The sequence below is a fragment of the Gracilinanus agilis genome, chromosome 1, assembly GCF_016433145.1.
Source record: "Gracilinanus agilis isolate LMUSP501 chromosome 1, AgileGrace, whole genome shotgun sequence".
Classification (NCBI taxonomy): Eukaryota; Metazoa; Chordata; class Mammalia; order Didelphimorphia; family Didelphidae; genus Gracilinanus; species Gracilinanus agilis.
This window is the reverse complement of record NC_058130.1, coordinates 709,789,408-709,844,631: the sequence shown is the minus strand read 5'-3', so window position 1 is coordinate 709,844,631 and position 55,224 is coordinate 709,789,408. Positions and strand designations below refer to the sequence as shown.

At 45.7% G+C, this 55,224-nt stretch overlaps 3 protein-coding genes and 1 long non-coding RNA gene across 7 annotated transcripts in view; 3 read left to right on the top strand and 1 right to left on the bottom strand.

Moving 5' to 3' along the window:
- Window positions 1-11,350, top strand: part of RGL3 (ral guanine nucleotide dissociation stimulator like 3) — a 16,634-nt gene extending 5,284 nt beyond the window's left edge. The window contains exons 3-19 of one of the 2 annotated variants that reach the window (XM_044670240.1): window positions 105-331; window positions 695-754; window positions 967-1,220; window positions 2,361-2,476; window positions 4,865-5,080; window positions 5,206-5,309; window positions 5,865-5,949; window positions 6,599-6,655; window positions 6,818-6,910; window positions 7,249-7,281; window positions 7,456-7,577; window positions 9,294-9,389; window positions 9,507-9,575; window positions 9,671-9,767; window positions 10,110-10,280; window positions 10,457-10,571; window positions 11,126-11,350. In XM_044670240.1, coding sequence (XP_044526175.1) covers window positions 105-331; window positions 695-754; window positions 967-1,220; window positions 2,361-2,476; window positions 4,865-5,080; window positions 5,206-5,309; window positions 5,865-5,949; window positions 6,599-6,655; window positions 6,818-6,910; window positions 7,249-7,281; window positions 7,456-7,577; window positions 9,294-9,389; window positions 9,507-9,575; window positions 9,671-9,767; window positions 10,110-10,280; window positions 10,457-10,571; window positions 11,126-11,229 — 2,019 coding nt within the window. In that variant the 3' untranslated portion in view covers window positions 11,230-11,350. Of the gene's footprint in view, window positions 1-104; window positions 336-694; window positions 755-966; window positions 1,221-2,360; window positions 2,477-4,864; window positions 5,081-5,205; window positions 5,310-5,864; window positions 5,950-6,598; window positions 6,656-6,817; window positions 6,911-7,248; window positions 7,282-7,455; window positions 7,578-9,293; window positions 9,390-9,506; window positions 9,576-9,670; window positions 9,768-10,109; window positions 10,281-10,456; window positions 10,572-11,125 lie in introns of those variants that run through there. The other variant, XM_044670247.1, reaches the window with a different exon arrangement.
- Window positions 11,351-12,538: 1,188 nt separating this feature from the next.
- LOC123232067 lies at window positions 12,539-17,492 on the top strand. 3 transcript variants are annotated; one of them, XR_006505137.1, is made up of 5 exons: window positions 12,539-13,119; window positions 13,485-13,572; window positions 13,810-13,880; window positions 16,163-16,317; window positions 17,404-17,492. It is a non-coding gene; the product is annotated as an uncharacterized LOC123232067 (long non-coding RNA). The 3 variants fall into 3 exon arrangements; XR_006505136.1 differs by having other exon boundaries at window positions 12,539-13,572; XR_006505138.1 differs by lacking the exon at window positions 13,810-13,880 and having other exon boundaries at window positions 12,539-13,572.
- A 6,132-nt stretch (window positions 17,493-23,624) lies between these two features.
- EPOR (erythropoietin receptor) lies at window positions 23,625-29,037 on the top strand. The gene is made up of 8 exons (XM_044658410.1): window positions 23,625-23,769; window positions 26,640-26,769; window positions 26,894-27,069; window positions 27,245-27,399; window positions 27,494-27,647; window positions 27,758-27,845; window positions 28,078-28,165; window positions 28,327-29,037. The coding sequence occupies exons 1-8, from the start codon at window positions 23,625-23,627 to the stop codon at window positions 28,987-28,989; spliced, it is 1,599 nt and encodes a 532-aa protein (XP_044514345.1). The 3' UTR covers window positions 28,990-29,037.
- A 623-nt stretch (window positions 29,038-29,660) lies between these two features.
- SWSAP1 (SWIM-type zinc finger 7 associated protein 1) lies at window positions 29,661-38,570 on the bottom strand. Its single transcript, XM_044658409.1, has 2 exons — window positions 38,322-38,570; window positions 29,661-30,485 (listed from the first exon to the last, which is right to left on the bottom strand). The coding sequence occupies exons 1-2, from the start codon at window positions 38,568-38,570 to the stop codon at window positions 29,967-29,969; spliced, it is 768 nt and encodes a 255-aa protein (XP_044514344.1). The 3' UTR covers window positions 29,661-29,966.
- Between the last annotated feature and the right edge of the window lie 16,654 nt (window positions 38,571-55,224).

Here is a 55,224-nt window from a genome sequence, read left to right as displayed (position 1 = left end):
CCTGGAGTGGGGCGAGGAAGGGCGGGGTCAGGTGAGGCCGGGGGCTGGGGGGGGTTCGGGGAAACTCGTTGCCAAAGGCTGACGGAGCCCCACCCCCTCTTTAGGCTCCGGATCCCGGACGATCGGAAGACTTCGTGCACTATCGCACCTGCAAAGTTCGGGCGCTTCGAGCAGCGCCCCTAGAGCGGCTCGTGCTGGAGTTGGTGCGAGGAGATCATGAACAGGACCCAGCCTTCGTGCCCGCCTTCCTGGCCACACACCGTGCCTTCGTACCCACCGACCGTGTACTGGGGCTCCTGTTGCAGCTTCGGCAGGCCCCGAGACCCCGAGGGTTGGTGCGGTCCCCTCTCAGCCCTCTTCTTCCCTGTATCTCCCTGCTCATCCGCCAGGTTCCCTCCCGTCCCCTTTCCCAGTCTCCCGCCGGGCCTTCTTCCCACTTCTCCATATCACAGCCCGTCTCTCATCAACTCCTCTCTCTCAACTCCAACGATCACTCAGGCACCCCACGGTCCTGCCCCATGTCTTTCAGGTTAGCTTCCCATCCCTATCCTCATGTTAAGGAAACCTCCCTCCTTCCTACTATCCCTTCTCTAGTTCCTCCTTCCAGGCAAGACAGTGGCCTCTCTCCCCGTTTAGGAATGCTTCCCTGGTTTGTTTTGTTGTTTTGTCCCCCCACCCCACCCCCACCCCCCAGGGAGAGACAGGAAGAGGAAGGCCAAGGCCACTTGGATGGGAGCCAGGAGCAGGAGTTGAGGTTGGTACCCATTTTTCCACCATTACTCTGAGCCCCAGGGGTCCAGGGACTATGGCTGGGTCAGGGGTTGGGATTTGAAAGATTGGAGGCCAGTGACTGGGTTGGAAGTTAGATTTGAGAAGTCAAGGATTGGTTCTGAGAAATGAGTGGTTTGATTTGAAGAATTCATCGCTAAAAGATAGGCAAGGCCTGATGTTAGACTCTGGCTCCAGGGCATTGATATCTGTGCTGGGCTCCTGGCTGCTGGATCACCCCCAGGACTTCAAAGACCCTCCTACCCACTCCAACCTGGTCCAGGTTTGTACCTTTCTGAGGTGGGCAGCACCAGGGGGACCAGAGAGCCAGGAAGCTGAGAGGCTGCTGAGGCACTTCCAAGAGGAGGAAGAGGAAGAAGTGGCCAGGACATTGCAGGAGGAGGAAAAGGGGACCAAGGAGGCCCTAGAAGTATCAGAGCCTTCTCATGACGGTACTTTCCCTCCTGCCACCACATCCAACCCCTTTGCTAGTGGGGTTGCCATTCTAGGAGACTGGATTGGGGGCACTGGCAGCTAACTAAAAAACCAGGATCCATCCTTCTTCATTCTCAAATCTGTATAGGGCAAGGGGAGACCTTTCTTTTTTCAGGAGTGCCTCTGGGTGAAGTCAGAGTAGTGGAAAGAAGACATTATCTTATAGGACAGATAAGCTGGGTTTTCAGTTCCAATTCTGATACCTATTAGTTGTGTGACATTGGATAAGTCACTTTACCTTTGATGTGCCTCATCTTTCGCATCTGTAAAATGGAGACAATACCTTGCCCCCTTTATTCTTCAAGGCTGTGGAAAGGAAAATGCTTTACTAATTGTAAAGTACTTCAGGAATATTACATTACCATTACTAATGCTGTTGTTCAAAAAGTTAACAGTCCCTCTTCCCACCAGGATGAAATCATAGGATCCCAGGATTAGAGGTAGAAGGGACCTTTGCCAAGATCATATAGGTCAATGCCCTCATCTTACATTCAATTAAACATGTCTTAAATGCCTCCTTCCTATGCCTAAGGCAGATGAAGAAAATGCAGTTTCAGTTTAATGACTTGCCCAAGTTCTCCCTGCTAATAGCAGAGCTAAGATGTGAACTCAGCTCCTCTGATTCCAAATCTAGAGGTTGCTGTCTCTATAGCACTAAGCTTCTTCTCTACAGAAGACCCTGTAAAGAAACCCTTACTGGTTATAAAGTATTGCCTTTGAGTTGTTCACACATAAAGCATATATACCTAATATCCTTTTTCTATGATCAGGTTGCATTCTGGGACACAATCCCTTCTAATTCCCCAACAATTCTCTCCTCTTCCTTATGTCTTCTTTTCTCTCACCTCTACCTGGCTCATATTCTGGGCTCACATCCGTGTCAGAGACTGACTTTCCTTGGAGACCAATTACAGCTAAAGGAAGGTGGCCTGAATTTCCTCCTCCTACCCTGTCCTCACCCCAATCCCTCTGGATCTTTCCCAGCTGTAGAAGAACCTTGATGCCAAGGGTGAACAGCTGTCCACTTCAGACAACTGTGGCCCCTCCACAGGGATGAAGGGGGCATTCTCTCCTCATTTTTAACTCCCTTTGCCCAGAGTCTCCAGGCTCAGAGGACCCCCTGGAGGAGGAAGAAAAACAAAGAAAGAAGGGCCCAGAGCTTCTGGATTTTGGTGTGGATGAGATAGCTGAGCAGCTGACCTTGATGGATATGGTGAGGGTAGCCTTCAGCCCTTCCTCTTGGTTCTGTTGACTGGAATAAGGATAGGGTCTGTTACCTTAGCTTTGGGGAGAGCAAATTTCAAAAGGTTTGGGGGGTAAGAAGGGAAATTGGCTTCCATGGACTAAAAAACTGTCAGAGAAGATCGGCCTAGTAGTAATGAGAAAACAACATTCCCAATGAAAAAGAAGAGAGGATGTCTGTAGAGATTGCTATGGATGGATACACAGGAATTATTTGACCATTTGAGTTATTTAAGAAGATTTTATAGAAGATAGAAATATGGCTAGGTAATAAGAAGTGGATTTTAAAGTTACTTAAGAATCATGTTGGAGGGACAGCTAGGTAGTTAGAGAGCCAGGCCTAGAGATGGGAGGTTCTGGGTTCAAATCTGGTCTCAGACACTTCCTAGCTATGTGACCCTGGGGAAGTCACAACCCCAATTGCCTAGGCTTATGCTTTTCTGCCTCGGAACCAATACTCAGTATTGATTCTAGACAGAAGATAAGGTTTGTTGTTGTTTACAGACTGTTGAAGCACAAGAGTTCAGAATAAACAGAGGCTGGGGAGGAAAGTTAAGGTCATTTAGACAGGCTTAAGGATTGGTTTTTTTTTTCTATATCAGGAAAAAGATAAGGATCAGGAAAGGGATAGAACTGATGCCTGAGAGGATTCACTCATAGAGGGCAAAACTACTCAACTGGTTTCTTTTTATATATATAAAAGAATGTTTAGACTAAGAGATCTAGAATTGGCTTGTTAGGGGGCTTAAGTCCAGAAAAAGGCTGAAGAAAGTAACAGAACATCAGTTTTTATTGAAGAATTCTAGACACACTATCAGAAGATAATAGCTAGCATTTATATAGTACTTTAAGATTGATTAAGTGCTTAACAGATAGTATTTTATCCTTTCAACAGTTCTGGGAGGCTGGTACCATTATTCCCATTTTATAACTGAGGAAGCTAAGGCAGAACGCTTATTTGAATTCAGATCTTCCCAACTCCAGCCCAGTATTCTATTCAGTATACCACTTAGCTTCCACCAGGATTACAGATCATAGAATTATAGCTGAGGGATATCAGAAGTCCAACACCTTCATTTTATGGATGAAAAGAAAGGCCAAGACAGGTGAACTGATTTGCCCGAAGTCGACCAACGAATAAGAAGCAGAGGCATGTGGAGTAGCTGGGTGGCTCAGTGGATTGAAAGGCAGGCCTGGAGAAAGATGATCCTGTGTTCACATTTAGCCTTTGATACTTCCTAATTGTGTGACCCTGGGCAAGTCACTTAACTTCATTGCCTAGCCCTTATTGCAATTTTGCCTTGGAACCAATACAAAGTATTGATTCTGAGACAGAAGGTAAGTTTAAAAAAAAAAAAAAGCAGAGACAATATGAACTCGGCTCATCTCATATCTGGATTCATTTCCAGGAATCATTGCTTAAGCTGTAGACAGTGATAAGTTAAAAAGGGCAACCAAGATGGTGGTGAAGGACCCGAAACTGTCTTATGAGATCAGTTGAAGGAATTAGAGGGATTTAGCCTGAAAAATAGGAGACTTAGGGACAGACATGGTCACTGTCTTCAAGCATATAGTGGAAAGAATGCTAGATTTGGTGTCCTGGGTTCAAATTCCAGCTCAGTCACCTCTGTGATCTTGGGCAAGCTACCACCTCTCTGGGCTTCAGTTTCCTCATCTAGAAAGTGAGGGGGTGGATTCTCTGCCCCTCGAGTTCCCTTCCAGTTGGAAATCTCTGATCCTTTACAGTATTTGGCTCTATGATCACTGAAGTGCTTGTCGCTAGGGAAAGGGACTGGCTATGTTCTACTTGATTCCAGAGCGTGATACTAGGAGCAATGGGTGAATGTGCAGAGGCAGGTTTGACTTAATGTCCTAACAATTGGAGCTGTCTCCAGGTTAATGAGCTGCCTCAGGAGGTAGTGAGTTCCCTCTCACTGGAGGGCTTCAAGCAAAGGCTAGAGGACTACTTGACTAGAGGGGATTCGGGTATGAGCTGAACTGGGTGGCCCCTGAGGAATTTTCTAAATTAAGATCTGGTTCGGTAACTGCTCCCTTAACCCCTTCCTCCAACCCTGTGGGACAGAATGATGGCATACTCCAGACCCTTGTCCTTTACCCTGATGGCCAGGGAACACCTGTCCCCAACCTCGGACCTTGATGGAGTAAGGGCACTTCCCTGGCCCTTTTGCCCCCAACCCTAATGTAGAGGGCAAGGATGCTTGCCTTCTTCATCTCTTGTTTGCACCTCAGAACCACCCTCCACTTCACACATCCTCAGGGTCCCTGGGGAGGTGGGAGATTCTGCAGGGAAGTCCTTATGTTCAGTTGTATCTCTCTCTACCTATACCCCAACCCCCAGGAACTTTTTTCTCAAGTATGCCTTTGGGAGTGCCTGGGTTCTGTGTGGTCTCATCGGGATAGAGCAGGGGGCCTTGGGAGTGCCCCCTCTGTCCGTGCCACTGTGGCCCAGTTCAACGCAGTAACTGGCTGTGTCCTGAGTTCAGTGCTGGCAGGACCAAGCCTACCCCCACCCCATCGAGCCCAACGCCTGGAGAAGTGGATCTTCATTGCTCAGGTGTGATGCTCTACATAGCTGGAAAGCCCCCAGGGGCTGGTGGGGGTGTTCCAGGGTCTTCAATATAGACTAGCAGGAGATATATATATATATATATATAACATGGCCTAGCTTTTCTCACCCAGCGCTGTAGGGAGTTGAGGAACTTTTCGTCACTCCGGGCTATTCTATCGGCGCTGCAGTCCAACCCCATATACAGACTCAAGAGGAGCTGGGGAGCTGTGAGCAGGTGAGGACCTTCGGGAGTGAGAGGGGAGGAGTGGGTGTGAGCGAGTGAGCCACTGAGAGGCCAAGGGAGGGGGCAACCTCAGGGAAGACCAGCTGGGGACCAGGTTAGTTCTCTTCCTCCTGACTTGATCCAAGATTATAGACGGAGCAACAAAGGGACCAGATTAATTCTACACAAGGGTGGGGATAGATGGGGCTAGGCAGAAACGCTACAGAACTGTTACTAGGAACAGGACCAGAGTGGTTCTGCTTGACCTCAGAGGATAGAACTAAGAACAACTGGTAGGAAATTGCCAAGAAGCAGACTTGGGGTTTGAGAAGTTTCCCCACAAACTTAGCCATGCAAAAAGTTCAATGAGCTGCTTAAGGAGAAAGGGACCTCCCAGTATTGGAGCTCTTCCCATGGAGGATACATCTCTCCTCACTGGAGATGCTGTGGAGAGGATTCCTTTACAGGTAGTAGTTGTTCAAGATGACCTTTGACATCCCTGCTGACCAGAGGAGCACTATGTCACCCCTGACCTTGCTCCCTTCCTCCTCACTCTCTCTATCCTAGGGAGCCGTTGTCCATGTACCGGAAACTCTCAAATATTTTCTCTGATGAGAATAATCACCTTAACAGCCGGGAGATCCTCTCCCAGGTACAGAAGGGCCTTGGACATTAGAGTCCCTGAGGTGGGCGTACCCATGCTGGCTGGGGATGGAAAACACCTAGAAGACAATGAGTACCAGGGTCCTGGAGGGTTATCACTTTGTAGCAGGCTTAACTTTTATCAGCCCGGCACATAGTAGGTGCTTAATAAATATGAGTTGACTTGAGTCTGGTGGTATATAATGCTCAGGGTAGTAGACACACGATTAGCAGTACACTTAACCAGTGTGAGTATGAATAGCAGTAGCCTCTCTAGAAGCCGTGATGAAGGTCTGGAACCTCCTCTAGAAGAGATACAAAGGCAGGCAAAAACCACTTGATAATTCCCCAGTAGCCAGCGTCAAGGCTCAGCCTTAGCAGCCCCTGGTGGGCAAGCCCTTATTCTTCATGTTTCTCATTCTTGTCTCATTTGACCTTTCCACAGAGGAGGAGATCCTTGAAATCTCCATCTGTCCCCAGACTATTGTTTTTTTCCCCATTAAGGGACCCTCTTCCTTCAGCCTTTGTGGCTAGACCTTTAATACCCAAAACACAGGTTTCCTCCCTTTGGGGGCCCTGGTCTGGCTGTTGGGAAAAGGGACTAATCCTACCCAGGGTTCTATCCTTTGAATTCTCTCTTTACCTCGTTTCTACCCCAGGAAGAAGCAACCTTGATCTCCCCTGAAGAGGAGACAGCTCCAGGAGTTCCTCCCTTGGTAGGAGACTATATTGGACTTGAGGAGGGGGCAGGCCGGGGAAGAGGGCTACAAAGAGACAGTCCTGAGAGGAGAGGGCCTGAGATGGAGTAATGCAACGCAACGGGTAGGGCTAGGGTTGGGGCAGTAATACTGGAGGGAATTGATCGAGTTTCTGATCAGTTCCAGAAAGTTCCCCCCGGGCCTATCCCCTACCTGGGTACCTTCCTCACTGACCTTGTCATGCTGGACACAGCACTGCCCGACCTACTGGAGGTGAAAGTCTGGCCCCTAACCCACTTCGAAATCCCATCCCCTTGTCCGTTCACTGGCATCCTTGCTCATGAAACTTTTCCAGAAGCCTATGGCATCCCCTCCCCTCCCCCAACTGCCCTGGATTTGGAGTAAGACCACTGGGTTTGGATCCAAATATCACTTTGTTATTGATGTGTCCTTAGGCAATTCTGTTTCCCTCACTGGGCCTCAGTTTCCCCCTCTATAAATTGAAGGGGGGTGGTACTAAAGTTCCTTCCAACTATAAATTCTATGATCCCACCATCTTTGTTGTCTTGGGGACTCTGAGCTCAGGCTTGCTTCTCCTCCACTACCCCCAGGGAGATCTTATCAACTTTGAGAAGAGGCGAAAGGTAAAGGGGCCTGGGCAGGGGGAGAGGGGGAGGGGTGTGTGCAGGGTGATGAAGGGAACTAGAGACTCTGGGACTGGGTTATGGGAATGTCTGGGAGGGGGGTAACGGGGTGGGGTGGGGAAGGAGAGGGGGAGGGAAGGTCTAGCAGAAAGAACCTCACTTCCCTTTTCCAAGGAGTGGGAGATTCTGTCCCGGATCCAACACCTTCAGCGTCGATGTGTGGCCTATAACCTACTATCCCGGCCACCTGTTCTTGCTGCCTTCCGGGCCCAGCGACCCCTCAGTGAGGAGCAGAGGTGATTCTTCTGACCCCCTGCCTCTCCAGCTTCTTCTCCACCTCCCAAGTTTCTGATCTGCCCCCAGACTAAGCCTCTTAGGCAATCTCCTTTTTGGATTAAGTCCAAACTCTTTTATTTATTTGAACCCTTACCTTCCATCTTAGAATCAATACTAAGTATTGGTTACAAGTCAGAAGATCAGTAAGGACTAGGCAACCAGGGGTTAAGTGACTTTCCCAAGGTCACACAGCTAGAAAGTGTCTGAGACCAGTTTTGAACCAGCATGTCCAGTCTCTAGACCTGGCTCTCAACCACTGAGCCCCCTAGCTGCCCCTAAATCCAAACTTTTGATCCTGGCATTCAAGGCCATCCATGGTTCCTACTCCAATCTACCTGGTTAACTATTCAAACCAGGCTTCTCCATTCCTTATTCTTACTTTGTTCCTTCCTGTCTCCATGCCTTTGTTCAAGCCTGCCACATGCTTGGAATAGATCCATTCTCTTCCTCTCCTCCCCTTACTTGGATATGGAAATCCCTTGATTCCCTCAATGGTTGACACAGGGGCTGCTGCCTCCAGGAAATTTTATTGGCTCTCTCCTGCTGAAAATGCTTTTTTGCCATCTCGCCTTTCAAAAAGCATTTTGCCTGGCCTGGATCCCATGCATTTCTCTCTCACTCTTCTATATATGCATCTCTTCTAAATGAGCTTTAGGTGAGGCTCTGTCTCTTGTCTCTGTCCCAGGGTGCCCTGCATACAAATAGGCACTCCCTAAATGGTCTTTGTTGACCATTGATTCTGTTGCTATAAAGAACTTCCAGTGAGGAAACTTCCTCCATCAACGCTGATCGACATATGCTCGATAACTTACAAATTTTAAGAGGAAGGACCTAGAAACAGGAGATCCTGGGATCAAATCTGGCCTCAGACACATCCTAGCTGTGTGACACCCTGGGCAAGTCATTTAATCCCCAATGCCTAGCCCTTACTACTCTTCTGCTTTGGAACCAATCCTTAGTATTAATTCCAAGATGGAAGGTAAGGGTTTTTTTAAAGTAGATAAATAAAAGACAGGAGGTAAAGGTTTGAAAAAAAAAATTGTCTGGGAGCAATGAGATATGTAAAACAAATTGTCCAGAGGCATTTAGCTAGTGTGTTTTTGAGACTGGGCTTCTTCCCTGCAGTACCCCACACCCTAAACACAATTTCAACAATGTCTAGTGTGTACAGTGCCTCATACTAGGCTCTGTTCTCCCTTCCCTCCCTAGGGCTCACCCAGTCTAGTTTAGGGAGAGGCTCCAAATGCACATAACAAAGATGGTTTATGTTAGGTATAAGCACTGTACTATTTGAAGTGTGAGGGAGAAGGTCCTTACTGATTGAGGAGTGACTTCCTGGAAGCGGTGGTATTTGAGTTTAGATTTAAAGTATGGAAAGAAACTCAATGGAAGAAGGTAAAGGATGAAAATGTAGAAAAAGATAAAGGAGGGAAGTTTAGGCCCATGCGTGGTGCCAGGGGTTAGCGATTCCTTGCTTAAATTGGAGCACGGAGTGGCCCTTAATGTGCTATAGAAATGGAATTATTGTGGGAGATGGCAGGGAGCCAGTGAGGTTTGGGGGCAAAGGCAGGGCACGATGATTAGATGTTTGTTAAATGAGTTAATTGACTTGTTTTCTTCTGATTCCAAGCCAGTCTCTGATCGGATCCCCATTTCCTCATTCCCATCTCTCCCAGTTATCGCCTGTCCCGGGTCATTGAGCCTCCAGCTGCCTCCTGTCCCAGCTCCCCCAGGATCCGGCGACGGATAAGTCTTACTAAGAGACTTAGCGCGTGAGTCAGTTTGAATCTTAGGGTGGAAGAATGATGAAATAATGGGGAGAGGGTCGGGGGCACAGGGACTTTCCCTGAAGCCACATCTGACCCTTCTCTCCCCATGTCTCCTCTTAGGAAGCTTTCTCGGGAAAGAGGCTCATCTCCGAGCCACCAGCCTGGGGATCCCCCCTCTCCCAGCCCCAGGTAAAACAGGTTTGGGGAGGGTAAGGGTTGGAGGTCAAGATGAGGACCTGGAGTTAAGGGAATAATGCCATCTCTGGTTTTTGTGTCTCCTGTAGTCCCTCTTCAGGTTCCTACCCACCCAGCCCAGGAGATGGGGACCCTCCAACCACCAGCCCTCCTCCATCCCCAGGTGCAACTGGTCTGGGCCACAAGGTACATGATCTCACCTATGTACCAAATTGTGTCTCTCTTCAAGGAGGCAGCCTGAGTACAGTGGAAACTACTTAGACTGGGAGTCAAGAGAGCTGGGTTCTAGTCTTGACCCTACCACTGACTGTATGATCTTGAGCAAATCATTTCTCTGGTCTGGGTCTCAACTTCCTCACGTGTAAAATTGGGGACACCAGTCTGGCAGGGATGTCGTAAGAGGCTCATGTAAAGAATGGAAAGGGGGTGGAAAGGAGAGGGGTTGCATATGTTTTAAATGTGATGGATACCACACCTAGGAGGTGTACTGGACACCCCCGAGACCTATAACTTCCTCTCCTGGCCCAGGGCTCCCTGGAGCTGTCTCTGGGAGCCGAAGCTCCTGAGCTCCAGCAGGCCCCAGCCTCTCCTGGAAGCAGCGCCCGAACTCCCCACCACCCAAGGCAGCAGAGCCCGGATGCCTGTGTCATCAGAGTCAGCATTGACCATGACCCCGGGAACCTGTATCGGAGCATTTGGGTAAATAAGAGGGGCCCAGTCTATATTAGAGCAGCAAAGGGAGAACAGAAGGGAGGCTGTCTCCATGGCTAGGATCCTCCCACCCCTGCCACTGACCCGTGGCACCCTTCCCTCCCTGTGCCTGGCACCTCCCCCTCACTCCTTCACTTTCTCGCCCATTCTTTCCCCACCCCCAGCTCACTAGTCAGGACAAAGTCCCAGGTGTGATTCTCCGAGCCCTGCAGAAGCTGCACCTGGGGCAGCCACAGCCCCGTGACTATCAGCTGTTCCAGGTCTTGCCTGGGGACCGGGGTGAGTGGGTGTGAGAGCCCCCGGGGACTGTGGTGAACCCAGGGCATGGGGTGGTGGCTGGAAGCTACAGCGAGGCAGGGCTCTAGCCCTCCAAGAGGGCTTCTGGCAGAACCCCAAATCGCTTGCCCTCTGAGGGAGCCGCCCCAGGCATGCCCTTCTCTGCTCCAGAGCTGCAGAGATCCAGAAAATTCAAGGGCAAACAATTCTGGCAGAAAGCCACTTCAGAGTGGGTGGCGCTAATGAGGGGGAGGGAGTTAGTTGCCAGCCCATGTCATCCCGAATGCTGTACCAGACCTGGCATCAGAGGACCTATCTGGGTTCGAGAGCTGGTGCTGTCCCTTTTATGAGCTTGCTTCAGAGACTCCCCCTCTCTGGCCTCAGTTTCCTCCTCTGTCAAATGAGAGCCCAAAGGTCCCTTCAACTGCAAAATCTGTGATTTTCTGACCCCATTACGTAAAGGGAAAAATAGTAACTCCACAGAGGAGGGAAAAGGCCACAGGGTAGGTGTTCACAATTTGATGCAATTTGATACCATGTGGGCCTTCCACCCGCAGAGCTCCTGATCCCAGACAACGCCAATGTGTTCTATGCCATGAGCCCGGCTAGCCCCAGGGACTTCGTGCTTCGGAAGAAGGAGGGGGCTCAGTCACCACCCTGATGACTGCTCTCCTTCCTGGCTGGGGAGCCGTAGGCTTGGACCTAGCCGAGGCTGAGGGAGGATCTCCCATCCAGAGGCATGCTGAGGCACTGACCCCAACACGATCCCTGGTGCTCCCATACCTTATTGTCTGTGTCCTCTTTGGGAAGCTGGAAGGGGAAGGAGACTGGTCAGGCCACTAGATGGCAGCTTGCCTAGGGTTGGATCAATGGACATGGAGACGGGGACCCTGACATGGCTTTTGGGTGGGAAGGGAAGGGTTATATCTGGGAGGGCCCAAGACCCCTTTTTCTGCCTTCATCCTCTTCAGATGTCTTCTAATATTAACCCCTGCAGGAAAAAAAAAAAAAAACAAGATTGGAATTTTAGAAACCTGGCTGGTGGGGTGGGTTAACAAGAAGTCAGACTCTGCTGCCTTTCTCTGCCCTCCCTGCCAGCTAGCCACCCTAACCTACGGGCCAGGCTCCAGAGTTCTGTTCTCAGAGACAATTGGCTCAAGGGTTACCATGGGAAAGAACTTCAGTGAACGTCTTGTCTAGAGTGTTCCTGAGCAAAGAAGTTTGCTGTGGTATTCCTCCCTAAAATGTGATCTAGCCTTGTCTGGGAGCTCTTCCAGTGAGGAAAAACCTTCTGCTTTACATCCCCCTCCCCAAATCCCTTTTTATTCTTAATCCAATTTGGTGGCATTTTTCTTTGTATTAAGCTTAAATCTGCCTTCCTGTGGTTTCCATAACTCCTAATTTTGCCTGATGGGGCCAAGCCGATCAAGTCCAATCCTTCCTCCATCTGCTAGCACTTTAGTTAAGATGAAACATATAGTGCCCATTCCCCCTAAGTTTTCTCTTCTCCAGGAAAACCTCCATAGTTTCTTCAATCAGTTGTAGAATGACAGCCTCTTGTCCCCATCCCCTGCCTTATCTCCCTGGTTACCCTCTAGGACCCTGGTGTTGGACCTGTGGCATGCATGCCAGAGGGGGCACTCGGATTCCTCTCTGTGGGCACGCCTGCTGTCACCCCAGCACAGCGTTTAACAGAGTTCATTACTAGAAAGCCAGAGGGATGCAGGGTTGGGCTGCTCCCCTTCTCCACCGGCCCCTCTAAAAGGTTCACCATCACCACTCTAGGATGTCCTTGGCCTTGTCAGTGTCTAGGTGGTGGCACAGTAGATAGAATGTTAGGCCTGAAATAAGGAAGTGTCATCTTTTTGAGTTCAAATCTGACCTCAGATACTAGCTGGGTAACCCTGAGCAAGTCACTTAACCCTGTTTGCCTCCATTACCTCATTTGTAAATGAGCTGGAGAAGGAAATGGCAACCCACTCCAGTGTCTTTGCCAAAAAAAAAACCCAAACCTCCAAAAGGGCCACAAGGAGTGAGACAGGATGAAAAACGAGTGAACGACAAAGAACTGAGCCAAATGATTTAGTAGCAAGTGCCCTTAGATTTCATATCCTGCCTCTTCTATTCTCTACCTTGGGCAAATTAATCTCCCTGGACTTCAGTTCCCTCATTTATGAAATGGAGTTGGATTAGATTATTTCTCAGGTGTGTTCTAGGTCAAAATCCAGAATCTTACAGGCTACCTAGAACTGAAAGTGCTCCATGTGGGGGATTGCTTAGGACCTTTGCCCAAAGTGTAACAACCTGGCTTCACACAAGGTCTCAGTCTCACACAATAGGGTCAGGACCCGTTCCAGCTCACCACATCATTTCCCTCCGTTCACTAAATCTAATAATTTAGAACCAACTTAATCCATCTTTTCCACATTTTTTTTTCTGGTGATGATCTCTTTATCTTGGCCAGGCTATCCATATAAGCAGGCGCTACACACAGATGGGTATGGAATGCTGATTGGCACAGAAGCTTCAACCTGACTTATTTCTGACCTGGGTTAGACCTCAAGCACCTTGGTGCCTCCACACCACTCCCCACTCCCAGGACTCACGATAATGGTGACAAACAAGGGACACACCAGATTTATTTTGGCCCCCTGGAGCTTAGAACTCCCTAGCTCTAGCAATCCACCAGCCTTATATGCACATGTTTGTGGTTCATGGGCATAAAGTCAGAGTGATCTCTCTACCATCTCACCAAGGCTATGCCATGCAGCAGAGTAGGGATATCCTTTCAGAATGGCAGGCATTGGGAATGTCCAGCCCACTCTGATGATCCAGGGCTCTGGATCCACTTTGCCTTTGTTCCTGGGGCTCTCTGGGATTCCTATTCAAACATTAAGGCTCTGTTCTGGATGCTAGGATACAAAGAGAGACACAGCATAGACCCTACTCTCAAGAAACTCTCAGCCTAATGGAGGGAAGGACAAGAACGTACCATAGGAGGGAGGTAAGATGACAGAGACCATTGGCACGACAGTGGGAAAAGCTCAGAAGTCAGTGCAGGTCTAGTTCAGATCTTAACCATGACATTGAGTAAAGAGCTTAAGCTCTCTAGGCCTCAGTTCCCTGACTTGTAAATGAAAATAATATCTGCACTGCTAGAAGCTGAGTGGTTCAGCAGACAGTGCTCCAGTCTTGAAGCCAGGAAGATCTAACGTCAAGTTCTGCCTCTTGACACTTGCAGGCAGAGTGATCCTGGGCAAGTTCCTTAATCCCTCAGTGCCCCTTGTAGAGAAGAGTGCTAACATGCATCAGGTGAGGGCTTTTCCTCTTCTAAGAATTCCTTATTTCAAAACGCCACAGAGACTAGTTCCTCTCCTACTTACCTCAAGAGGGGGTTGGGAGGAAAATGTTTTGTGTGTTCTTTAAAGAGCCCCAAAATTTCATTAGAAGATAATTGAAGGAGAGATTATTGGGAGGAGGAAAGGGAGAAACTGTGATCAGGGAGTCCTAGAGGAAGTGGCATTTGAATTTTGCTTTGAAGGAAGGAAAGGACATCAGTAGACGTGAGGAGCTCATTAGAGGTAAAGGGCACAGAGACTGGAGGACAGAGAGCAAAGCACCACAAGATGGCACAGTGGATAGATGGAGCACTGGGCCTGGAGTTGGGGAGACCGGAGTTGAAATCTAGCCTCTGACTTTTTACTAGTTGTATGTCTCTGGGCGAGTCACTTAACTGTGATCTGCTTCAGTTTCCTTATCTGTAAAATTGGCATAATAATGTCACCTCCCAAAATGATTGTAAGGATCATTGTAAAGTGTTTATCTCAATGTCTGGCACATGGTAAGTCCTATAGAAATGTTAGCTCATAATTCATTTTGACTAGAACTAGGAGTAAAAAGGAAGGACAATTAGGTGGCACAGTGGGTAGAAAGCCAGATCTGGAGACAGGAGCTCCTGAGTTCAAATGTGACCTAAGACATTACCTAGCTGTGTGACCCTGGGCAAGTCACTTAACATCAGTTGCATAGCCCTTGCCCTTCTGTCTTAGAATTGTTACTAAGAAAGAGTAAGTATTTAAAATTAAAAAAGTGAAAGGGAGAAGTGTGCAGTAGGGCTGGAAAGGGAGATTGAAGCAAGGTTGCTGAAGAACTTGAACGCCAGGACTGAGGACTCACACTTTCTTGGAAGAGAGAAAGGGCAGAGTCAGAGAAGCTGGGTTATGTGGTAGTTAGTTCTATTCCTGCCCCAGAAACCAGATATACAACCCTGGGCAAGTCAATAATCTCTGTCTCTGTTCCTCCTATGAAATGGGAGAAGATAATAGCACCTATTTCCTAGGGTGGTTGTGAAGATAAAATGAGATATTTGGGAAGTGCTATGTGCTGGCTATCATCACCATCATCCTGAGAACAGAAGTCACTTGGGCAGTGAATGATGGGAGAGGGAAGAAAGTAGAGGCCAGTGCAATTAGGAGGCCACTTCGGCAATACAGGCCAGAGGCCAGGAGGGCCCAAACTAGGGCAGAGGCAGCAGGAGCTGAGAGAAGAGATTATCAGAACCATAGCAGTGGCAGCAGGACTTGGTGAATGATTGGAAGGGGGAGATAAGGGGAGAGAACAACAGTTCCCATGTCTACAGGATTTTACAGTTTGAATATTACTTTCCTCGCCCATAGATAGACAGTGCAGGCGTTATTATTGTTGCTGTCATTCAGTGGTTTCAGTCGTGTCCCCCTCTTTGTAAACCCATTTTGGATTTCCTTGGCAAAGACACTGGAGTGGTTTACTATTTCCTTTTTCCAGCTCATTTTACAGATGAGGAAAGTGAGTCAAACAGTATTAAGTGACCTGCCCAGGGTCACCCAGCTAATAAGTGTCTGAGGTCAGTTTGGACTCGGATCTTCCCAACTTTAGGCCCAAAGCTCTGTGCGATGCACCACCTACCTGGCCCCTTCTCTGCCTTTTTATAGAGGAGGAAACCTGGGTCTCCAGAGCTTAAAACCACTTGCCCAAGGTCTCACACACAGTGGTACTAAGTGGCTGAGTGGGATTTAAACCCCATCCTCTCCAAATTCACCCTAGCATTCAGGATTCTTTCCACCATGGCCTGACCTCTTTCTGGAGTGCTGGTTCTGATTCTCTGGCCAAGGAAAGGTTTCACAAGAGTTTGTTCCTTAAACCCAGCCCTCCAGGCTCCCTTATTACTGTGGTGTCCAAGAGGTCCCCGCTCTGCCTCTCCTCTGAGCAGAAGGGAGTCTGCCTGCCTTGACACAGGCTTTGAAGCAGCTGGGCAAAGTGAGGGAGTCGGACAGAAAATGGAGTGTGATCCGGGGGCTGTGATAAGAGGTAGTACCCAGGACCTGAGAGGTGACGAGACTCCTCCAGGACTCTGCCCTGGACGGACCTCACCAACAGTTCTGGTTGCCCAATCTGGAGTTGGAACATTTAAGATCATGAAGGATAAGAATCTGATGAAAGAACTGGAGATGAGTGGTCTGTGGAAAAGAAGGCTCAGGAAGGAGATGATAATGCCCGTAAGCTTCTAAAGAGCTCCCATCTAGAAAAAAGATTACACTTGTTTTATGTGGCTCCAGGGGGAAGAATTGGGAGCCCTGGGAGGAAATTGCTGAGCCACAGATTTCAACTTCATGTAAAGAAAAGCTTCCTAACAGTTGGAACTCTCCTCGGGACACTGTGGCTGGCCTCTCATTAGTGGTCTTCCAACAAAGGACGGATGACCTCTCATGAGGTATGTATGTCCCGGGAGATTTCGATTACATGGCTTTGGATGTCCTAACTCGGGTTCCGAGATTCTAGCCAGGCTGGGATAATTGTTTCAGCTACTCTTGCTGTTCCAACCTGCTTGGCTATGAATGCAGAAGGAGGGAGGCCTCAAGGAGGCTATATAGATCATGGCATCCCTGACTTTGAGATGGATGGGATCCATACACCTCTGGATTAGGCTAGTGGGAGGAAAGCATGGCATCTTCTATTTCAGGGAGGCCCATGATTTCTACACTCCCACAGGAGGCTCATGTTCTTCTCCCACCAGAGGGTAGAATTTGAATAAAGTCAATATGGCTAGTAGAGTTGGATGAATTCAGAACTATGGTCTAGTCAGACCCACAGAGTAATCATTAATGGTACCATCTCGCCAAGTCTCTTTGAAGTACCCCCTGGAAGCTATGTTTGGGCCTGTGCTGTCTCAAATTTTAAATCACTGGTTTAGATAAAGGCATGGGTGGCATATTTATCAAATTTGTGGAAACTACAAATCCGGGAAGAACAGCTAACATATCGGATAATAGAATCACGATCCAAAAGGTCTCTCTTTTTTATAAACCCTTACTTTTGTCTTAGAATCAATACCATGTATTGTTGGTTCCAAGGTAGAAGAGTGGTAAAGGCTAGGCAAAAGGGGTAAAGTGACTTCCCAGGGTCACAAAGCTAGGAAGTGTCTGAGGCCAGATTTGAACCCAGGACCTTCTGGCCTGTTCTCAATCCACTGAGTCACCCAGCTGCCCGCCAAAAGGTCTTGACAGGCTAGAATATTGGGCTAAATAAGGTGAAATTTAATGGACATAAATGTAGTCTTAAAGTTAGATTCAAACAATCAACCAGCAAGCCCAAGGCAGATGATTTGTGGTTAGAGACCATTAGTCTGAAAAAGATCTGGGGGTTTGGGTGCCCTGCAACCTCAATAAAAAATCAGCAAGGTGATGAGACACCCCAAAAGGGCATTTAAGTTTTGGGCTGCACTAAGAGAAGGTTTTCATTAATGAGTCCATGAGGGTGGTCCTGTTCTGGCCTGATTATATCTCATAATCGCTTCTAGGCACCACATTTTAGAAAAGTCATTGATAAGCTGCAGAGCATCCACCAGAAGGGAACCAGAGTGGTATGTGGCCTCAGTTGACTGATCAATAAACACCCATTTATGTTTTACAGTTTTTATTTTTATATTCTTAAAAAATTTTTTAGTTCCAAATTCTCTTCCTCCCAATCTCACCCTCCCTCCCTTCCATCCTTTCCCCTTCCCCGAAGACAGAAAGCAATCTGATACAGTCAACCACTAAGCACCCATTTATGAAGGATTTGATTGCTGGAAGACCGGTGGTGGTTCACTCTTCTCACCTTTGAATGCTCACAAATATATAGCTATCTCTAGTACTCTCTCACCTGCTTTTATATAGAAGAATAGACCCACCATGGAGAGAAAAATAGCTCTGCTCTGCTCATAACCATGCGTTGACTTGCATGTAGGGAGCAGGCTGCTGCTGCCTTCTCTCTCTCCCATCCTAGAGGCTTACTGAAGCCCTTGCCTCAACCACTACCAGAAAGAGATCATTTTGGCTTGTGTCTTTTGGGCTAACTCTCATTTCCTACCCAGGAGCCAATCAAAGAAACAAATTTTTCATCATCTAATTAAGAAGACAAGAAACAACAGTCCTAGAACACCCAGGAGTACTCTGGAGCAGAGAGTTGGGCCCTTCTTTACACTTTATCACCAGCTTACAGAAGCCGACTCACCAACAACCACACGGGTGATTGCATCAGGCAGAGCACATTGCTCATGGTCCAAAGGACTGGGCTAGGGCTGGTTACAGATGTCAGAAAAAAAAACTCTTAACAATTAGAGTTATTCTAAAGTAAATGGGTGGGGGTAGCTCAGTGGATTGAGAGTCGGGCCTAGAGACGGGAGGTCCTAGGTTCAAATCTGGCCTCAGACACTTCCCAACTGTGTGACCCTGGGCAAGTCACTTGACCCCCATTGCCCACCCTTACCACTCTTCCACCAAGGAGCCAATACACAGAAGTTAAAGGTTAAAAAAGAAATAAAGTAAATGGGTGGCAGGGTAGCTAGGTGGCTCAGTGGCTAGAAAACTAGTCCTGGAAACAGACCTTGGGTTCAAATCTGACCTACTCCTAGCTATGTGCCCCTGGCCAACACAATTAATCCCCATTACCAGCCTTTACTACTCTTCTCCCTTGAAACTGATTCTTGGTTTCAACTCTTAAGAAGGTGAAGATTTAAAAAAAAAAAAAAAGCCCAAAGCCATTCCCAAATAGATAAATATTCAAAGGAAATGAATAACTTTCAAAATAATTGCCAACTATTAACAAATCCTATAAAAAGTATTGGTGAAATCACTAATAATATGAGAAATGCAAATCCAAACAGTCCAGAGGTTTCACCTCACATGCAGCAAATCCCTAGGGGTAACAAGAGGGAATCAGTTAATACTGGAAGAATTGGGAAATGCTACAATAGTTCTGGGAAGCAAGCAGGAATTATGCAAATACAGTCATTAAAATATCTATGCCTTTGACTCGGGTTCCACTGCCAGGTATATGTAACAAATATGGCACTGATGAAAAGCAAGTCCCCATATATACACCCAAGTATTTCTAGCAGCACTTTTTGTGGTGGCAAAAAGAACTGAAAGCAAAGTAGATGTCCATCAATTGGGGAATGAGGAAACCAATTGTGGTACATGAGCATAATGGAGTATCACTGTGCTACAAGAAACAAGATGAATACAGAGAAGCATGGAAAGATTTATATGAACTGATACAAAGGCAGGTAAGCAGAACCAGGAAAATAATATACACAATGTATTATGAAGGGAAAGAACAACCAGCACAAAGCAATTGAAGTTGAATATTGCAAAATTATAAAGAGAAAACTTGGCCCCAAAGGAGAAAGATAAGAAGACATTCCTCCTCTCTTGGGGTCCATAAGTGTGCAACACTGCAGATGAGGTCAGATTTTTTTTAACTCAGCAAGGCCTGAATTAAAATCCTGCAGCAGATACTGTGTGACCCTGTGCAAGTCATTTAACTTCTGTTTATCTCAGGAAAATGAAAATAATAGCGCCTACTTCCTAGGGTTGTTGTGAAGATCAAATGAGATGACTATAAGAAATTTAGCATGATGCCGGGCCATAGTAAGTGCTATATAAATGTTGTTACTCATTTTTTTAGTGTGTTGTTGATTGCTGAATTTTATTCTCTTTTTAAAAATCTGTTTCATTGTTGAATTTTGTTCTCTTTTTTAAAAAATCTTTGTTTCAAGTGTCGATTCTATTTTAGTGAGGGAAAGAGACAGGGGAACTATAGGAGATACAAAACCAAAAAAAAAGTGCACATGTATGTGTATATATAATGTGCTTATATATACACATACATTCATATAGATATATATTTGTCGTTTAGTCATAATCAACTCTTCACGACCCTGTTTGAGGTGGTTTTGACAAAGATATCAGAATGGTTTGCCATTTCCTTCTCTAGCTTATTTTATAGACAAGAAAACTAAGGCAAATAGGGTTAAGTTACTTGCCCTGACAGCTAGGAAGGGTCTGAGGCCAGATTTGAACTCAGGTCTTCCTGGCAGTGAAAATAGAGGAGAGCATACTATTTTACTGAGGTAGAATCAATCCATTAATCAACAGCTAGGTGGTTCAGTGGATAGAAGCCAGCCTGGAGTCAGGGAGACATGAGTTCACATCAGGTTTCAGATATTGGCTGTGTGACACTGGGCAAGTTACTTAACCCTATTTGCCTGTTTCCTCATCTGGAAAATGGGTGCTTTTTATTATTCTAACTAGTACTTGCTCTTAAAATGTATTGTTGCTGTTCAGTTGTGTCCAACTCTTCATGATCCCAGTTGAGGTTTTTTTGGCAAAGATACTGGATTGGTTTGCCATTAACTTCTCCAGCTCATTTTTTTTTTTTTTTACAGATGAGGAAAGTGAGGCAAGGAAAGTGGGCTAAGTGGCTTGCCTTAGCTACCTTGTCCTAACAATCAGAGCAGTCTAAAACCAGAATGGATGGTGGCCTCCCTCTCATGGGAGGTGTTAAGTAGAAGGCAGGTGACCACTGGTTAGGTATGTTCTAGTGGGGATTCCTTTCTGCTGTGGGTTAAATTAGATGGCCCTTCCTGAGGCTCCAGGTCTGGGACTGTGAACAAGAAGAGAGCAGAAGGGCCATTAAGTAGCAGCCAGGATCTATGGGAGGTCACAGTCATGGATTTATAATGAGAAATCAACTCTTTTATGACTTTCTCCTAGGAAAATAGCCCCTGGGTAGGAATGGAGAAATCAGATGGTGGCAGTTACTCCAGGAATGAGGATTAGCAGGTTAGGAATGGTTGAAGAGGGGGGTGGGGGTGGGGAAGGGGGTAGCCATGAGTAAAACATTAGTGTCAGACTCTGGGGTAAAGGCCGAGTGAGGCTAAAGTGGAGAAGATGGACTAGGAGGAGAGTAAGAGCTGAATGACGTCTCCAATGAGGATGGAGACTGGCTTAGTGTGAAAGAGTGGGATAGTTAAAATACCTGATTTATAGACCAATTTAAAGTTTATGAGTGTGGTGGGGGTGCAGTTATAGGTGGCTCAGTAGATGGTCCTGGGTTCAAATCTGACCTCAAATACTACTTAGCTGTGTGATCCTGGGCAGGTCACTTAACCCTCATTGCTTGGCCCTTACTGCTCTTCCGCCTTAGAACCAATACACAGTAGTGATTCTAAGATGGAAGGGAAGGGTTTTTAAAAAGTAAAGTTTCTAAGTGGCCATGTGATATAATGGTTAGAGAACTGACCTGAGGAGTTGGGAAGAACTGCATCCAAGTCCTGGTTCTGACTCCTACTGGCTGGGCAAATGATTTCATCATTCAGTGCTCTACAAAACTGGCTCAGACCACAAATCAGAGAAGGTGCTAAAAAGAGTTTCCTCCTCTGGGAACTCCCTGGGCTGGAGAGACAGCAGGTCTAGTACCAATTCTCATCACTCTCCTTACAATTTACAAAAAATAGGAAGTTGCGACTGGGGAGAGGAATCCCAAAGTTCTGGATGTGAAGATGGTGCCTTCCTGAGAGCTGATGAGGTCTGAAGTATGATCATGCCAGTGTATATCTGTAGTGAGAAGGAGGATGTAGAAGTTGAAGCCAAGGAATCATGTGGTCAGGTTGGCGGTAGGGTCATTGATCTGTCCCTTGAGGTACCTGTGGAGGATGATATAAAGACAGGTGTTGGCTGAAGCACTGAATTCCCTGACAATTTTGCTTTGGAAGGATTCTTGGAGCGGTTCCAGCTCTTGTGGCTCCCAAGCCGCCATCTTGGTTCCACCCGTCACTGAAAATCTTGGGGAAAATGTCCTGGAGGTTGGTGGATGATAGCAACAAGGGCAGGGAGGAAACGGTCTAAATGGATTGCAGGGACCTCAAAATTGAAGAATGGTCAAAATGCAGCAGGGGGGGATGGGGGAGGGGGAGAGAACAGGGAATATGCTTGTCCTTTCTCTTAGTTCTGTGAGTCTGATTCAAGGAAAGGATTCAGGGGAAGAGAGGATATAGGAGAGTGGAAAGTGTAGATGGATGAAGAGCAGGAGGGATTCATGAGAAGGAGAAAGGAGAGGAGACTTGAGTGAAGGGGATGAGGGCCACGACTGACTGAAATGTTTGGGAGTGGGCAGCAAGAGTTACAACCTGGAAAGAACACTCAATTTGACAGAGCCAAATCTGCACTGGGCTGAATCTAAGATGAGATTCAACAGGAATGGACCTAAAGTCTTACCTAAGAGCAGAAAATCAACTTCCTAAGTACTAGCCTGGGGGAGGGGTGACAACTTGTTATAACAGAGACTACTTCTGTGTTTGGATTGCCTGGGGGAGGGGGGGGGCAGCAATGAGTTCCTTTCCAACTCAAAAATTCTGTGATTCTGTAAATATGGAGTCAGAGGCCCTGGGTTTGAATCCTGCCACTACTTCTTACCTAGATGATTTGGGGTAAGTCATATCACCTTTCTGTTTCTGAGTAAGATGCTGGGTTGGATCTCTCAGGTCCTTTCTCTCTCAAAATTCTGAACTAAGGCAGCAGAACTAGAAGGAATGGAACTTGATGCCATATATACCACAAGCCACTGTGGCTAGGAGAGTTAATCTGCTTCTGAGTTGGAACTAGCATTTAGAATGTTTCTGCCCACCACCCCCTTTTTAAAAACTCTTCCATCTTAGAATTGATACAACAAATTGGTACTAAGGCAGAAGAATGGTAAAGGCTAAGCAATGGGGGTTAAGTCACTTGCCCAGGGTCATACAGCTAGGAAGTGCCTGAGACTAGATTTGAACCCAAGACTTTCCATCTCTGGGCCTGACTCATGATTCACTGAGCCACCTAGCTGCCCCAATTTTTGCCCTTCCTACATGGACTTCAGCCCCTTGGATTCCCTGAGTGAGTGTCCCAGGCAAGGAGAGAGTAGTTTAGGAGGAGGACACATTATGTGCAGAAAATAGGGAGAGGGAGCTCAGTGCGTGGAGCAGCACACTAGGGGAGATGAAGTTGGAGAGGTAGGTTTGAATTGCATTCTGGAGAGCCTTGAATGACACGTTAGCCAAAACAGAAAGCTTACTGGACTTGGAATCAGAATACGGGGTTCTGCAACATGTTTTATGGCCTCGTGCACTTAGCATGTCATGTCATACCCTGGATCTATCTAAATTTTTCATCTTGCCTTCCCTCTTCCCCATCCTATACACAGAATTTTCTATGGACCAAACCTAGTAAAACTCCTCAAACCTGGCATGGTGCTCACAGAGTAGGCACTTTATCAAATTCTACTGAGTGAGGAACACTTTGAACTGATTATGTCAAATGTCAGAAAGAAACTCCCTTCCATTAGGGTGCCTGGAGCTGCCTTGTCCCCCCCCCCCCTTTCACTGCTGGCCCCTCNCAGAAAGAAACTCCCTTCCATTAGGGTGCCTGGAGCTGCCTTGTCCCCCCCCCCCTTTCACTGCTGGCCCCTCTTATCTCCCCTCAAAGCCCCGCCCCCACCACTACCCGCCACTTCTCTCAGTCCCTCAGAGGGTATAGAACCACTGCTGCCAGCTGTGTCCGGCTACTGCAGCTGCTGCCCCAGCTGTGGCCTCTGGCAGAAACTTTCCTGCATCTCCTTCCCCCTTCCAACTAGGAGTAGGGAAGGAAGAAAGAAGAGCCCCACTGCCCTTAAACTCTGCGAATTGGGGGAAGGTGCCAGGCCAGGCTCTGGCCCAGAGCCATGGAACGAGCTGGGCCCCCCTACTGGCCTGGCTTTGGGTCCCTCTGTGTCCTGCTCAGTGCAGGGGCTGCCTGGGCAACTCCTGCACCCCAGTGGGAACTGAAGCATGAGCCAGGGCTAGAAGGCCCCTTGTTTGAGAGCAAAGGTAAGCCCTAGCATTGGGAGTCCCTCCCTCTGTTCCCAGCCTCATTTCCTCCTTGGCGGGTAGTACTGGGAGGCTTGAAAAGAAACTAGGAATCCAAGTACCCAGCAGGAGCCACAGGCATATCCATCCCTGTGCCCCAACCCCAAGCCCAGCCTGGGGAAGAGCTGGCCAGGATCTCCCGGAGGAGGCTTAAGACTTGTGAAGTAGGAAGAGGAGTCGAGGCTTTGGGGTTGGAGAGGTTGGAGGTTTAGGAGGAGATGGAGTTTGTAAACAGTGACTGTGTATCTTGACGCATGGGTGTACCTCATTCCCCGTGGCTCTTTCCCCAGACTCTGCTGTTGGCCTTATCTGGGTGGAAAGGGTGCCTGTGAGGCCTGATATGCTCCTTTCCTGCCTCCCTCCTCCCCCCTTCAAGCCAGGGAGGAATCAGTTTGGGGGCTTTCTCAGAGACTCTCCTATGTAGTATCCAGAAGAAGGAGAGCCCTGGCTCCAGCCCTAACTCCACTAGTGACTGTGTGACCTTGGGCAAGTTGATTTATTGCCCTGAGTTTTCTCCTCTACAAAATAGGAGCTAAGAATCCTTGCACTCACTACTCCACAGACGATGGGAGCCTTAGCTTGTCCCCCTGCAAAGCAGATTTGATGACCTCTCTCCCAAGTCCCTTCCCCTCCTCGATAGGATCTGGAATGGGATGGGGGATGAAGAGCAGCAGGTCTCAAACCCCAGACACTCAGCAGGAAGAGGGTCCATTGTTTGCTCCCCTAGCCAGTTCTTGAACTTGGCCTTCCCCTTCTGCTGGGGCTGAGGGAAAGGACAAAGACAGAGGGTGAAGCCAGAGGTCCAGCAGGCTGTGAAAGCTTGGCCTGGGAGTCTGGGAAATAATAATGCCCTGGCTCTGCTATGAATGCTGGGGGCAGGGGTACGGTATGATGGGAGAAGAGTTTAGTGCCCAAGACAGGACCCCAAGGGAGTGAGAATTATACCTACTTCTGATTGTTGCTTCCCAACAACTCGGGTGTGGATGAGTGGAGTCTACTGTTCATAGAGGGGGGTGGGAATGGTGGTTGTGTTCCTGATGGGGTAGGGATGGGCTAAGGAGGAACAAATCCTCATATTTAGGCTTATCAGCCCAGACACATGGTGGGTTGTGGGGGGGGGCAGCTGAATGTGACAGAGAAGTTCTTGGGGCTAAATGAGTTGGAATCATGGGGGAAGAATCTGTCCAGTGTTTGACAACTGGAGGGTTTGAGGGACTGCCATCAATGAACCAATCGAGAGCATCTACCCAAGGCCAGGCACTTTACTAATCACTGGGGATATGAAGAAAAAGTGAAACCGTCCCTGCCATCCAGGCGGACCATTTCTAGTCACCCAACATCACTTGGTGATCACCCTTGAGCTTCCTTATCATATTCATTAATATAATTCCAATCTCGTCTTCATTAATCAGTTAATAAACTCGGTTGATTAAGATATTATTTCATTAGCTGGTGAAACCTCTTTTCCCATGAGTACTTAATCTTCTATATCAAAACCCAAATTCTCCTAGGATTAACTCAATATTAATAATATACCATATAGTAAAAACAAGAATAGTATTTTGGCTGTGGGACAGATCACGGCCAGAGTCACCCCCAGTCATCGCTGTAATTCCAGATGACTTTTTACTTTCTGAACACACAGTTCTCTCAAGGCACCTAGCAAAGTCTCTTCTCAAGACTTTTCATCATCCATCGTCTTCACAAGATAAAAGGTGAAAATAGTTCCATCCAGAAAGGTCTCTATCCTCTTTCTGTCTTCTCTAGCTTCTCTCCAACAATGATGGGAAAACATTCTCTTCAGCTTTTTGAAAATCACTCCAAACAGTCTTTCCTGACTGGCAGTTAAAATGTTTTCTATTTCTACAAGATGCCATTTTGGCTCTTAAAACTATAGTTAACTCTAGGAAAGGCTTTGGAAACAAGTGTTGCACATAAGAGAGAAAATGAATACAATTTGTTTGGGGAGGGAAGAAAAGCTTCATGAAGAAAGATCAGAAAGAGTAGTCTCTCTCTCTTCCCCTCTCCCTCCCTCCCTCTCCGGCTCTCTTCCCCTCTCTGACACTCTCTTCCCCACTCCCTCTCCCTCTCTCCCTCTTTCTCTCCCCCCCCCCTCTTCCCCTTCTCTGACTTTCTCTTCCCTCCTTCTTTCTCCCCCTCTGACTCTTTCTCCTCCCTCTCTCTTCCCCTCTTCCCTCCCTCTCTCTGTCTGTTTCCTTCTGTCTGTCTGTCTCAAACCCTTACTTCCATCTAAGAATCAATACTAAATATTGGTTCTAAGGCAGAAGAGTGGTAAGGACTAGGCAATGGGGGTTAAGTGACTTGCCCAGGGTCACACAGGAAATATCTGAGGCCAGATTTGAACCCATGACCTCCTGTCTCTAGGCCTAGCTCTCAGAAAGTATAGTCTTGAAGGAAACCAGGGATCCCAAGAAGCAGAGAAGGGAAAGCATTGCAAGCATGAGGGACAGCCAATGCAAAGGCATGGAAATGAGAAATGATGTTTTAGTCAGCTAAGATGTGTGAGGAACAGAAAGTCATTCTGGAAGGGGCCAAGTTATGAATACCAAACAGAGACGTGCAGATTTGATTTCAGAGGGAACAGGAAGCCATAGGGAATTACTAAGTGAATGAGAAAGTCAGAAGTGAACTTTAGGAAAGTCACTGTCACCCGTGTGGTTTGACATTTCAAGGCTGGAGGGGGCACCTGGGACAGTTTGAGTGACAAGAGCTGAGAAGTCTTCCTCCCCTGGGGCAGGGGGAAGGACCCAAGACAGCCCTTCCAGCTTTTTCCTGGCTTGTTCACTGATGTGTCCCACTCCCCTTTGCAGTCACCCTTTTGTTGGCTGAAGAGAAAGAAAAGCCCATATGCTTCACCCAGAGATTGGAGGATCTAGTCTGCTTCTGGGAAGAGATGGCCAGCTTGGGCTCCAAGAACTACAGCTTCTACTACCAGTTAGAGTGAGTCCCCAGCACAACCTTTGTACCCCCTTTCCCACCCTTCACCCCCATGGTTGGGTCATCAGAGGAGGATATACTGGCCCTCTGGTGACAATAGTGTTTGTACGTCCCTGTGTCTACACAGTGAGGACCTATGGAAGCTCTGCATGCTGCAGGTGGTCTGGACGGGAAGGGGCACCATTCGCTACACCTGTACGTTCCCCCTGTCTGATGCCTCCAGCTTCATCCCAGTAGAGCTGAAGGTCATAGCCATCCCCCCTGACATGGACCTCCACCGGACCCTCTATATCAATGAAGTAGGTATGGCTTCTGGCGGCCCATGCTCCAGCCCAAGAAGGACCATGTGGGTCCTAGTCCAGCCCCGCTGGCCTCTCCAGGCCAACCCCCTGGTCCTGGCTCTGGGGAAGAAGTCCAGGCCCTTGGTGTGCCATTGGGTCTTCTACGTCTCTTATTCCTAACCCTGTTGCCCTCTTAGTGTTTCTGGACCCACCCTCCGGCTTAACAGTGCAGCAGATGGAGACACCCAGCCACGTGGCCCTTCGCTGGCTCCCCCCGCCAATGGCCCAGGTGACCAAGGACATCCGCTACGAGGTCAAATACTCAGAAGCAGAGGGTACCTGGGAGAAGAGGGTGAGAGCCCATCCCCAGCCCGCTGTTTGGCCTCCCCCACCTCCACCCCCAGCGCTTTGGCTCCCCTTCTCACAGCTCTCTCCCCGCCCCACAGATGGACATCCAAGAAGGCAGGACAGAGTGCGTCATTGCCAACCTCCGTGGGCACACTCGCTATGTCTTTACTGTTAGGGCAAAGATGGCAGAGCCCAGCTACAGCGGCTATTGGAGCTCTTGGTCCCAGCCCGTCACCATGCTTATCACTGTCGGTGAGCTCGCAGGGGAGAGGCAGGAGGGAAGGGGGTGGTGAGCCTCCAGGTACCACGAGTGGAGTGGAAGCGGGATTCTGCTCTGATGCTGCCCTGCCTCCCCTCCCCAGATCCAGACCCTTTGCTTGTGGGCCTGTCCGTGCTCCTCACCTGTATCCTGCTCTTGCTAGTTATCCTGGTCCTCCTCAGGCAACGCAGGTGAGCCCTAGTCCCTGCTCTCCTGCCCCAGGGAGGTGGCACCAGAGCAGAAAGAATGGCAGTCTTGGAGTTGATTGGACCCAAGTTCTGATTCATGTGTCTGGCTGACCTTAGGGAGTCTTAACCCCATGGGGGCTGGTCTTTTCTGCAGAATGAGAGAACTGTCCTCAGAGGCCTCTAGGCTCATGGGCCCAGCAGGCCCTTCCAGCTTTGTTTTTCCTCCTCCCCCCAGGTTTCTGAAAGAGATGTTTTGGCCAGGCATCCCCAGTCCAGAGCATGGGTTCAAGGGCCTCTTCACCATCCACAGAGGCAACTTTGAGGTAGGTGGCGAAGCCTGGGCCAGATTTTGCTCTCTCCCCTTGGGTAGGCCTGTGAGGCCTTCAGGTCCCAGGCTCCTGGGCTAGGGCCCTCCTGGTGGCCAGGCCCCAAAGCCACACATGAGAGGGGGCTCCCTGGGCTAAGCTTGACATTGTTATTGCAGCTGTGGCTGGGACAGAGCAACGCCTGCTTGTGGTGGGGGCCGCTTGGCGCTTACCCGGAGGAGCCACCAGCCAGGCTAGAAGTACTCTCTGAGCGCTGCTGGGTGGCCCCTGCTGCGGCCCGGGAGGAGGAGCCCCTGCTGGTACCAGAGGGAGGCCGGCTGGCCCAGGGAGCCAAGGATGACTACCTCGTGCTGGACGCACAGCTGCTGCCCCACAGGCCAGTTGCTGAGCCCCTAGGGTCGGGCTCCTTCAGCCTTCAGGGCTTGGGCAGCAGCACAAGCAGGGCCCTGGGGGCTGAGAGGGACTCAGCCATGGAAACGGATGCCAAGTCTGGTTCCTTTTCCACAGCCTCAATCTCAGCCCTAGAGACTGAGCATGAGGAACGGGGGCTGGCCTCCAACTTTGAGTACACTATCCTGGATCCCAGTTCTCGACTGCTCTGTCCTCGAGCCTCCCCACCCTTCCCACCCCCCAGACCCCCCGACCTTAAATACCTCTATCTTGTGGTCTCAGACTCTGGGATTTCAGCCGACTACAGCTCTGGGGACTCCCAGGGGGCCCTGGGCAGCTCACCTGATGGCCCCTACACCAACCTCTATGAGAACAGCCTTCTCCAGCCTAGCCCAGAACCTCTGCCCCCGAGCTATGTGGCCTGCTCCTAGTGGGTAGCCTCAGGACCACAAGGGCCTCCCCTAGGAACAGCTGCAGGAAGGGAGGTGCACAGAGACCTGCTTCGTTCTCTTTCCATCCTCCATGGGAAGGGGGGGTTGGGGGAGGGGTTGGCATGGTTGCAGGGCATCATGGCCTCTGAGGTCTAGGGGTGGGGGAGGAAGGATCACTTCCAGCAGGTCCTTCTTTGCTCTTTTATATATATTTTTGTAATAAATTTATTTTCTTTCTATGGGAATCACATCTTCTAAAGAGAGCGGGGAAAAGGGGGCTTGACTATACAGGAGAGGGAGGCTGGAGTTCAGAACCAGGGAGGCCAGGTATCCCTGGGAAAGGGGATGGAACAGCCAGAAGAGGGGTGACAGGAAGGCCCTACCCTTCCTGAGGAAGCAATATGGGGTGCAGTAAAACACACTGGATCTGGGTCTCTTCCTTTCTAGGACTTAGTTTTCTCCTCTGTAAAATTAGAGTAATGGGCAGGGTGGTAATTTCATGGTTATCTTCCAGGGCAGAATCTTAGAGTCCTAGAAGTGGAGATGGCTGAGGGTGGAGGGACAAGGAAGTGACCGCTCCTACCCTCATTCACCAAAATTCCATAGTCCATCCTGGCCTGGGCCCTTGTCCCTCCCCCAGGAATGACAACAAAAGGAGGCCTAGTCCTTGATGCCTAATTTATTAGATGAAGGACAAGGTTAGATCTCTACAGCTTCCTTCTTCCCCTTCCCACTTCTACTGCCCCACGGAGCATGGTGGCCACCTCCTCAGCCCCTTGGCCCGAGCTTGTTGGGGATATTACAGTGTAACAACATTTTACCCATCAGTGGCAGGAAGGCACAGCTGTCCAGATCCAAGAACAGCCCACGACAATGCCTCCTCTCACCTCTAGATAGCTGCTTTCTGACACAAAGTCCACGTGGCTAGGGAGAGACAAGGTCCTAGGAAGGCTGATTCCATCCCCAGAACAGGGCTCTCAGCTGGGGCTGCTGGTCTCAGACCTCTGAGGTTGGTGCTGGGAGGGTTGGCAGGTCACTTGGGAAATAGCCATCTCACCATCGTGTCTTAAACTCAAGCACCATTCCTGCTTGGGGAAGCCTGGCCCACTGGAGACTCGGGCCCTGAAGCACCCCTCGGGGTCCTGGGGCCTTGCCTCTGCCAGGTCTGGGGGCTCAGGCTCCAGCCAGAGGCATGTGGGCAAGTATCTCTGGAGCACAGCTAGCTGGAGGGCAGCTTCTTCCGTCTCAACCTCATCAGGACTTCGCATGGTGACCAGGAGTCCACAGTTGCTGCTTGAGCAGCCTGAGAAGTGGGCGACTGTGTCCACCAAGAGGGCTGCCAGGTGGGCACACGCCTGGGGTCCGGAGGTCTCTGCCAAGTACTCATCTAGGCCATCCAGCAGCAGAAGGGAGGGAGGTTGGGCCACTGTCTCATGCATGCCACTCAGCAGCTGCAGCAGCTCTCGAAAGGACGGTGGATACAGGAAGTGAATTTTCTAAAAGAAAGGAGGCCAAATGACAAGATGGCAATAGCTCGTGTTTATGGAGCCCTTTACATGCAATCACAACCCTTTGAGGTGGGTGATACTGTCATCTCCATCTTACAGGGCAGGAAGCCCAAGGTGAGGATGGCTAAGGGATTTGCCTCGGGTCATCCAGCTATTAAGTCCCTGAGTCAGGATTTGATCTCGAGTCTTTCCAACTCCAGATGCTTCAAGAAGCTCCATTGAGCCACCAGAGATGGAATGGCTCAGAAAAATGGAATGAGCCAGAGGGGAAAAAATGCTCAGATGTCAGTGCTGCAAAGGAGCTCTAACCACAGAGCTTCCAACAGCCCCTGATCACCTAATGAACCAAGCCCAGAGCCCAAAGCCCTGCAGTATTTAGCCTGCTCTCCCCTCCCCTCTATCCCAGTCTCACAACACATTTAGCTTCATACCAGGCCTTCAACTAGAAATTTCCTTCATTCTCCACTTGGTTCACTTCAGATCCTACCCATTCTTCATGCCAGAGCTCACAAAGCATTCACAGATTCCTTGCCATAGGCCCCAAGGATGTTCACAAGTTTCGAGGGTCTCACCCTAGAAGCCATCCTTTATCATAAGCACCTGTGGGTCATTTCAATTCCACAAACATTCATTAAGCACTACAACCCTGGCCTCAGACACTTTCTCGCTGTGTGACCCTGGGCAAGTCACTTAAGCCCTATTGCCTAATCCTTACCACTCTTCTGCCTTGGAACCAGTACATAGTAGTGATTCTAAGATGGAAGGTATGGGTTTAAAAAAAATTAAGCAGCTACAAGGTGCAAATCATGGGAGTAGGCTCTGGGGATACAAAGAATAAACAACAGGGACTGCCTGCAGAGAGCTTACATTCTACTTGGGAGAATGGGACCTGTACCCAGATGATGTATAATTCAAGTTAGAATGGGAAGAGGAGAAAAGAGAGATTCTTCAGAAAAAGCTAAAGATGAAGTAAATGCTTTGAAACTCCCACTTTGGGGGTGAGGAATGGGATATGGGGGACCCCAGGAAGATCAAGAAAGGTTACACAGAGGAGATGGCACCTAGAAAGACTGAGGGGGAAACACATTTCAGGAATGGTGGATAGACCACAAAAATGTCCAGAGGCAAGAGGAAAGGGCCCGTCCAGCTGGAGGGATGGCCAGTGGTCTGCTTTGGCTGGACTGTGGGCTTGGTTAGCAGATGAGACTGATGTGACATATGGCTGGAAGGGTAGTTTGAAGCCTGGCTGAGAAGGTCCTTTGAAGCAGTAAATGGACAAGGAAGATTATTTTGGCCTCTGTATGGGGGTGGATTAGGGAGGAGAGCTGGGGGCATTGGAGGCAGAGGCTCCTGCAGCAGCCCAGAGGAGAGGTGATGAGGGCCTGCACTACGAGGTGGTGTCTGTGTGTATGGAGAAAAGGGGATGGATGGCATGGCGGTAGGCAGTGCTGACAGGCTTTAGCAACTGATTGGCTGCAGGGGAAGAAGGAAGCGCCAAAGGAAATTGCAAGGGACTAGAAAAGTTGGTGGTGCTAGCAGGGGAAACTGGGAGATGGAGCAGGCTTAGCTGAATTCAGTTTAAGACAGGCTGAGTTTGAAACTCATGGGATGAAATTCGTGGGATGTTCAGATAAAGAAGTCCTGAAGGCAGTTGGAGCAGTGGGAGTGAATCCAGAGATTAGGGCTGGATAGCTAGATTAGTCTTCTACACAGAAGCAATCATTAAAATCATGGGCACAGATGGCTGCCAAGGGAGAAGGAAGGGGAACCCAGGAGAGAGCCAGGCATGGGGGAAGGGAGGACAGTAGGGATGGGAGAAGGGTGATAAACCAGCAGGACTAAGAAGGAACAACAGCCAGGTAGGGAATGAGGATGACCAAGAGAGAGAGCACTGCAAAATAACATCCAATGTTACAGAGAAGTCAGTGAGGGTGAGGTCTGAGAATAGACCATCTCATTGACCAGTGAAGATGTGACCTGTGACCTCTGAATGCTGCTCGAGTAGAGCAGTTCTGGTCATTTCATGAGAAATGCCTGAAAGTCCTCTATTCCTTTCAAGGTCCATTTCCTCCCAGGGGAGAGTTCTATTTGGGCAGCTAGGTAGATAGAGATAGATAGGGCCTGGACTCAAGAAGACTCATTGTCATGAGTTTTCAATCCAGCCTCAGATACTAACTGTGTAACCCTGGACAAATCACTTAACCTGGTTTGCCTCAGTTACCTCATCTATAAAATGAGCTGGAGAAGGAAATGGCAAACCATTCTGGTATCTTTGGTAAGAAAACCCCAAATGGGGGTCATGAAGAATCAGCTACTACTGAAATGACTGAAAAATAAAGTTCCTGCTCTGTATAAGACATTCTGCTTGGTGCTGAGGGCACAGAGGTTTTAACAATAAGGCACAGTTCCAGCCCATGGGGAGCTGAGATACTCCTGAATGTATATGGTCAGATATGCAGATAGCAGAGACAGTCATCTCGGCAGGGAGAAAGTGCTAACAACTGGGGGACATCAGAGAGGCCATGTGTCAGAGGCAGCACCAGAGCTTAGCCTTTTGGAAGGAGGCAGAATTGAGGAGAGAGGATGTTCCAGGAATGGAGAACAGTCTGGGCAAAGCCCCAAGAAATTGGAAGCCAAAGTTCAGGGAACAGTTGGTATTCCAGTCTGATACTGGAAAATAAGGCTGAAATGGTCAGTGCAAGCCAAAGTGCACAGAAATTAGGATAGGAGGAGTTGAGAAATAGGTAAGGAAATGGAGGTAAAGACTATAGACTAGTGGTGTCAAACTCAAGACTATATCGACACATAAAACCACAAATTTACATTAACTATGTTGCATTATATTTTTATTTTGTTAAACATTTCCCAGTTATATTTGAGTCAGGTTTTGACCCCACTAGGGAGTTTTGCAGTTTTGAAATGGCAAGCTGTGAAGTTTGTACCTGATCCTAGAAGCAATGGGGAGACAGACTTCAGAACATGGAGGACAGCTGGGTGGCTCAGTGGATTGAGAGCCAGGCCTAGAGATGGGAGGTCCTGGGTTCAAATCCTGCCTCAGACACTTCCTAGTATGTGACCCTGGGCAAGTCACTTAACCCCCATTGCCTAGCCCTTACCACTCTTCTGCCTCAGAACCAATACATAGTATTGATCCTAAGAAAGAAGGTAAGGGCTAAAAAATAAAGACTTCAGAGTATGAAAGTGACATGATCAGATATGGGTCTTGGGAATATTGATTTGATAGCAATGTGTAGGACAGACTAGAAAGGGGAGAGATTGGAAGCAGGAAGACCCATTGGAAGCTATTGCATTAGTAAGAAAGAGTTAATGAGAGCCTGAATTCAGGTGGTCACTGGGTGATTAGAAAAAGTCAAGGGGTAGATGAGAGGACAGATGTGAGAGATGTTTTGGACATTATGTGGCCAGTGATCAGATATGGTAGGGTAAGGGAGAAGAAAGGGTCAAAGATGACTGGGATTGTACAATTCAAATGACTGCAATGATGTTGGTTCTGTCAACAGTGATAAGGAAGTTTGGAGAAAGAAGACCTAGGAGGGGGAAACAGAATGAGTTAGTTCTCTTTTGGACTCTGAGTTTGAGACACAAATGGGATGTCCAGGTGGAGATATCTGTTCAGCATTCAATGCCAGACTGGACTTAAAGAAGGAGAGTAAGCCTGGATGGCTAGGGCTGAGAATAATCTGCAAAGACAGGATAACTGAATCCATTAAATAGATCATTGCCCATGTAGAGAGAGCATTGCAAAGAACAGAGCTTGGGGGAATATTACACATTTGGTGGTAGGAGATAGAGGATGATGATAATCTAGCAAAGGAGTCTGAAAAGGAATAGTCAGGCAGATTGGAGAAAAAGCAAAGTCACAGAAGCCAAGAGGAGATGGTCAATAGTGCTGAGAGTTGCAGAGGGACAGAGAGCACTTAAAGGATCATGAACATGGCATATATTTTCAGACCCTGCCAATGTAGGAATTTATTTTCCTTGACTAGTAATAACTAGCTTTTATACAGTACTTGAAGTTTTGCAAGGGGCAGCTAAGTGGGGCAGAGGATAGACCCAAAAGGGTTGAATGCTACTAAAACCACTGGACAACTAGGTTTGCAAAGCACTTTTCAGATATTATCTTCTGTGATATCCAGAACAACCCTGGCAGGGAGATGCTATTATTTTCCTAATCTTGCAGATTAGGAAAGGCATGTTAGACAGGGCAGTACATAGAGTATTGGGCCTAAATCAGGAAGACAAGTTCAAATCTAGCCTCAGATACTTACTGGCTGTAGCTTTGGGCAAGGCACGTAAACTCTGTATCAGTTTTCTCAACTACAACATGGGAATAATAGCATCTACTCGGCAGGGTTGTTGTGAGGATCAAATGAGATAATATTTGTAAAGCACTTAGCAAGTGCCTGGTACATAGTAGGCACCATATAAATGCTGGCTGTTCTTAAGTCTCTCAGTAGGTTTCTCTCCTACTTCAATCCATCTTCTATACTGTCATCAAAGTGGTTTTTCTTTTTTCATAACCCTTACCTTTCATCTTAGAATCAATACTGTGTATTGGTTCTAAGGTAGAAGATTGGTAAAGGCAAGGCAATGGGAGATTAAGTGACTTGCCCAGGGTCACACAGCTAGGAAATGTCTGAGGTCATATTTGAACCCAAGACATCCCATCTCTAGGCCTGGCTTTCAATCCACTGAGCCACCTAGCTGCTCCCAACAAAGTGGTTTTTCTAAAAATGAGTCTTGGGGAAGCTAGGTGGCTCAGTGGATAGAGCACCAAGTCTAGAGATGGAAGGTCTTGGGTTCAAATCTAGCCTCAGCCACATCATCATCCATCCTCAATTGCTTAGCCCTTACCTGTCTTCTGCCTTGGAATTAATACTCACTATGAATTCTAAGACAGAAGGCAAGAGTTAAAAAAAAAAAAAAAAAAGAACAGTAGATGAAACACAGGTTTTCTTGGCCCAGAAGAAGGGACCCTTCTTCCTCAGGGACTGTAGCAAAGAGTGGAGGAGATGGGGCCTATTTCTTCAGTAGCTGGCAAGATGTTTTTACTCACTGGGAGGAAAAAAGCAGGGAAGGGATGATCTCTTGAGAAATGAGGTTTGGAACAGCCACTAGGGGGAGGGAGAAAAAAATCAATAATCAATAGATAAATCAAATGGATAAAGCAGTTAGTAAGCATTTACTAGGACCAAAGGACTGCTGTGTATCAATGAGTTTCAGCTGAGGTTTGATGACAAATTTGTAGTGGGCTCTGACAGTATGGTTGGGTGACCCTGTCTAGCAGTGTTCAACAGATATGGGATTTGTTGAACCTTCCCCACAATGGTGGGGTTTTCTGAGGCACGCAGGACAAGGGAAAGGATTTGAGATTAGAAAATGGCAGATTAGAGGTGAAATGGTTAAGCATTAAGATCAAGGTTGTGAACTTGGGGCAGCTAGATGGCTCAGTGAATAGAGTGCTATTTAACCTCTTTCAGTCTTAGTTTCTTCATCTGTAAAATGGGGCTAATAATAATAGTACTAGGTATAGCACAAATAGTAGCTAGGTGGCACAGTGGAGAATCCTCCAAGCCTAGAGTCAGAAACACTTGAGTTCCAATGCAATCTCAGACACTTGCTAGTGGGGTGAGCCAGGACAAGTCACTTAACCCTATTTGCCTCAGTTTCCTCATCTGTCAAATGATCTGGAGAATGAAATGACAAACCACTCCCATATCTTTTCCAAGAAAACCCCAAATGATATCACAAAGAATCAGATTTGACTGAAACAACCAAACAACAAGGCTGTGAAAAGAAGAGAGTGAGATCAGAATAGGAAGATGGACCAAGGGTAGATGGAGAGGTACAGGGAGAATAAGAATGAAAAATAGATTAAGGGGGCAGCTGGGTAGCTCAGTGGATTGAGAGCCAGGCCTAGAGACGGGAGGTCCTAGGTTCAAATCTGGCCTCAGACACTTCCCAGCTGTGTGACCCTGGGCAAGTCACTTGACCCCCATTGCCTACCCTTACCACTCTTCCACCTATGAGTCAATGCACAGAAGTTAAGGGTTTAAAATTTAAAAAAAATAGATTAAGCCAGATATTATAGGTTATCTAGTCCTTAAGATCAAAGAATAATGGATTTAGAGCATATAGATCACCTAATTTAACCCCATTTTGCAGATGGGAAAATTGAGCCCAGGATGATGAAATGACTTATTTGTTAAAGGTTACATAGATAAGAACCAAAGCCAGAGTTTGACCCCATGTTCCTTGACACTAAATTCAGCACCAAAATCATGGAAATGGAAGTGTTTCAGGTGATGGTAAAAAATGGTTTGACAAAATAGTCAGAGTTGATGGGATAGACCAGGGTGTTATAAGGTCTGTTGGCTTGAACCTAGGAGCCAAACGCTCTGCTCCTAGAAGAATTCCAGACAGAATGATCAGGAACTTGGTAGATAACAACAACAAAGATCTGGATATGGTTTGATGATGGAAATTTTAAATAGAGAGGCTGCCGAACAGTGGTGCAGAAAGAAGGTCTCAAATTGACCAGGACTGGAGAGGGTGACAAGGGATATGGTCCCCTCAGGAAAAGGCTAGGTTTGAGTTACTATTTGATGGTAGAAAGAAGAGATGGAGGATGAGGAGCTACTGAATGGAACTACAAGTACCCATGTGAATGTGAATGACTTAATTATTATGAATAATGCATTAAGAACAACTTCAAGGGACTCATGATGAAAAATGCTGTCCACTACCATGGAAGGAACTAATGGAGTTTGAATGAGCATCAAAAAAATTCCCTTTTTCACTCGATTGCCTTTATGAGATTTTTCTTGTATGTATTGTCTTATTTCACAACATGACAAATATAGAAATATGCATTGCATGACAGCACATGTAGAACCCATATCAGATTACTTGCTGTCTTGGGGAGTAGGATGGGGGAGAGGGAATTTGGATTGCAAAATGTCAGAAAACAAATATTAAAAATTATTTCTACATGTAATTGAGAAAAAGTACAATAAAATATCCTGGAAAATCCCCAGCAGAGTGGAAATTCCATTGAGCACATTGGAAGAAGAAAGCAGAGGTGGCTATAGGCTGGGAAAAGAACTGAGTTTATAGGGATGACCTTTCAGGGAGATGTAGCAGAGGAAAGAAGTTTTTCCCAAATCAGTTGGAAATTGTAAACCTAGGGTTTAATGGTACAGAAGGTAGCGATTTAAATTAAAACAACTCTGAGGTAACACCTCACACCTACTGGATTAACCAATATGATGGAAAAGGAAAGTGGTAAATGTTGGAGGGGTGTGGCAAAATTGGGACACTAATGTGGAGTTGTGAACTGATCCAACCACTCTCAAGGGCAATTTGGAACTATACCCAAAGGGCTATAAAACTGTGCATCCCCTTTGATCCAGTAATACCACTTCTGAGTCTCTATACCAAAGAGATTACTTTAAAAAATGGGGAAAAGGACCTATTTGTAAAAAATATTTATAGCAGCTTTTTTTGTGGTGGCAAAGAATTGGAAATTGAGGGATGTCCATCAATTGGGGACTGGGCTGAACAAATTGTGGCATATATTGGTGATGGCATGTGCCTTGAGGGCAGGAGCTGTTTTGTTTTTGCTTTGCCTGGCATACATTGGGCGCTTAATAAATGGTGGTTAATAGGTTGTGTCCCCCAAACATTAGTGCAGTCTCCATTCCAGAGCCCCGCCCTATCTAAGGTCCCGCCCCTAACGACAGAATCCCGCCTTAAATGGCCCAGCCCCCACTCCAGAGCCCCACCTCCTAGCCTATCAGTTACCTGGAGCCTGAGTGGATCCCTAGCGGCGCCCACTTTCCATCCCGGAGGCAGCTTCTGGAGGGCCCTCCGAGCCACAAACAGCACGGGGCCTCGGCCCTCTCCCGCTGCCACCAGAGCCGCGGCGAACAGCAACGCCGTCTTCCCGGAGCCTGACTTTCCGCGCAGCAGAAGGCCGGGACCTGCCCCAAACCTAAAAGTTTCTTCGCCAACCCCTGTCTGGGGACTCAGCAGTTTCCGCAGAGCCTCCATGCCTGCTTCAGCCCGCCCTCCGCGCTGCACCGGCGACAAATCAGTGCGCTGCTCTACGCTAATCCCGCCCCCTAGTGATGTTCCATTGGCTTAGACTCAGTTCATTTAGGCTGCTCGCCAAAGGAGCCCTAGCGTGGTGTCCGGCCTCGCCTCCAGTGGGCGGTCACAGCCCTGCTCCACGTGGTTTTCCCTAGCTCTGTTGTAATTTGGGACGTAGTCTTCATCTGCGCCTCCTAATGCGCTCACCTTAGTGATAGCGCCCCACTTCCTCTGCCTTTTTCTCTCTTCTTTGTCTCTTCTCCTGCATCTTCCCTCAGTTAATTATTTCCTATTTATTCTGTATATAATTTGCTTGACTCTCCTCTGTTAAATATTTCTTATCCTCATTTTTTTATTTTATTGCTATCTTATTTATATAGCTTGCTTTGGATGTATTTGTTTACAAGCTGTCTTCTCCATTAGAATGTAAACTTCTTCAGAACAGGGATTGTCTTTTGTCTCTTTTTGTATTCCCAGCGCCGAATACCATGCTTGCCACACAATATAAATCTTTGAGTTTTTTTAAACCCTTACTCTCTGTCTTAGATTGGTTCCAAGACAGAGAAGCAGTAAGGGCTAAACATTTGAGTTTTAAGTGACTTACCTAGGGTCACATAGCTAGGAAATGCCTAAGGTGAAATTTGAATCCAGGACATTCCTGCCTGACTCTGTAGTCACCTAGTCATCTAACTGCCTCAATGTTTTTGTGTTTTTTTCACAATTGATCTTACATTCTCCAACTTCTTTAAACTCCATCTTTTCCCTCTACCAGATCTTCCCTGTTTCCCAATCAAATATTTATGAAATATTTACTATGAGAAAGCACTATTTTAGACCCTATTTTAGAAATAAGGACAATAAATGAAACAATTTCTCTTTAGAATGAGTCTTTTAAGTACCTACTGTGTCCCAGTAGATGAAAAGGCAGGTAGATCAAGAAGAGAAGGCTCTTTCTTCAAGAAGGTTGTATTTTATTAAAGATGTGTAAACAAATAATATGTAGTCCTTAATGTTTCAAAAGCAATTTGCATACATTATTGAATTCGATTCTTACAACCCTAGAAGACATATACTATTATTATCATCTCTCCATTTTAAAGATAAGAAATCCCAATTCAGAAAGATCAAGTGACTTGTTTAGGGTCATATAGCAGGTAAGTAGCAGAGACAGGAATGAGACTCATGACTTCTTGATTCCAACTCCAGAAATCTAGACACTTATACCACAGAGAAGTCAATACAAAATAATTTCAATAGGGAGAGAGCATTAATATGGGGTATGGGAGAGAGCAGAAAAGTCTTCTCATGGAGGTTGTACTTCAATAGAATTTTGAAAGAACTTAAAGATTCTAAAAGGCAGAGGTGAGGAGAGAGAGCATTCCAGGTAAAAGGTAAGTCCTATGCAACTGCGCAGAAGTGGGAGATGAAGGATGGAATTTGTAGAAGTGCTTTGTGGTCCAGTTTGACTAGAATCTCATAAAGTGGAGCAGTATAAAATAAGTATGGAAAGGTAAGTCAGGGCTAGATTTTTAAAAAAAGGCCTTAAATAAGGGTGGGAGCTGGGAGAGTTGGAGTCAAAAATACTTAAGTTCAAATCTAGCCTCAGGCACTTACAAGCTATGTGACCTTAGACAAGTCATTTAACCTCTGTATGCCTCGGTTTCCACAATTGCAAAATGGGGATAATACTAGCACCTAACACAGGGTTGTTGTGAGGATCAAATGAGACAATATTGATATAAAGCTTGCTTAGCACAGTGCCCGGTGCTTAATATATAGGTGCTTAATAAATACTTGTTTCCTTCCTCTAATAATCTTCTGTGTGATGATCCACATGCCCTTTCTTCTATCATTACAACTCTAGGAAAGCACCCTAAGGAGTTACATACCAGAGTTTTAACTTCCTAGTTATCTCTAGGGAGAAAGGCAGGAAGCTACCACCAAAAAGCGCAGGGAAGTGATGAGACCTGTACATTGGTGCCCAGATCTGGAATTCCCTTGTTTCCTCCTGTTTCTCTGGTGACAAAGACTTCTTGGTTGTCATAGGAAAAGGGAGCAAGGAGCTATTGCCTACATGTAGAAGCTAACTTTGGGTCTGGACCTATTGGGTGGTGATGGCCATAAGTAGCCATGACAGGAGACTATCTGAGGTGACCAGAACTGAGGGGGAAAGGCAAAGCTGGTACTTCAAAGGCAGTGCAGTAGAATGGAAGTAGCTCTCTAGACTCAGAGTTCAAACCTCTGTGCCTCTATTGCCACCAGTGTGACCTTTGATCAAATCCTTGACTTCTCTTGGCCTGTTTCCTCATTAACAAAATGAGAAGCTTGGACCAGATGATCTCTGAGGTCCCTTCTATCTCTATCCTATGATCCTGTAGAAGAAACATAGAACAGAGGGTGAGAAAGAGAAGGACCCAAGTACTTGAAGCTTTCACTGATCTCAAATCTCAGTAAAGAATGGTGAGCCAGGAGGGAGGGATCTCCTTTCCCATATTTCCCTTGTTATACTCTGTGACTTTGAGCTGGAATCCCAGATACACGCCTCTCCTGTCTTATTCCATTTCTATAGTCGCTGGGTCAGTGAAATTCAGGAATTCCCCTCCTATACACAAAGAATGGGAAAGATAAGAAAGAGAAGTTTGGGGAGATGATTGGAAGCAGGAGGTGCCATGGAAGAACACAAATTTTTTCTTTTCACTTATTAAGTAATTGATGCAGCCACAGAATGTTGAGTACTTATGCCTCGAGACAGAGGGGGTTAAGAGAAGAGATTCTAGTTGCAAAATGGGAGCTTTAGAATTAGAGTTTTCCTGTTTGTAATCATTTTGAGTAATAGTTCATTTCCTGGTTAAATTTCTAACCTAGCCAGTGCTGTCTTGCAATTTGGTTGAGATGAGTAATCTAGCACCTACTAGAAGTCAATGGGCATACTTCAGCTTTTGGGGATACTTTACCAAGTAAAACCCAGAGTCGAACTGAAGTAACTATTTAGCTGGTCGTTCAAGGAGAGTGCCCTTTGGTCCACAGATCAGGAATTTCACTCCATTGATGGACGTGTCACATGGTGTATTCCCCCAAAGCAGTCCAAATGTCTCATGTATATCTCTTCTTTTCATAACCAAACTCTAGAAAGAGCTATTATTAATTTTCTCCACTTTCTCTCCTCTCACTTTTAAACCATTTGTAATATGACTTCCATCAGCATCACTTAAGGGAAACTGCCCTTTCCAACTAAACTATGCTTTCTCTTTTTCAAACTCTCACCTCCCATCTTAAAATCAATGCTATGTATTGGTTCCAAGGCAGAAGAGTGGGAAGGGCTAGGCAATAGGGTTAAGTGATTCAGATTTGAATCTAGGACCTCTAGAATCTATGCCTGGCTCTCAATCCACTGAGCTGCTCCCCTTACCCAATGTTCTCTTAATTGCCAGTCTAGTGACTTTTTCTCAATCTTCATTCTTCTTGACCTCTCTTCTCTGTTTGATGCTACTGGCAATTTTGCCTTCCAGAATTCTCTCTTCTTCCTGGATTTTTCTATTCGCCTTTTCTCCTCCGATGTATAGCTGTCCCTTCTTAATCTCTGTTGCTGATTGTTATCCATGTCAATCCCCTAACTGGGGTTTACCTTCAAGACTATGTCTTGGGCTCTCTTCTTTTTTCTTTCTACATTCTCTTTTGGGGAGCTCATCTACTCCCATGGATTCAACTATCATCTCTATGCAGATATGTATATCATACTTTCATTTCTTGAGTTCCAGGCTTGCATTCCCCAAGCGAATATTGGATATCTACAATTAGATGTTTGATGGTCATTTTAAACTCAATATGTCCAAAATGGAACTCATTATCTTTCTTTTCAAACTTAACCTTCTTCCTAACTTCCCTTTTTCTCTTGGTGGTATGACCATCCTTTCATGCAGTTAGGAACACAGGAGAGCTGAGATGGCAGCATCCTCTCTGATTATTGGTTCTGCTTCCAGACTAGCCATCACAGCTATAATCTGGGGAGGCAACTCCTTTGGAGAAGGGGCCAGGCATCTCTCCAGTTATCAACCAACTGTCACTCACTTGGACTGGAAAGTCAGCCTAGCTGAAGCAGCAAGGGACCCTGGGGGAGAGGTAAGAGGCAGTGTGTCTCAGGTGGTGTAGAAGATCACCTCTACCATAACCACCATATCCCTGTAGAGCTTGATAGAGACAGCCCAGGACCCAGAACCCAAGATCCTTGGGAATGGCAATGCTTATAACCAAATGCCCTTAGGCATTATCCTGAGAAGCCACCGCTATGGGTGCTACGACTACATCTTTTAAAGTCCCAGAAAAGAATATTCTACTCCCAAAGTCTTTGGCACTATCAAATAATTCAATTTTAGAAAATGATTTGTTTTGTTTGACTACATCTTTTAAAGTCCCAGAAAAGAATATTCTTACTCCCAAAGTCTTTGGCACTATCAAATAATTCAATTTTAGAAAATGATTTGTTTTGTTTTTTTTACCAATGGAAATTACATTTTAAAAGGGACATTATCACCTGCTTTGTAGCTGTACCCTTTGGATCATGAGATCTTTCTATCTGACTTACAGGTGAAACCTTTTTATGCTGTCTCCCCCATTAGAACAGGAGCTTCTTGGGGCAGCTAGGTGGCACAGTGGATAGAACATCAGGTCTAGAGTTGGGAGGACCTGGGTTCAAATTTGGCCTTAGACACACCCTAGTTATGTTATCCTAGGCAAGTCACTTAACCTTATTTACCTTGCCCTTCTGCCTTAGAGTTTTTGCTAAGACAGAAAGTAAGGGTTAAGGGGGAAAAAAAAGAATGTGAGCTCCTTGAGAGTACTGTCATACTTTTTTTTCTATTTGTATGCCTAGCACTTAGCACAGTGCCCTTCACATAATAAGCACTTCATTCATTCATTCCAGTCACCCAAGTTTCCAATCCCAGAGTTTCAGAATCATTCCCAACTTTTTTACTTTCCCATGCCTTTCCATCTTCAATCAGTAACCAAGTCTGAGTGATTCAACCTAAAACTCCTTTTCTCAGCCACCTTCCTTGGCCTAGACTATTGAAATATCCCAACTGGTCTCTCTCACTCAAATCTGTCTTCTTTCCAGCCCACCCTCTCAACAACTGCCAGTGACTATTCCTAAAGCATATAATTCTGCTGTTCAAAGAAGCTTCAGAGGTTTCTTATTGCCTCTAAAAGAAAATCCCTGTTCCTCTGGCGGGCACTGAAAATTCCTCCTAATCTAGCTGCAACCCTTATCTTCAGACTCATTTCACTTCCACCTCAAACACTTTATATTCCAGGCAAAGTGACATATGTAATTTTCCCCATGCACAACATTCCATCTCTAGTAACCATGGCTTTGCCAGCCTGTTTCCCAAGTCTGGAATGCACTGCCTCCTGACCCCAACTTCTTGGAATCTCTAGATTCTTTCAAGGCTCTGCTCAAGTACCTCCTCCTATTAGAAGTCATTCTTGGTACCTCCTCCCCCCTCCCCACCACTTGTTAGGGCTCTCCTCACTAACATTACTTTGCATAAGTAGCTCCTGGGTGAGACAGCTTTCTACTTGGGCTTAGAGCTATTTTCCTTCCTGCTTTATTATTTTTTTTCCCCTCCAGATCTTCAGGCATCCAAGGGTGATGGAATGTATGACCTAGATCAAGTTGCTTGCCATTTTAGGGAGGGGGAGAGGAGAGAAGGAAAGCTTTTAGAGCTCAAAATTGTGTAAATAAATGTTAGAAAATGTTATAACATATAATTAGGGGGAAATAAAATATGAGAGAGAAAGAGAAAAAGAGGGAGAGAGGAAGGGGGAAAGAGAGAGAAAGAGGAGAGAGAGACAGAGAGACAGAGAGAGAGATTGAGAGAAAGAGAGAGAGATGGAAATACATAATTGAATTGCCTTGGGGTAAGCACTACCAGCAATGGCAATTGACAGATGTCATATTGATCTGATAGGGCTTAGGTTATAATTCGTTCAATTTTCAAAATATTTATTTATTTAGTATAAATATCTATTATATCTCTTTCCTATTGTGCCCCCAAACTGAACAACTTTCTTTTTTAATAACCCTTAATTTCCATCTTAGAATCAATATTAATATCAGTTCTAAGGCAGGAAAGTGGTAAGGGCTAGGTGATGGAGGTTAAGTGACTTGCCCAGGGTCACACAGCTAGGAAGTGTCTAAAGCTAGATTTGAACTCAGGATCCCTCATCTCTAGGTCTGACTCTATCCACTAAGCAGTCTAGCTGCTCTCTGAATTGAACAGTTTTTAAAGAGGAAAACAAACTCTTCTTAACAGAAATGGGTCAGTCAGCAAAACAATTTCCTACATTGGCAATGCCTGAAAATGTATGTCTACTCTCTGGCAGGAAGAGGGTGACATGCTTCCTCTTCAATGTTTTGTACTTGTGATTTTTTTCATTGCATAGAGTCATTCAAAGACATTTTTCTTGTGGTAGCTATGTAGCACAGTGAATAAAACACCAAGACTGAAGTCAGGAGGAGCTGGGTTCAAATCTGGTCTCAGCCACTTCCTAGTTATGTCACCTTGATGAAATCACCTAATCCCAATTGCCTAGCCCCTAGCCTTTGCTGTTTTTCTTCCTTTGAACTGATATTAAGAAGGTAAGAGGTGTTTCTTTTTAAGTGAGTAAAAAAAAAAAGATATTTTTCTCTATAATATTATTGTCCCTGCCCTAGTTCTATTCACTTTATTCATAGAAGTTCATAAAGAGTTTTCCAGTTTCCATTGAGACTGTCCATTTCATCATTTCTTATGGCATAATGTTCCATTAGATTCATAGGCCAGAATGTGTGCAGCCGTTCCCCAGCTGATGTGCACCCCTTTAGTTTCTGGGTCAAACAGGACTTTTTTCAGGGCATTCCTCGCCAGACAGAATTATAGCTGCTTCTTATTCCTGTCACTTTTTTTTTTTGACAGGACCTTTGATGGATCTTCCACAGTTTTGATTCAGCACATAGAATCCTAACCCGATCAATGCCATCTCTGAATACTCAGTCACCCACAACCAGGAAAGGATAAGAACAAGGACCAAAGAGACAGAGGTACTCTGTGTTCATGGCCATGCAGTTGGCCTGGTGGGAAGATAAATCTGCCATAGCAGGTGATTGCCAGTGCCTCTCCTCCTACCACCCACAGGCTCAGAGCATTTCTTCCTCTTCATTCAAAAGCCAACAAAGAAGGGAATTAGAGTTATTTTGCTCAAACCTTATATATGCTCACTTATTTCAGGCTCATGCCCTAGTTAAAAGGCTGTCCAGTATTATCCTGTAAACCAGCAGGAAACAGGCTAGTATCTATGTATGCTCTGAAATGGGAAAGAAAAAGGTCCCTCCATCACATTGTTCAGGAAGCAGGTTCACCATGCCTCCATGTGGGTGGATACTAGGCAGGATATATTGTGTATTCTTTAAGGCCTGAGTACTTATTAACCAGTCGCCCATTATTCATGAGATGTTTTATACGTGTAGTTGCTCATTCTTGAAAAGAAGGGAAATGTATTTTCTCTATTCTTCTCTGGTTCAAGCTCAGATATTATAATTATGCAACATTTAGATTTTTTCTTTCCATTTACACCATTGTTTTTGTGTGTATTGTCTTCTTAGTTCTTCTTACTTTATTCTGTCAGTTCATATAAGTCTTCTCATACTTTTCTGAATTCTTCACATACCTTATTTCTTATGACTCAGTAATATTCCATTATATTCACGTACTATTCTTTGTTTAGCTACTTCCCAATTGATGTGCATATATATATATATATATATTTTTTGCTTCTAGTTCTTTGCTCTGTTTAAGAATATAAATATTTTGGTATATATAGAGCCTTTCTTTTTGTCATTGACCTCTTTTTTGGTATATGCTTAGCAAAGAGATCTCTGAGTCATTTTAGTCTTCCTCCCCTTGGACCTTTTCTTTTTTTTTAATTCTAAATTCCTTTCCAGAATGATCGAAACAATTCACAGATCCACCAGCAGCAATAGTAGGACCTTTATTCTTTAGAAAAAGAATAGTGCTTTGTGGCTTTAAATTTTGATCATTCTTCTTGTGATTGTTCTTGACTGACTCTGACTCCCAGGTGTGGCCTTCCCCAATAGGAAAGCATTGGGTATGGTCTTATGGGTGGTTGGAGAGATGAGGAAGGAATTTCCTCAGCCCTTTCCCAGGAGTTGCCAGGGTCTGTTCTTGGTATTCATCTATGATACTTGGGCACCTACCTTTACCATCTTCTTCTTACTTTTTTTTCTTAAAACCCTTAAAAAATACAATTCTGTGTATCGGTTCTAAGGCAGAAGAGTGATAAGAGTAGGCAATGGGGGTGACTAGCCCAGGGTCACACAGCTGGGAAGTGGCTGAGGCCGGATTTGAACCTAGGACCTCCCGTCTCTAGGCCTAGCTCTCAATCCACTGAGCTACCCAATTGCCCCCACCACCTTCTTATAGCCTATTCAGACCCACTTATTCTGGGATCTTTGTGGATCTGGCTTCCTTGCTACATTTCAAGCAAGATGCTCCATTATTCTGGGATCTGGCTTCCTTGCTATATATTTCACACAAGATGCTCCATCTTCCTACTCTGGGTATTTTCTCTGACTGTTACCCATGCCTGGAATCCTCTCATCTTATTTCTATCTCTTGGCTTCCCTAGTTTCCTTCAAGTCCCAGATAAAATCTCACTTTCTATAATAAGTCTTTTATTTCTCCTCCTGGCCCTGTACCCAACTTTTGGGACTTCAAAACCATGGTTTCTCTACTGCTAGTTCATCTTAGAACTTCCCTCAGTATTTAGGATCCCTTATTTCTAGAATAGCCTATCACCCGGAAGATCTGCTCACTTTGAAATATCCCTCTGCAAGGCCTGCCTCCTTCTCTCATTAGTGAGTTCTGCTGGGAACCTCCATTTTGTGGAAGAATCCAAACCAGCCTGCCTTAATTCTCCTTTTGAACCTGTCCTAACTTCCTGGACCTTAGAACCATGCATTGTACCTGGTACCTTTCTTACCTTCTTCTTCCTTTACCTTACCACTTCTTCAGCTCTCTTTTGTGGGTAGTCTTCCCTCTTTAGAATGTAAGCTCCTTGAGGACAGGTAGTATATATTTTTTTACTTGTATTTGTATCTCCAGCACTTCCTACAGGACGTGGCACGAAATAATAAAGGCTTTCTTTATTCTCTCTCCCTCCCTCTCTCTCTCTCTTTCCCTCCCTTCCTTCCTCCCTCCCTCCTTCTCTCTTTTCTCTCTCTCTTTCTTTCTTTCCTTCCCTCTTTCCTTTCTCCCATCCTTCTTTCTCTCTCTGTGAGGAAGTACACAAGTTTCTGTTCCATCTGTGACTTTGAGATCAAGAATGTTTGATAGTATTTCTCCACAAAAGCCTTTGGGTACATGTCTCCCTCTCCCCTGTGAGAACAAAGCAGGAGGACATGGAAGAGTGCAGGGGGCACATTGGTAACCCAAACTTCACCAAAAAGGATATGCTTCCCTGCTTCCTGTGGACCTTAATTTTCATCTTCATGGACAGAGAGGAATAATGTAATAAGTGCTTCTAATAAGCTAGGCACTATCCATTTTGCAAATCTCATTTCATTTGATCTTCACAACACTCCTGGGAAGGAAGGTGATGTTATGCTCCCCGTTTTACAATTGAAGAAACTGAGATAGATAGAAGTTAATCGATTTGCCCAGAGCCATACAACTGGTAAGCCCCTGAATCAGGATTTGAACTCAGATCTTCACGACTCCAGGCACAACAGTCTCCCCAATGGGTCACCTAGCTATCTCTAGTAGCTCTTCACAGTAGTAAATGCATTTAGTCTGCAAATAACTTGCATGAATTTTTTGTGACTATGCCGAGAAGGGATTCGAGGCTGAGGGTTGAGAACTGTTATATTCATATCCTGGGAAATGATAGATGCCAACTTGAATGACAGGGAAGGCAGTTGGAAGACATGGAATGTTCCCAGGTGCTGTGAGCCAAGGGCAAGCATCGGTTGGCCTGGTAGTATAAATAATCCTGACAGCCACTTGGAAGGGGTCTTGGGTCTTTGGGCTCTTTAGGTCTTTAGGTCGTTTGGTCTTTCTAGCTCTTTAGGTCTCTAGGTGGTGAAGGGAAGCTGGGAGGTCTATGAAGAAGAGGGTAGGAAGAATCTGACTATTTCCTGAAGACTGTGAGAGCTATTGTATCACCAAACACTGATAGTGAGAAAGCTGAGAGAATAAGATCACCAACCCAGCTGCATCAACAGCAGTCCCTATTTTCTGGCTTGGCTGTGGCCAGGCTGGGTCAGAGGTGTAGTGGAGAATAAAACCCCAGCTTCTACTAGATCAATAGCCTCCAGTCCTGATTGTCAACTAGTTATAGATATTAGGTTGATAGGGTCTCCAATCCCTGATCCTTGTCCTGTTTATCCTTTCCCTGATTATAGATAAAGAGAGTTTAACAAGTACCTTCCTGAGTGGTCTTTATATCACAACTCTTGGGGAGGGAGTCAACACAGTCAGATATCAAACATGATCCAAGGCAAATCAAAAGCCCTATAATAATTTATCCAACCCCAAGTTGGACCTGAAAGGGTTACTCATCCACCTAACCTTTCGGGGTCCTCCTTGGGCAACTTTTAGAGAAAAGGAGAAGTTATAACAACTATCAAGGGTGATCGGGGTTGGTGTTCCTCCATCATCAGCAACTAGGGAGAATACATAGATACATTCACATCGCTGTATATTTATATCTCCCTAGGACTCTTTTTGTTTATAACAGAACTGAGTTATTTCTGGAATTCATCTATGCCCTAGATTGGAATGGGGACCCCCAGAAAGCGGAAAGGAATGTATGGAGGCTGGTACTGCAAGGTTATTGGCCTTTGTGCAGTGGGAGAAAACCGGTGGTATGAGCGCCACCTGATGGCTGTCGCGGAGATAGCAAGATGAATAACTGATACACCTGCTTGTGCTAGCAGAAACATTGTCCCTGCTCTGTGAGTGATACATCCCCATTGCACTAATTTACCAAGTAGTCTTCCATACTTTGCCTTCCCCTCAACTCCTTGGAGAAGGAGAATGGAAACTCTTTACAAAGAGGGACTCTTTCATTTTTGGTTTTTCGTTTCTCATCACTGAGCACAGTTCCTGACTTATAATAGGCACTCCATTGATGGTTCTTGAGCGAACAAAAGAGAAGGTCCCTGAGAACAAGGAGGAGAGGATGGGCAAAAGGGTAGAGAACGTTTGAAATAAGGATTAAGAGAGAAAAGAATGATGAAGAATGATTACCTTTGCTCCTCTCTCCTTTTCTTCCTCCTTCATCTGTTCCCCATTTCCTCCCTCTCCCTCTTCCTTCTTGTCCTTTTATTCATGTAATACAGATTTATTAAGGTCCTATTAGAGAAAAAATGAGAAGAAACCCAGGTCAGACTCTAGGCCGGACAGGAATGAAAACAACTGGAGAGATGTTGATGATACCAATTGACTGGCCTCCCCAAACTGGAGTATTCTTCCAGAAGAGGAGAGGATAATCTAGTGGGACTGATAGCAGGGTCAAGGTGCCCTTTTTTAATTGACTGTTTCCAGCTAATGGACCCTGCAATGCACCTGTTCTTTTTTTAAACCATTATCTTCCATTTCAGAATCAATACTGTAAAAGGGAATTTTTTGTTCTCTTTGAGTTTACACTTGTGAAAGGGAATCCTTTATTCTCTTTGCCTAGTTGGAGCTAACACTTTAGTTAACATTAACTTAAGTACCTGGATAGATTGTGAAGACAGGATTAACTCTCCTTTGTCCACCTTTTGACTGAATCAATACAAGCTTGAACTAGATGGAGGAGCTCAAAAACCACTCGGTGAATTCACACCCTCAGAAACTCAAACAGCCAGGAATCTGTGAACCCTTTTGATGAGTATTCACCCCTCTAGAAAGTGAGAGCTGGTTCCCACAAACACTGCTCCCTAGGCAGTCCTAGACAATTTGGAAGACAAGAAGCCACTATAAAAGGCCCTGAATTTCTGGAATTGAAGAAGTTGATTCCAAGAAAGAAGTCGGCTTCAAGAGGGAAGTCAGCTTCAAGAAGAAGGGCAGCTCAAGGAAGAAAGTCATCCCCAAGAATCAACTTCAACTCATGTCATCTTTACCTGCCTCTGGAGGGAACTTGGGTGAATGGATAGCTGGATTTCCTTTCCTGTCTTCTGGAGAGAGAGTTTAATTCCAGTTGAAGGTCAACAAGTCCCAGCTGAATCCAGCACAAGAGCAATATTTACTTAGACAGGCTAATGTCTTCTCTACCCTTTTGTATTTCTCTGCTTTTACTAAATAAATAAATAAATAAATAAATAAAAGTTATTAAAAGTCATTTCAACTTTGAACAACAATACTTTGAATTGGCGACTACCATATTATTTATAATTTTCATATATTTTAGTCAACCATTAAGATTTAATTCTTACAATACTAAGTATTGGTTCCAAGGCAAAAGAGTGGTAAGGGCTAGTGAAGTATTTATACTAGGCAATGGGGGTTAAGTGACTTGCCCAGGGTCACACAGCTAGAAAGTGGCTGAGGTCAGATTTGAACCTAGGACCTCTGATCTCTAGGCCTGGCTCTCAATCCACTGAGCCACCCAGTTGCCCCCAATGCACCTGGTTTTAACATTTGCATTTAATTACATGTTTTCAGTGTCTTAACACTGGCAATCATGAGGATTCCCTATGATAATTTCTATGGTGAATATTTCAGATTTAGACAAGGTAGTGCTCTGCTATTGGAGAATTTAAGAATAGAACCATCTTATTTTTTTAGCTCTTTGTTTATTAATGATCAATAATTTGAGTTGGCACCATTGGAATGAATAAAAATTAAAACAGTAAAAAAAAACTTCTAGGGACAGAATTCTTAACCAAACAAGGAATGAAGATGATCAAAAACATGATAGATAATTCTGATGACAAGTGAAATGATGTCTGGCATGTGCTAATAATGGCATCTACCCTTAGGCAGAGCCCAGGATACTTACTTTTGGGAGAGTCATGATGATGAGTAATGGAAGTGCCCTTAAGAGACTCTGGAGCATGTGTAGACATTCCATACCTGGTTTGGGATGGCTCACTACAAGGTCAATAGGAGGCTCTTTGGTGTTCTGCAGATAGGCTCAAGTCATCCTTGCCATTTTCTCTTGGTTGGTCCACTTATATGCTGACTTTTTTCACGAGAGACATCTAATGAGAGTCCATGCAATGAAGAAGAGAGGCCTTGGGCTTAATAAATGTTTACTATTTGCCTGACTTGGCATTTGTTCGTTTTCATTTTAAGTGAAGGGAGAGTGGTGTTTTGGCATTCCAGCATCCCATGGTATTTTTCTGCCACTTCAGCATCAAAGCACAAGGAATGGCCTTTGGAAATAACCTTTAGGATTCTTCCCAGTTGTAGCTGAGACAAGGACTTATCCAACAGTCATGTCTCACTCTGGCTGATGAATGTTATATAGAAATTATTCTAAGCTTGAGCTTGCTATTCCCAGAAGCCAAGGTAGGATAGAGAAAAGTATACTCAAGAGGTATCGGGGGAGACATCTGTATTTTTGTTTTTATTATATCTTCAAATGAAATATTCCAGGGGGCAGCTGGGTAGCTCAGTGGATTGAGAGCCAGGCCTAGAGACGGGAGGTCCTAGGTTCAAACCTGGCCTCAGACACTTCCCAGCTGTGTGACCCTGGGCAAGTCACTTGACCCCCATTGCCTACCCTTACCACTCTTCTGCCTTGGAGCCAATACACAGTATTGACTCCAAGACGGAAGGTAAGGGTTTAAAAAAAATGAAATATTCCGGTGTAAAAGCTGATTGATGTTAGGTAGAGTGAGAATAAATAGAAATGACTGAACCATTTTGCTCATCATCCTACTCTACCTCACCTCTGCTATGTGCCACTGGGTGAAGCTCTAGGGATACAAAGAAAAAGTAAAAACACTGTCTGGCTTCAAGGACTTTGCATTCTAATGGAAAGGACAACACATACATAAATCAGCACATACAAGACAAATACAAAGAAAATGGAAGGTAGCTTTAGAGGAAAGGCATCAGCTGGGGGGACTTGGGAAAGCTTCCTTCAGGAGGTAGCACTTAAACTGAGTTTTAAAGGAAGCCAGGGATTCTATGAGGTGGGAATTCCAACGGAGAGCATTCAAGATATAAGGTATGGCTAGTGCAGAGTGACAGCCAGAACATGAAACATTATGTGTGACAAAGAGCAAGTAGGCCAATATGCCATATTATAGAGTATACAAAGAGGAATGATATTTTAAAAGACATACTATTCCTACACTGATTAGGGAATGCAAGTCAAAACAATTCTGAGGTATCATCTCATACCCATCAGATTGACTAAAATGATAAAAGGGCAAAATGATAGATGGAGGGAATGTGGAAAAATGGAGACATAGATTTTTGGTGGTACTGCAAACTGATCCAACTCTTGGAAAGCAATTTGGAATTGTGCCCAGAAAGTTATAAAACTATGTACCTTTATAGTCAGCAATAGCATTGCTGGGTCTATTCCCTTAGGAGATCAGGGGAAAAGGAAAAGAACCTACATGTTCCAAAATACTTTTAGGAGTTACTTTGTCATGGCAAAAAAAAAAAAAAAAAAAAAAAGGAAACTGAAGGGATGTTCCTCAAGTGGGGAGTGGCTGAACAAATTGTGCTATATGATTGTGATGGAATACTACTGCACCATAAGAAATGATGATCAGGTTAATTTAAAAAAAATTTTGAAAGACCTACACAAAATAACAAAGAGTGAAATGAGTAGAACCAAGAGAACATTATTATACACAGCTACAAAACTGATACTTGAAGAATGACTTGCGAATGTCTGCCTCCAGAGAAAGAACTGATATATATATAGTTGGGTGATGCTTTCTGTGGCGTCGGTAGGGGAAGAAGGGGTCAAAATACTTGGAAATAATTTCTATTTCTTAAAAAAGACATATTATTCCTAAAATAGGAAGAAACCTGGTAGGGAATGTTGTTAAATGCTAGTTTGGGGAGTTTATATTTAATATTGGAGGTAATAGGAAGCCATTGGAGTTTATTGAGTGCAAGGAAGGGTTGACATGGTCAGACTTATGCTTTAGGAAAATCACTTTGACAGTTGAGTTGGAGTGGGAAGAGACTTGAGACAGAGAATCCAATTGGAAGGCTATTGCAGTAATCCAGGCAAGAGATAATAGGGCCTGAACAAGGATGCTGGCCATGTAAGTGGAGAGGAAATGTTGTATGTGAGAGATGTTGTAGAGAAAGAAACTATATGGTATGGTGGGTTGGGGAAGGTGATCCAGAGAGAATTTGAAGATGACAACAAGACTATGAAACTTGGTGGCTGAAAGAATCTCAGCTATAATGGAGAAGTTCAGAAAAGGAGTGGAGGGTTTTTTGTTTGTTTGTTTGTTTAATATTTTTATTTTGAGTATTTTCTCATAGTTACATGTTTCATGTTCTTTCCCTCTCCCCAAGCCCCCTAATCCCCCTTAGCCGATGCACAATTCCACTGGGTTTTACATGTATCATTGATTAATACCTAATTCCATATTATTGATAGTTGGACTAGAGTTATCATTTAGTGTCTTCATCCCCAATAATATCCCCATCAGTCCATGTGTTCAAGCAGTTGTTTTTCCTCTGTGTTTCTCCTCCCACAGTGTTTGTTTGTTTTTGAAGAAGATAATGATTTCCAAGAGCAGCTAGATGACCCAGTGGTTTGAGAGACAGGCCTAGATATGGGAAGTCCTGAGTTAAAATCTGACCTCAGACACTTCCTACCTAGATGTGTGGCACTGAGCAAGTCATTTAACCCCCATTGCCTAGCCCTTACTACTCTTGTCTTGGAACCAATTCACAGTATTGAGTCTAAGATAGAAGGTAAGGGCTTAAAAAAAGATAATGAATTCCAGTTTCAGATAAGTTTTGTTTGATAGATCTATAGAACATCCAGTCTGAAATGTCTAATAGGCAGTTGTTGATACACAACAGAAGCTTAGGAAGAGGCTAGGGTTGAATATATAAATCTGGGAATCATTTCCATAGAGATGATCATTTAACCCATAGGAGCTGATGTGAGAGTATAAAGAGAAAAGAGAAGAGAGGCTAGAATAGAACATTGGAAGACACCTACAAGCAGTGGTTTGTGACAGGTTTGTGAATATCCAGCAAAAAAGACTGAGAAGTAGGGAGGCAGGCAGGCAAAAAAAGAATCAAGAGAGAGCTCAAGTCATGAAAACAGAGAACAGAAGCATCTGGCAGAAGAGTATGATCAATAGTGTCAAATGCAACAGAGAGATTAAGAAGGATGAGAATTAAGAAAAGACCATTAGACATCGATGCTAACTTTGGAAAGGACTGTTTTATTTGGATGAAGTCAGAATTGGAGGCATGAAGGGTAGATTGCTATTTGAAATAGACTAAGAAAAGGAGGCATAACATGATGGCTAGTAGGCATAGAAGGTTTAATGAATTTTTTGAAGGTTCAGGAGAGATTTTAATGTGCTGGAAGAAGCAGAGGAGAAGAAGGAGGAGGAGGAAGAAAAGAAGAAGAAGAA

Bases quoted from the DNA above. Each gene is read 5' to 3' on its own strand.
- EPOR (XM_044658410.1), top strand. From the start codon at position 23,625: ATGGAACGAGCTGGGCCCCCCTACTGGCCTGGCTTTGGGTCCCTCTGT. The intron at 23,770-26,639 runs GTAAGCCCTAGC...TCCCCTTTGCAG, and splicing joins CCCCTTGTTTGAGAGCAAAG to TCACCCTTTTGTTGGCTGAA. The intron at 27,648-27,757 runs GTGAGCTCGCAG...TCCCCTCCCCAG, and splicing joins CACCATGCTTATCACTGTCG to ATCCAGACCCTTTGCTTGTG.
- SWSAP1 (XM_044658409.1), bottom strand. From the start codon at position 38,570: ATGGAGGCTCTGCGGAAACTGCTGAGTCCCCAGACAGGGGTTGGCGAA. The intron at 30,486-38,321 runs GTAACTGATAGG...CCTTTCTTTTAG, and splicing joins GGGATCCACTCAGGCTCCAG to AAAATTCACTTCCTGTATCC.